General features: G+C 38.6%; 2 protein-coding genes across 4 annotated transcripts; one reads left to right on the forward strand and one right to left on the reverse strand.

The window, feature by feature from the left end:
* Positions 1-852: 852 nt before the first annotated feature.
* Positions 853-39,103, reverse strand: LOC127789906 (tRNA (guanine(37)-N1)-methyltransferase 1). 3 transcript variants are annotated; one of them, XM_052318994.1, is made up of 9 exons: positions 38,200-39,103; positions 22,913-23,011; positions 20,320-20,439; positions 20,043-20,209; positions 19,281-19,351; positions 5,813-5,955; positions 5,311-5,422; positions 1,400-1,512; positions 853-1,268 (listed from the first exon to the last, which is right to left on the reverse strand). In XM_052318994.1, the coding sequence occupies exons 1-9, from the start codon at positions 39,082-39,084 to the stop codon at positions 1,134-1,136; spliced, it is 1,845 nt and encodes a 614-aa protein (XP_052174954.1). In that variant the 5' UTR covers positions 39,085-39,103; the 3' UTR covers positions 853-1,133. The 3 variants fall into 3 exon arrangements, with proteins under 3 accessions (XP_052174954.1, XP_052174955.1, XP_052174953.1); XM_052318995.1 differs by having other exon boundaries at positions 19,296-19,351; positions 20,320-20,442; XM_052318993.1 differs by having other exon boundaries at positions 20,320-20,442.
* LOC127789907 (uncharacterized) lies at positions 33,913-34,429 on the forward strand. The gene has a single exon (XM_052318996.1). It carries the CDS (start codon positions 34,197-34,199, stop codon positions 34,290-34,292), a length of 96 nt encoding a protein of 31 aa, XP_052174956.1. The 5' UTR covers positions 33,913-34,196; the 3' UTR covers positions 34,293-34,429.
* Positions 39,104-71,335: the final 32,232 nt, after the last annotated feature.

Raw genomic sequence — 71,335 nt, forward strand, 5'->3', positions numbered from 1 at the left:
TTGATCAGACTTCATGATGAAACTCCATCGAATTTTATCTCAACTGGACTTGGGATGAAGTCCAATCAATCAGGCTTTATCTATAGGCAACAAATTATGTTAGGCATTCTTAAATTTTGACTTCTGATTAATTTTTTGATAATCTAATTATTTATATAAATAATATTTTTCTATATATATATATATAACAGCTGCTCCATCATCTTTGATCCATTGTTATCCTGTTTTAAACTAAGGAATAAATCCTTATCAATTTGGATAAATTAAATGCAAATGCAGATCAATTTCATTGGCCTGTCAAGTCTTCTAATTCAGCTTCTTAGCCTCCTCCTCTGATGCTTCAAAACGCAAGACCCCTTCTGTCTTCAAGTTAATAGTATAGACGAAAAAAGCGAAATCCATCATCGAAGCCCTCACTCCGTGCGCAATCGTTTCTGGGCTTATAGGCGTTGCTTTTGTCTTTGATTTTGCGAAAGAAACAAAGCATTCTCTCTTTTTCCTTCTGTGTCCCGGCTTTGAAAAAGGAAAAAGAAAGGAAGGAAGAAAAGTTAATTTTGTTGAAGAGCAGGTGTAGGTTTTGATGGGTCTTCTTTTCTTGATGATTCAAGTTTTAAAAAAAAAAAAAAAAAAGTTCTGGTTTTGCCATCCATGTATGCAATTATTTTTGTAAGTCTTATCATTTTCTTCATGTGTCATTTTTTTTTTTCATGGATGGCAAAACCATAGATATGCACATATATGTATATATACTCATTGCATACATATACATATATGCAAAATTTTGACAAATTATAATCTTCCAATATACAGATTACAAGATATTAAATTCCAAACCATATATAAAAACAATAGTTAAGCTGAATGACACCTGAAGAAAATTTTATTTTGTGAAAAATTTTAGAAATGAATAGTAAGAATTACAATGTACAAAATTTAAGATGTTTGAAAATTTAATTCTAGTGGGTTGAGTGAATGCTTCCCACGGCATCCAATCAAAATCCTAGGTACGTCTCAACCCTCTACTGCGTCTCTTCAGTTTTGTTCTTCTTGGAACGGGTACTTTCTTGGCTGTAGAGTCAATAATGCATCACAGGCACATCATGACCCACCTCATCTTTCAATACCCAATGAACTTATAGTATTTTCGCGAATGCCACGCTCTCAGGCAGAATGAATGATGCACACAGCATCCATTTTCCTGGTGCAACAAGCCGAACCCTTCGCATTTCTACCTCAAATGCCACTTCTGACATGGCAACTCTTATCCGCTGCATTACGAGTTCAATCCCAGAGAAGATAGTTATTAATCAATCAGTAGGAAAGATGCCACAGAATCACAACACACTTAGCAGTCTGAACAATCAAATAGATGATACTGATTTTCTAAGAGGAACCATACCTCGTGAAAATCAAACTCTGGATCTTGGGCTTTTGAGAATCCATAAACATGGATCTTTGGCAACTTAATTACTCCATCCTTGGGACGTGTCCTAAATATCCCCCTGAACACGTCTACAGAAAAAACAATTGGGGAAACATTACATGGACAAATATGTGGAGAGAGAGAGAGAGAGAGACGGTTGTCCTTCACACCGTCTTCACCGAAAACACCTCCAAAATTGCTTGCATACAGCAATCGGGGAAGAAATTTTTAGACATAGATATAGGGTGTGCGCATGTGGAACTTTACCAAAAATAACTTCAAATAGCTTCCATTATACTTGATTTGGAAGAATGTGCTTATAGAAAAATACAATGGGCAATACCCTTTGGGAAAATAAATTTCTTAAAAGAAAATAGAGGTCATTCCCACCATACATGAAAACCTACCACCCCAGACTCAACATGGTAGCAACATTCTTGTCTTCCCTACAAATGGCAATTTCACATCTAACAAACAAGGTTTGCCTAAAATAAAAATCCAATAACCTTTGCAAGATTCAGTATACTGAACTTTTCATGCATGCAGTACTACAATCTGAGTTCAAGGTCTCATAGGAAGTAAATCCAGGAAAAATGTCGCAAAAATGAGTTTCTTATTGCTGCTACGATCACCCATACAAGGTGATCATTCAATTTAAATGATGGGAAGAACAGAAAGTTTTATGTTAGATGTCCCTGTCATGTGGACACAGCCAATGATGAACCACAGGCTGCTTCCATTGAAATCAAAGCAAAATCAATCAGTTCGGGTCCATACCTCTCTCCACTACAAAATCCTGAGTTTATGGGTGTCATACCATTTTAGCATCGTGTTACACTGTTGCGTTTTGGTGATAATTAGTGTCGATGGTGCATAGATTTTAGGAGAGGGATGGTGTTTTTATGGAAATAAATTTCTAATAGTACTTCCAGATCTCTTAGATACAAATTTATAGTTGCTTAAAAAGAAACTTCTAGTACAAATATCTAGATATTTAAGATAAGTATCCATATATTAATACAAAGAAATCTAGAACATTGTCTAAAATATCTTAAATTTATCTAGCTAATATCTATCTTTAGCTAGACATATCTATGATCTTTTTGACTTTCTAGAATTTGTTGGAAGAGGATCATAGCTTCAACAGTTGCATTGCCCGAGTGCATTGGAAAATGAGCTAGAGAGGTAGGGCCACTGTATCTGCAGAGTTATCACATTTTTATGGGTGGACATGAGTAAAGATGTTAATCCAGAATTATAGATTAAAAATTGGGTCTTGGAATATAGGAACTTGGACCGAAAATTTTTTTATGGAAGTGGTGGACATGATGATTAGAAGAAATTGGCAAAACAAAAGAAGCAACAGCGAAGGAGATGATGGTTATTGCAGTGGTCTCGCAGAGAAGAAGAAGCCAGTGGTGGTGGTTAGTGACGGCCAGTAGTGATGTTGGTGCCATTAACAGAAAGAGAGAGAGAGAGAGAGAGGTCTTGGAATATAGGGACTTGGACTTGGACCAAAAAAATATATATCTATGGAAGTGGTGGACATGATGATTAGAAGAAATTGGCAAAACAAAAGAAGCAACAACGAAGGAGATGATGGTTATTGCAATGGTCTCGCAGAGAAGAAGAAGAAGAAGCCAGTGGTGGTGGTCAGTGATGGCCAGTAGTGATGTTGGTGCCATCAACAGAGAGAGAGAGAGAGAGAGAGAGAGAGAGATGGCTTTTATAGAGGGGTATTTTGGTCCAAATGTGTTGACTTTAATCCCACTAAGGTGGCATAAATTTATGCGAGGTGGGTATGTGGGATAAACTTATCCCACATTGTTGAGGTAAGTTAAGGATGGGACCAATTTAACCCACCCATTTTTCCATCCCAAACATGGTATTACCACTATAGATGGTATAACCTCCAACTTATACAAACGAGCCATTAATATCAAACCTAAGTGTCTTCTAACATGTTTTTTGGTCTTTCTCTACCTCTTTTGCTAACTTGTTCCAAAATTTTGACAGTCTGGATAAAAAATCTAAATACTCAAAAAAGAGAATGTAAATTATGGAGGGCGGAACTTATTGGAAAAATGGTAAATTTAACGAGGCACCCCTAAGACTTGGCAAAAAGGAACTGAGTACTTCTGTGTTTTCAAAAATGCCAAGGACCTCCCCCGTAGGTAAATTAGGGGTAAAATGACCATTCTACCCTTGACTTCTAAACAATGTGTAAAACCAAAAAAATTAAAAAAATAAATTGGTGGTGGTCAGCCAGCATTGCTAGGCACCACCATTGCTGGATTAGAACCACCTGGCTATCAAAGCAAGCGAGAGGTGGGAGAAATAGGGCAAGGGATCACCAAGTAAGATGGGTTAGAGAGAGAAATAGGTAGCGAAAAGGGAGGTGAGAAAGATGGGGGCAGTTTTGGTATTTTGTAAATTTTAACAACCATTAAGTGAAGGTAGGAAGCAACAAAACAAGTTTGATGTAGTCAAGAGAGGTGCTTGACATTTCTAAAAAAACAAGGGTACTCAGTGCCTTTTGTCAAACCTCAAGGTGTTTTGTGAAATTTAAACCCCAAAAATTAGTTATGCAATGGGGATCATTGCCTAATGAGCTACAAATGTATATTTTAGCAACCATTAAGTGGACGTAGGGGGAAACGAAACAAGTTTGATGTAGTTAAGAGAGGTCCTCGATATTTTTGAAAAACAAAAAGGGTACTCAGTGCCCTTTTTTCAAACTTTAGGGTGTTTCGTGAAATTTACACCCCAAAAATTAGTTACGCAAAAGGGGATCGTTGCCTAATGATGCAAGGGCATGCACCCCTAAAAATTACAATTACCGGGGGGAGGGACACACCCACATATAAGGCCTATTTACAGGCTGAATAGTCGATGTGGGACGATTCTCGTCCTACATTAGACATTCCTACCTAGAAAGCTGTTGACTCGACAGCAAAATCCTCACACCAATCAACTGACAAACTCTCCCGGCCAGCAGAATCCTCACGCCAAACCATTTGGGTGGAGTGCCACGAGGCAAACCTCGCTCTGATACCAAATGATGTAGGGGCATGTACCCCTAAAAACTACAGTTAACAGAGGGAGGGGCACACCCACATATAAGGCGTCAATTCACAGGCTGAACAGTCGATATGGGATGATTCTTGTCCTATATCACCTAATGTTCCCCATCCATTAAAATTTAAGATTTAACTATCAATCTTGTTTCTGATAATTTATGCAAAACTCATTCAAACAGGGTAGATTTGGCTTGGTGGTTTCTAGAGCACCAATGCAAGGACAAAGCATCTTCCAGTGAGGCCATGTATTGATTAGTAAGGAACAATGTGCTTACAAAAAAGAAGTTCTATTGCCCTGAACTCATGATTATCGAGTGTTCACTTTTACACCAAGAATGGGATTACACACATATTTCAAATGCCGGCTTTTGGCTTGACAAATGCCAATGCTGCTTTTGATGATGAACAAGGTGTTTCAAGTCCTACTTGTATTAGTTCCTGAAAATCTTTACCGATGATATCTTGAGTCAAGAGGAAAATTTCTAGACTCTAGGAAAGAATAATTGTCTATCAAATTGGAAGTGTAGAGTTTTAAGAAATCAAGTCTTTATTGATCCTTAGAAGATAGTTTTCTAGGACTTGGCCTCAACCAAGTAATGAGCCAGATGAACATATTTTCTCAAATTTAATAGGCTGATCTATTGACAAGAAATTATAATCCCTTAAATTCTTCAAGATACCTCACTAAGTGCATCCCAAATGGCAAAAACTAGAAATCACAAATTACAGAAACAACTCTCAATTTCCATAACTAAAAAGATGAATGAAATCAAACAAACTACATATTCTTCCAAAACAAAAATATACCTAGATTTTCTGCAGCATTATTTGGCAAATTCATGACTACTTGCGTGATAAATTGAGCTTCCAGACTTGTAAAAACAGTATTAATGAACCTCCTTCCATCCATGTTAAATACCTACAAATTGAAAGACAAACATTCAACCCTGTCTTGATACAACTCAATGAAAAGACATTTGTAATTTTGTATAAATCAACATGAACAAGCATGTGTCTCATCAATAAATACTAATAAAGAGTTTAAAAGTGCTCGAATTCTTACACAAACAATGGCATTGAATGCAAATTAATAAGGCATTAGTGGATATTAGCAGCAGTAGGAAGTTGAATCAGGAACAAATTCTTAAGACCTTCAGTTCAAAGAACCTAGGATAGAATAATCTCTTCATGACCATCCATTAAACTAGCAATCATTGCAAAGTATTTATTGTTTTTTTTTCAATTAAGAAAGGTACAAAAAACAGAAAATATCAGGTAATACTTGTGTGGCTTAAAAGAAAATTCCTACCTCTATCTTCCTCTCAAGCTTGTTCAAGATACAATTCCTTTGCAGATATTCAATGGCATGGGGGTTCAGATCATTAGCATAAACATACTTCACTTTTCTTGCTGCAGATATGGCTATAGGACCCACTCCAGCAAAAACATCACCTGCACATAAAACTAGATAAATAAATACAAAAATACAAAGGCATAGGTGAGCGCCCATATTTTCAGTATTCCTAATTTTGAGAAGCAATTGAAAATCAGGGAGAGAGCCGACAAATTAGTATATATTTTGGCCAGGTTCAAGGAAGTATTATAAAAAAACATATGGTGTTTTCTTGGGACAGAAAAAAGAAACATCTCAAAGAAAAGGTTAAACTTCAGTGCCAAACTAGAAAGTGTTTCACAGTACCTATAGACTTGAAAAGCAGTTGAAACTAATCATCAAAATGTTTTACACATGGCATGACCAACAGGAAACTGCTTAATAATAAATTACTCAAGCATCATAGGTACAGAATTCGAAGCACCCCCCATGAACTGCATTTTTTATTGTGCGTATCAGATCGCAATACAAGCACGCATTGGAACAGGGAGGGACATGAGCTGGATAACCAAAATTGGCAATCTCGGATATAAAACTTCAAAGTGACTTGATAACCCAAATTCAAAGGTCCAAACTCAGAAATCATTGGGACAACTAAGCTTTCGAGATGACAGTTAACTTTAAATTTTTTCTGTTACATTCAGTTTTTTTTTTTTCTTTTTTCTGTCTCTGCTCCTACTGATATATTATGTTATTGCAGACTTGCTTTTAGTTAGTTGAACCTCATTTTCATTGCAATATCTTATGAATATAACAAAATTTTTCCTTTGAATTTTAATAAGCATATCCATACATTATTCAAAATGAACCACAAACTGAACTGACATACCAACCAACCCTACCCCCAATAAATGTGTACCTAGCTAAGTAGCATACCTCATACCCAATGTCACGACCCTAAAGGGCTGGCAATGGCATGAATGTAATTAGTAGTTAGGGGGTAAGGCTGTAATTAGCCTAGTATTGTAATAAGCCATAGCTGCACTAAACAGTTATAGCTCTAACCACTTGTACCCTTGCGGTTACAATCATAAGGCCGCCTATAAAAGGATAAGATGCGCCGAGGATGGGATTTATGCAATTGAATAGAACATAAATCTTTTCCTCCAAAAATCTTCTCTCTCTTTTCTTCTCAATTCTCCCCCCTCCTTTCAAATTCTCTCTCTCCCTCCAATTCGAATTCCACAACTACTCAATTCCAAATTTGCATAAGTCTCAGATTCAAGACTTATCATTTGGTATCAGATCGGGACAACCTCGATGTTTGACGATGATATCAACAAGAGCAAAAGTAATGGCGGAAGGCACACATATGAGGCAATTGGACATGCGCATGGAGGCAGTGGAGTTTGGAATAAACCAAACTCATGAGGTGATCGCTCAAGGCAATGAAGACCAAGTTGCTGCTAGAGAAGCGATGCAAAGGGAGTTGGAGAAGCATCGGGGAACTATCGATTAGTACAAACAGAGAATTCATGGCATATTCAATATGCTCTCTGCCCTTCCACAATTCAGGTTGCCGCCTGAATTCCCACCCTGATCGATGACTAATCCCAGTCATTCCTGCCACGGAATACTCCCACGACTTGACGGATTGGTTGAACCAAGTGAGCCATCGGAGATAGACACCAGGGCACCAGTAAGAGGTTTGAATTCTCACACTAATATCTCCACCCATATGCCTTGTTTGAAGATTCCCTTGTTTGATGGATCCATTAATGTGAGAGATTCTTCCAGTTGTATAATGTGCCCGAGGTGCAAAGGATCACCATGGTAGCGGCATATCTCAATGATACTACTGACTCCTGGTATCAGGGGTGGATCAAGGCGAGGGAGGTGAAGGCTAGATGGGATGAGTTCGCTGAAGAGTTGTGTAAGGTTCAGGGAAAAGAACATGCCAGATATGATTGAGAAGTTCAAAATATTAAAGCAAACGGGCACAATGACTAACTAGTTGGACAAGTCCAACGAATTAAGAGCTCTTATGTGGAATGCACAACCATGCATGATGCCTGACGGAGCAATATTTTGTACCAAATTTTGTTAGTGGCCTTAGAGGAGAATTGTTGTCTATGGTCAAGATGATGTTGCCTACCACCGTGAGGCAAGTTGCAGAGAAGGCCAGGCACCAAGAACTGATATTAGAGGCCATTTTTTGGAGGGGTAAGCCGTGTCTTAGGAGCAATGTGAACCCTCCATCGCCGATGGGGGCGAATATGAAGGGGATGAGTGTTGGAGTAGCATTGGGACCCCCTAAGACAAATTACAAAGGCGTGAAGGGTACTACAATTGAGCAGAGAAGGCAACTCAGGCTCTGTTACAAATGTGGTGATAAGTATGGACCAGGCCATCAGTGCAAACGGCAACTATTGAAGATGGAAGGCAAGGAAAAGGAGGAGGATGAGGAAGAAGAGGAGATCAAGGAGGAAGACATGGAGTTGGTAGAGGAGGCAGAGGTAGAAGATGAAGAAGAGGAGATATCCTTCCATGCATTGAAAGGAGAGAAGACGAGGAAGATAATAAAAGTCAAAGGGTAAGCTGGAAGAAGGAAATTGATGGTCCTCATAGATAGTGGTAGCACACATAGCTTTCTCAATAAAGCTATTGCTACTGATCTAAAGTGCGAGTTGGTGGCCACCACACCGTTGTCTGTCATGGTGGCCAATGGTAACCGTATGTTTAACCACTACAAATGTGTGGATTTCAAGTGGCTCATGCAAGGGAAAGAGTTCTCGATGGACCTAAGAGTGTTGGAATTAAAGGGTTGTGATATAGTGTTGGGGGTGGACTAGATGAGGACTGTCAACCCTCTAACAATTGACCTCAATAAGTTAGAGGTGACAGTGAAGGTGGATGGCAAGAAGCTAACATTGGTCGGAAGCCTAGAGTCAAGGGGAATGCAAAATAATTACAGGAAAGAAACTACAAAAGTTGCTCAAAAAAAGGAAGTTCCACATTTCACAGCTATTTTCCATTCAAGTTGTGGAAATGGAGGAAGTAGGCTGCATGGGAACAAGGGGCAATAAGAAGCAAAAAGTGGAACCTAAATGGTCTCAAGAAGAGGTAACTTCCTTAGACACATTCAATGAACTTTTGATTGAGTTTAAAGAATTGTTTGCTGAACCTGCCTCTCTTCACCCCTACCCGAGCCTTGAACCATACCATTCCCTTGAAGCCTAATTCAAAACCAGTCAATATCAGGCCTTACCGTTACCCACCCATACAAAAATCTGAAATAGAAAGACAAGTTAAACAAATGCTTTCCTCCTCAACTATACAACCCAGCTAGAGCCCATTTGTATCACGTGTTCTATTAGTCAAAAAGAAATATGGTACCTAGCAATTTTGTGTAGACTACTACCAGCACAACACCCTAACCATTAAGAACAAATTCCTTATTCCCATTATAGAAGATTTGATGGATGAATTACATGGGGAATCCATTTTTTCTAAGCTAGACTTGCAATTTGGGTACCATCAGATCCGAATGCACCCTGCAAACATCCCAAAAACCGCCTTTCGAACCCACCAAGGCCTTTATGAATTCCTTGTTATACCATTTGGGCTCACTAATGCCCCGGCTACCTTTCAAACCTTGATGCACCAATTATTTGCCCCTTACCTAAGAAAATTCATATTAGTATTCTTAGATGACATACTAATATACAACCCTAACCGAGAACTTCATCTTTCCCACCTAAGGACAGCATTCCAAATCCTTAAACAAAATCAATGATATGTCAAGAGGTCCAAATGCTCGTTTGCACATAAAGAGGTTGAATATTTAGGGCCTGTAATATTAGGGAAAGGAGTTAATACTGATCCGAAGAATATCACTGCTATGACGGAATGGCCGCAGCCTACCACTGTGAAAGAGCTGAGAGGGTTCTTGGGACTAACAAGGTACTACCGGAGGTTTGTCCCACAATATGGGATAATTAGTAAGCCCATGACCGAGTTGCTAAAGAAGGATAAGTTCCAATGGAACCCCAAAGCTGAAATGGCTTTTATAACTTCTCAAAACCCTTTGTGATAGAGACAGATGCTGGTGATATGGGGGTGGGTGCACTGTTCATGCAAGAAGGCAAGCCAGTGGCATACCTTAGTTAAACCTTAGTCCCAAGGCATTTGGGACTAAGTGTATACGACAATGAGCTACTAGTAGTCTTAGTGGCAGTGGACAAATGGAGGCACTACCCGGAGGGAAGCCCCTTTTATCATTAAAACTAATCATGACAGTTCGAGGCATTTGATGCAGCAGAGACTACACACCCAACTTCAGAGGAAGGGGTTATCTAAACTGCTGGACTTGGATTATACAATCCACTATAGGCAAGGGAGAGAATAAAGTGGCCGATGCACTTTCTAGAAGGAAAGAAAGGGCTAGCTATAGTGCCATTACAATTGTCGTCCCTGATTGGGTAAAGGGGATCACAGAGAGCTATGAGCATACTAAGTAGCTTAAGAAACTACAAGAACAGTTGGCAGTGGATCCTATGGGGAGCAAGGGGTATACCATGACACAAGGACTGATCAGATATCGTGGTATGATAGTAGTGGGGGATGATCAGAGGCTCAAACGAAGGATCTTGCAATCCTTGCATGACTCTCCCTTGGGGGGCCATTCGGGCATTCAGGCTACCTACCACATGGTAAGACAAATGTTTTTTTGGGAAGGACTCAAGAAGGAGGTAGTGGAATTTGTGCTGTCTTGCCCTACTTGTCAGAGGTGCAAACACAAGCATGTGGCCTTACCGAGACTCCTACAATCGTTGGCCATCCCATAATAGGCTTGGGAAGGCGTGTCTATGGATTTCATTGAAGGACTCCATGTGATAACAATATCATCAACGTATATAACTAACAATATTATACTAGCCCTCAATTGTTAATAGAACACAGAATGATCACAGACACTTTTTTTAAGTCCAAACTCTTGAACAACCTCACTAAACTGCCCAAACCAAGCACGAGGACTCTATTTTAGATCATATAGGGATTTGCAAGGTTTACAAACCTTGCCTGACTCCCCCTAAGCAACAAACCCAGGTGGTTGCTCCATATAGAATTCTTCTTGTAGGTCACCATGAAGAAAAGCATTCTTGACATTGAATTAATATAGGGGCCAATCATTAGTAGCAGCTAAAGAGATAAATAGGTGAACAAAAGCAAGTTTAGCCACTGGAGAAAATATATCAAAATAATCAACACCATAGGTCTAAGCATACCCTTTTGCAACCAAATGGGCTTTAAGCTGAGCCACAGAACCATCAGGATTAACCTTGACAACGAAGACCCCTTTGCATCTGATAGTCATTTTCCTAGAAGGTAAAGGAACTAGATCCCAAATACCATTCTCATCCAAGGCCGGCATCTAATCAACCATAGTCGCATGCCAACTAGGGTGTGAAAGAGTTTTAGATAAACGTTTAGGAACTAAGACCAAATCTAAAGGTGAAATAAAGCACTAAAGGGAGGGAGACAAATGTGTGCAAGAAGCAAAAGAAGATATAGGATGAGTACATTGACGTTTACTTTTGTGGAGAGCAATGGGAAGGTCAAGGCTCAAATTCGAAGATGGAAGAACTAGGGTCATCATGGCGATAGAAGGATCTGCAGACAAAGAAGAAGCTGGTGGAGGATGTGAAGCTGGAGCCATGCAAGAATACACTTGAAAAGTAAGTGGATTAGGTGACATAGGTGGAGCAACGCGAGTGGTTATAGTGTAGACCAAAATGTCATCATCCTCATGGACATACTCATGTTCAGTGGACATAGGAAAGAACGGTGTGGTCTCAAAGAAGGTAACATCGGCAAACCCCAAGTACCAGCAAAGGGTAGGAGAAAAAACAACAATACCCTTTTTGAGTACGAGAGTAGCCAAGAAAAACGGACTTGAGAGATTTGGATCCAACTTAGACAAGTGGAGACGGACATCACTAACAAAACAAGTGCAACCAAAGATATGAAGTTCAACAAGGAATATAGACTGAGTAGGAAATAAGACAGCGTAGGGAATATCCTCCCCAAGGACAGACAAAGGCATGCAATTAATAAAGAAGCAAGCAGTAGAGACAACATGTTATGTGCCTTGGTGTAGGATCTAGTCACAGGTCTAGACACAAGAGAATCTTTTTTTTGGAGCTATGGTGAATTGGTGAAGGCAGACTCGTCCTTGACGGAGGCCCCTCCTAAGAGAAACTAATTTCTTTTGAGAGAATTGATATCCCTCTTATTCCATAGTAAAGCCCTTTATATAGGTAGCTCAATAACAATGGAAAGATAAATCCTAAATAACATGCAGCTAATTACTAAGGAAAAACATATCCTAAATTATAGGATCTGATTTAGGATCTTGGCTATCAAAATAAAACGAGAAAGGAATCAAACTAAACTTTTAGTTGGCAAGCAATCACTATGGATTCACTGCTGTTGATTTCCTTTTTTGATAATGCCTTCCAATAAAGCATCCATATCATCACTTCCCCTCTCGAACTTGAGCTTGTCCCCAAGCTCAAAAGTCTGGATAAGGTGCCTGGAAGTGTTCAACTAGTTCCCATGTCGCATCCTGCCCATTGGACTAACAGCTCCCAGTTGTCTTTATTGAGCTTGCTTCGAATAATAGCCTGGGGGGTGGTTAAAACCTTGCCATCTCGTACTGGTGGTAAATTGCCCATCGCAACTGGTGGAGGTCCTTTAGACTCCTTGAGGAGAGACACGTGGAACACATCATGTATTCAACTGCCTACTAGAAGCTCAAGCTTGTAAGCAACAGGGCCTACTTTGGCCAAGATTCGAAAGGGTCCAAAATACTTCGGAAAAAGTTTATGATATTTCTGTCTTGCTACAGTGAGCTGGCGGTATGGTTGAAGTCGCAACCATACCCATTCTCCAATTGTAAAACTCAACTCTCGATGCCCAGAATCATAAGTGTTCTTCATCCTCTGTTGGGCTTGCAAAAGCCTATCACAAGCAGCTATAAGTACTGCATCTCGCTCCTGGAGAGCTTGATCAACTGCATCAACCCTCATAGAACCCGTTGAATAAGAAAGAAGCCGAGGAGGCTCCCTGCCATAAACCAACCGAAACAGGGTGGTGCCAAGAGCAGTGTGATAAGAGGTGTTGTAGCAGTATTCAGCCCAGGGTATCCAATCAACCCACTATTTCGGTCTATCTCCTGTGAGACATCATAAGTACATCTCTATAGTTCGATTAACCACCTCGGTTTGACCATCAGATTGAGGATGGTAAGCTGAAGAGAAGGCCAGTTTGAAACCACTAAGGCAAAATAGCTCCTTCCAAAATGTACTAGGGAAAACCTTGTCTCGGTCCAAGACTATTGATTCAGGCAACCCATGGAGTCTAAACACTTCTGCAAAGAAAGTAGTAGCAACAGATATAACAGTGAGTGGATGAGCTAAGGGTAAAAAATGGGCATACTTTGAAAGCCGATCAACCACCACCATAAGAACTGATTTACCCCAAACCTTAAGTAACCCCTCCACGAAATCCATAGAGATGTAAACCCAAACTTGTTGTGGCACCATAAGAGGTTGAAGTAGTTCGGCAGGCTGGAGGTTTTGCCATTTATAACACTGGCACACTATACAGTGCTGCACAAATTCGAATACAGCCCGCTTCATACCCTTCCAATAAAAATCCAAGACGTTGTATGGTCTTTTGCCCACCCTCATGAGTCATATCATGGATAGCTGAAATAATGGTGGAAACAAGTGGGGAGGTAGGCAGAAGATATACCTTGCCCACCCTCCAAGACGCTGTATGGTCTTTTGCCCACCCTCATGAGTCATATCATGGATAGCTGAAATAATGGTGGAAACAAGTGGGGAGGTAGGCAGAAGATATACCTTGCCCTTAGAAAAAATCAGCCCATCGGGTACAATCCAATCGGACCCCAACTCCCCATGTTCAATGCGTTGTTGCAGCTGTAACAATTCCTGAGAGGCTGCTACTTCTTGTCGAACTGCATCAAAGATCTCAGCTTGAGGAAAAGAGACTGCCATGAGTTGGAGGGAGTCTTCATCTCATCTAGACAAGGCATCCGCAGCCTTGTTCAATTTTCCAGCCTTAAATTCCACCCAAAATTCAAAGCCCAGCAGTTTGCTTATCCAGTGTTGTTGCGGGGATGTGGTGAGATGCTGTTCTAACAGATACTTAAGGCTAAAATGATCAGTAAGAATAAGGAAGCATCGCCCCCATAGATAGGCCCGCCAATGAGAAACTGCCTTGGCCAATCCTATCAATTCCTGTTCGTACGCAGCCAATTTGAGGTGCCATTCAGCAATCTTACGGCTGAAAAAAGCAATGGGATGGCTGTTCTGTTGTAAGACCGCCCCAATCCTGCTGTCCAAAGCAGCACATTCTACTACAAACGCTTCCTCGAAGTTGGGTAACTGTAAAACCGGAGCTGCTGACAGAGAGGCCTTTAATTTGTTGAAAGCAGCATCAGCTTCTGCGCTCCACTGGAAGGCATTTTTCTTCAAGAGACTCGTTAACGGGGCTGCCACTTGCCCATAATCTTTGATGAATTTTCTGTAGTAACCTGCTAGGCCAAGAAAACCCCCTAAAGCCTTGACGTATTGCGGTGTTGGCCAATCAGTGATGGCCTTAATTTTCGTCACATCAACTTCCACTCCAACTCCATGGATGACATGTCCTAGATAGGTCACTTGTGACTCACCAAAAGAACACTTGGACTTCTTTAAGAACAACATATTAGTGCAGAAGAGTTCAAAAACTATTCTCACATGTTGCCTATGCTCAACCCATGTTTTGCTATAAATTAATATGTAGTCAAAGAAGACCAAGACAAACATATGCAAATGAGGCTGGAAAACTTCATTCATTAAACTCTGAACGGTAGAAGGGGCATTAGCCAGCCCGAAGGGCATGACTAGGAATTCAAAGTGTGTCCATGGTGAGTTCTAAAGGTTGTTTTCTCCACATCCAATGGTGCCATCCTGACTTGGTGGTATCCCGATTGCAAATCTAACTTCATAAAATGTTGTGCCCCATGCAGTTCATCTAGTAACTCATCCACCACTGGTATCGGAAATTTATCTTTAATAGTGCATGCATTAAGCCCACGGTAATCTACACAGAAACGCCAAGAGCCATCCTGCTTCTTGACTAAAAGTACTGGAGAAGAGAATGGAGATCTACTAGGTCGAATAATCCCTTGTTGCAGCATCTGTACACACTGTTTCTCAAACTCATCCTTCTGTAGATGTGGGTACCAGTAAGGTCGTACCACAACTGGTCTCAACCCAGGTACAAGAGGTATGCGATGGTCGTACTCACGATTAGGCGGCAAACCCGAAGGTTCCATAAACAGGTTTGAAAATTCAGCCAATAAGCTATCAAGGATTGCAGTAACCGAATGCTGTGTTTGCATCAAACCAAGTCGTGGTTCTGCCTTTGACGATTGTCCTCGCCACAAGATCTGCTTCCCTTCTAGGACAAATTTCATTGTCAAGGAACTGAAATCCCATAAAATTGGTCCAAGAGTGCACAGCCATTTTACTCCCAAAATCACGTCGAACCCTTCTAATGGGATAGTATAGAAATCAGCATGGAAGATGTCATCTCCAACCTGCAATGGTACCAACTTACAGATGCCCAAATTAGGTACACATTCTCCATTTGCCACACAAACTTTGAGCCCTGGTTTTTCCTCACTTCTAGGCCCAAACTTGATATTAAACCTTCACGCAGAAAGTTATGTGTGCTGCCGGAGTCAATTAATACTGAAACAGTAACTCCCAACACTTTGACTAATAACTGCATGGGTAGGGGAATTGCATGTTCCACTGATGGCATTCAAAGAAATCTCAAGATCTTTCATCTTGTCTTCGTCTGGTTCACTATTGACATTTGGGACCTCAATCCAAAATAACCTTTTACATTTGTGTCCCAGCGTGTAGGATTCATCACAGTTATAGTAGAGTCCTTTGGCCTTCCTTTCAGCCATCTCTGCTCGTGTCAATCTCTTGAAAAACGATGCGGAAGAAGTCATTTAATTGTTGTTCCCCACTGGTTTTGCCATTTGCCTTCACCCTTGGTAATCGGACTCTTATTAGAGGAGATCAGAGATGCGCTGTTATTGGGTTTTGCAGTGTGCCAACTTATGTTAGTTCGTGAGGATAAGGTTCCTTGCGAAACCCTTTGCTTACGCTCTAGTGCTCTAGCCATATTCATGGCAATTCCAAGGTTCCCTGGCTGCTGCAACTCAATGTCAATTCTGAGCTCTTCCTTCAATCCAGCTATAAAAAGATCCACTTGTTGGCGTGGTTTAAGGTCCGAAGTCCTGGCTAATAACAACTGGAATTAGCGTTGATATTCTTCAACAGATCTGGTCTATTTGAAATTGGCTAGTTCTCCCAAGGAGTAATTACTCATGGGTGGCCCAAATCTCACTTGACAATACTCCTTAAATCGCTCCTAGTTCAGATCTAACCCCTCTTGTTCTACTTGATCAAACCATAGTTGTGCCTTACCTAATAGACGGAATGCAGCTAGGCCTACCTTATCTCCTTCAGCAATCCTTTGATTGCCAAAGAATTTCTCGCACCTTTTCAGCCATCCTAAAGGATCATCAGTGCCATCATAAGTAGGAAATTCCATCTTGGAGTATCAAGGCACCATAGATCCGCCTGACTGCAACTCCGATTTGTTTCCTGGACTATCACTACTGCCATGGATCCCACTGTCTAGTCCTTCTCCGATATCTCTGCTAGGTCCCTTCCCTTTTTCCCTAACCGAGATTGAAGACATTTGTTCCATAAAGGCATCCAGCTTGGCTACCCAATTCTCTGCATCACCCATGACCCTAAGCTCTGATACCAAGTTTTTATGTGCCTTGGCGTAGGATCTAGTCATAGGTCTAGACACGAGAGAATCTTTTTTTGGAGCTATGGTGAATTGGTGAAGGCAGACTCGCCCCCTCCTAAGAGAAACTAATTTCTTTTGAGAGAATCGATATCCCTCTTATTCCATAGTAAAGCCCTTTATATAGGCAGCTCAATAACAATGGAAAGATAAATCCTAAATAATAGGCAGCTAATTACTAAGGAAAAACAAATCCTAAATTATAGGATCTAATTTAGGATCTTGGCAATCAAAATAAAACAAGAAAGGAATCAAAAATAAACTTTTAATTGGCAAGCAATCACTATGGATTCACTGCTGTTGATTTCCTTTTTTGATAATGCCTTCCAATAAAAGCATCCATATCACAGCATCAACCCAAAAAGATTTAGGAACTTTCACGTGGAAAAGAAGAGCCCAAGCAATTTCCAAGAGGTGTTTATTTTTTCTTTCAACAACACTATTCTAGGGTGGGGTATCAACACAATACAATTCATGAAGAATGCCATGTTGTGATAGAATAGAGGTAAATGGGGCATAAAAAAATTCAACGGCATTCTCATTACGTAAAACACACACAGTAGTATGAAATTGTATTTAAATCTCAGCTAGGAAGGAACAAAATATAGAAAATAATTCGAAGCGAGATTTCATTAAATAAAGTCACATAGCATGAGAATAATTGTCAACAAAGGTACAAAATACCAATCTTAAGACTTAGAAGCTACTAGACATGACCCCAAACATTAGTATGGATTAACATAAAAGGAGACGAAGTGTGTTTAACAAACTGACATTACTCACATTCTAAATGTGATAAAGAAGACAAATGAAGAGACAACCTCTTCAAAGTTGATAAGGAGGGATGTCTTAGACGACAGTGGAGATCAAGAGGAGAGAGGAGACTGGAGCACGTAGCTCGTTATAAAACTGATGGTGTAGAAGTAATGTCGAGAAGATTTAGGCCATCGAACTCATACCCTTTACCAATAATCTTCTTCGTCATAAGATCCTGAAAGACACAATGGGTAGGAAAAAATGACACACAATAGTTAAGGACACGAGGAAGTTTATTGACAGAAAGTAAATTAAAAAAAGAAATCAAGTATGCATAAAACAAAGGATAATGGAAGAGATGGAGTAGGATGGGCAACCCCAGAGCCTACTACAGATGCAATGGATCCATAAGCTAATGTCACATTTGGAAATCAAAGGATGAGAGAATACTTGGGTTCCCAGTCATACAATCTACAGTAGGATTACCTAAGCTATCACCAATGGTTGTCGAGACTTTGATGGATGATTTAGAAGCCTGATATTGGGTAAAGCGAGCATATTCATTAGCAGAGATCAGAATTGTCTATATTCAGAAGGGCTTTTATCATGAATAGCAATATTGGCAACAAACAGTTATGAGAGCTTCCCATGAAGCGTCCAACAAGTGCATTTGGTGTGACTAACTTCGCCATAGTGATAACATATAGTTCTACTACTAGTATCTGAACCACGACCACACATCCACTAGTATCACCATTATGCTTTCCTCCATGACCAACCTTTCCACCACGATATCCATTTGCAGTCCAATTACAGTGACTTATAAGAGCTGCCATCAAGATCTCTACCTAATCGATTCAACTGGATTAGAAAATGAAGATACTACTGCAACTTAAACAATAGTCACCACCAAAAACAAAGCCATGGAATTGAAAGATCCAACAATTGGGAAGAATAACTCAAACAACTACAACTTGAAATCGACAATTGGGAAGAATCGATATCAACACCTGGGTGCCAAAGAACTCAAAAGATCCAATATTGGAAACTTGATGCAGTGTTGGGATTTAACAGGATTATGTCACAAACTTCAACTCGAATTGGAACTAGGCACACCTAGGCTTAGATCTTGATCTCAAGATTGAATCTAGGGCACGAAAGAGGACTGCTTCTGGTGAGTTGTAGTGTGGTTGGAGTAGATCAATGACGAATTTGCAACACAACTGCAGGAGGCCAGAGCAGGAGGGTGATGGAAGCTGAAGAACCCCAGAGGCCAAAGCAAAGGCCACCACACAGTGGAAGCAGTAGGGCAGACAATGCGACTGATGCAACAATGACCGATGGCGAGACGACCAAGCAGTCTAGCTACAGTCTGTCTCCTCTCTTCCAGTGGTGGCGACTGATGCAATGGAAGGTGAGGCAACCAACGGCGAGATGACCACATCTAGGGCAAGATAAGCGCGATGAGGCTACTTCAACTTTGCGACCAGATCTAGGGTAGGCGTGGACCAAATCTAGGTACAATCGGGACCAATTCTATGGCATGACAGGGACCAAATCTATGGCTCTAATACCATGTAGAAGATGAACAAAAAATGCTTTTCTATATTTTCATTGTTGCATATTACACCAATATATATAGTCTAGATCCTAGGATTATGCTCTAAGATATTCTACTTTCCATATTTACATAGATCTAGTTTCTATAACAACAACATACAAACAATATCATCACTTGTGAAGTAATTTAGAAGCCTCCGCCTTTCAGTTGCTAGCCTTGAATTCCAATACCTGCATAAAAAAAAGAAAAAGACAATTACATCCCACCAACTTGATTGTTTGTTTTTCTTCTCCTTTAGACCCTCAGTTCAGACTTCACAAACTAGATAATAGTTGACATGGCTAAAAAGTGAAAATTCCAAATATGTTCACTAATTATGCATTTAGAATAATAACTCAACTTTTAAGACCAAAAATAAGTTGTTCAGGTCAAAACAGCTACAGCACACTTCAAGCACTCTATACATCAGTTTAACAATAGCTAAAGTAAAAACCAGTTATGCCTTGAAATGCTTGACCATAGGTCAATTCAATAGACGTTTCAAAAGCATCAAATGGAAAAATTCAAAATAAGACAGCAATCAGAAATGTTGGTTCTCTAAAGAAATGAACATTGGGTAGTTCAAACTTTTAGAAGGGTGGGGGTAAAGTTGACTGATTAATGATCTTAATTAAGTATATCAGGCAAAAAAATTTCATACGATTACACTACTTCCATACAATGAGATATACATAAGCACTAAAATGCGTAGAATCAAGGAAGACAGATATAGTGACCTGACAAATTTTGACAAAGTAAATATGCATAGTGCTTGAATGGGGAAGATCTTAAGGAATTGAGTGATAACATGGTACTTATCCATATATAAGTAAATATGCATCGAAAACTGGTACCCATAGGGTACAAGAGAGAAGAACCTACACTGTTGCTAAATCAACATGAAAACGCAGTCCATTCTCGAATACTGTAGTTACAAGGGAATGATTTCCAGCTAGCACTTCAAGCTGCATTGTTCTATAGTCATTATGAATAGCATCAATCTTATTGACAACTGTCCGTATCTTCGGCTTGTTTTTGTCCAAGACTACCTGGAAAAAAACCAACTTCTCTCCATTAGAAATGGCTTACAGCAGCATCCCCAATACACTAAATTTCACAGAGCAATGCAAAGTAGTGGCAATAACTTTAAACAACATACCTGTGCAATAATTTTCTTGTACAATAGATGTTCATCCCTCAGGTTCAGATGGGCAATATGCCCAACTGTTTCAAAAGCTGAAGGAACAATCATACCCTTTGGGAGCAAGACCTCCAAAATCTGCTAGAATTATGTAAAAAGTGACGGGGAAAGAAAGAGCATCCACAATGAGAACATAACACTGGATGATCAATATATTTTGCACTCTTATTTAGTGGCTCAATCTTAACATTTAAGTATTCAATGAACATGATTGCTACTCGGGCTCAATATTGTCAATATAGGTACACATCACATGCAAAGCGAAAATGGAACAAAAAGAAACGATTTCGGTGTATGATAGGAGTGGAAATAAAACTTGAAGGCATGGTTAGCTATCAACTTGAAATGAGATGGAGAAAGTGAAAGTGGAACAAGAGTGAAAAGTGGAAGGTGAAGAAGAAAGAGGCCAAGGAAGAAATATAGTGGCTTACAGCGGAATGCATATCGTTGTAGGACCACTGTAAGAATTAGTTTCTGGAACTCACGGTCTTACAGCGGTATGCATACCGCTGTAAGACCACTTTAGGAATTGTTATCTGGAACTCACGGGTCTGCCGCAACAAGCATATCGCGGTAGGGTTCAAAACTTCGTGAAAAGGCCGTTTTAAACCCGTTTCAATCCAAATCAAAGAGAGATAGACTCCTTCAAGGTGCATGACTTTAATAACCTAAAAAGCACTATATAAAGACTTATTCTTGAGGAATTTGGGGGGTGTTTTTGGATAGAGAGAAGGAGGCAAGTCGAGGAAGAAGAAGGAGATTTTCTTGAAGAACTTCGGTTTTGGTTGTATTTTTCTGTTCTTCCTTCTCTCCAACATCATGAACTCCGTTTTTATTATTCTTTCATTGGTTGAAACTATGTTAGGCTAAGTACTTTGTGGCTAGGGTGATTGATGAAACCTAGTTCAATGATGGTTTAATTAAAAGTATTTGGATTTTATTATATTCTTGTCTTTCGAGTTGATCGTTTGTTATGCACTAATTCCGTTTTGATGCTTGGCCGCCATTAGAACGTGTTTGTGATTTATATTGCTTTCAAGAGATTCAATATAGACTAGCACTTGGTAATAAATGACATAAGATTCAATAATAGGTAGAGATATCATTATGCCTTGTGAAATCTTGTTTAGATAACCATTGTGGATAAATGCATGTTTGTATATTTGTAGATTAATTAGAGATAATTAATCTCATATATAAACATAGATTCGATTGACCATCGAGAGAGGCTTTTGATTAACTTAAGATCACTGATTTTTAGCTCCAAGTAAGAATTATAAAACCCGATCACTGAAAGATTAAACAAATTAAAGAACTACGATGGATTCATGAACCCTAGTGCATTAGATTTCTACATTCAAAAACCTAAAGAATTATTTTGTATTTTCCATTTAGTGAGTTAGTTTTCATTAAAATAAAACTTACAGTGAGTATTCTTTTAATTTTGTGTGGCTTATTAAAGTTAATAGTGGTTAAAGTAGGGATCAAAAGCTAATCTTCGTGGGAACGATACTCTATTCATCATTAGATTACTTTTTATGATTCCATACACTTGTGGGAAAGAAATAGGCGGACATTGGACATCCGAGAGAGGGAGAGAGAGTTCACTTACTCCATGTTCTAATGCAATAAGAAGATCAAGTCAGAAATAATAGAATGGGTTTAGAATGTTTCTAGGATCTCTTACACTATCTTCTAATGCAATCAGAAGTTCAAGATAGAAATGCCAGAACATGATATCACCTCAAAACATTCTTGTAGTAATGATATTGAGATTGCAAGAACAATGAGGCAATGCCACATGTAAAGTTCTGATCAACATAGGTTGAAGATACAAACATGTTTTACAATAGACACAATAAACCTTCTTTTTTCTCCTCTCGCTTACAATCCCCCTAATGAACATTCTATCAAATGTTTCAATACAGTGAAACACACAAGTGTTCTTCATCCTTTTATTCTTGGATGTTTACGGTACTTTTATCCTTATCCTATTGATGGATACAATTGTCTTATCAACCAATTTCACCTTTATCCTTATTTTATTCTTCAACACCAAAGGCTTCTTATAAATTCACTCTTATTTTTTTTGAAGTCAGAAGTATTGCTTGCTCTAAACCATTCTGAAATAGACAATGCTATTATTGCCTCCCACATTGGTCAAAACCGTTAGCTGACAGAGGGAAATCCCCTTCTTACTCCTTGCTTTTTTTAAAAGCAAGGAGTAAGAAGGGGATTTTCCCTGTGGGCAAACTGTTTCAGCTAACTTGGGAGCTGAAATAATCATTATTCTTTTGCATGCCAAAATTTGTCAATTTGACTGACTAGAAACACAACAAAATCCCCCAAATCTCAATCATAACATGTTTCTTAGAAGAACGTACTAGATAAATGAAGATGAAGAAGAAGAGGCAAATGCAAAGAATAACAGGCAAACTAGATTATGGAAGACAAATGACAGCAAAAGAAGAAGAACCATATAGCAAGAACAAAGAAAGACATGAAGAAAAGAGAAAAAAAATGGTTACAAATGATCATTAAGGTTAAATACCTCATTCAACTGCCAGTAATTGTAAAACAGAGTGAGCCTGCATCTTAAAAGCCTGAAAGATGACACTGTATCTTTCCTGCTATCCTCTTTCAAAACTGCCTGAAGAGTATGGATAGAATATTGAAACATATCCACCAAAAATAATACTATTAAACAAATTATCCAAACTGCAAGGACAAATGCAAGCATGCTGACAAGTAACTTGGGGTTTGTTTCATACAACTAAATATAAAGTACTAAAATTTTTACAATAATTTTCTAGTTTCAGAATATGTAAGTTTTGAATTTTTGAACTGAAATGTCCAAAGGCATATTCTGCACGTAGTGATAAATGACCCTAAGTTAAGCCAAGTCTACAAGAACAACAAGATATCAAGTCTTACTCCCACTAGGTGGAGTCGGTTGCATGAATTCTAACTCAGCAATCATCTTCATTTATAGCCATGTCTTCTAGAAGGCCCTTATAACTATTATATCTAAGTTTTCTGTAAGATTCAATATTCATAGAATACAACATGTGTGAAGTTTAGAACACCAAGATATGTGAGAATTTAAGGTGTACCTTTGCCTTCCATTGTGTAGAATGTGTTATGTAGGTGTCACAACCCCAAGGCTAGATTAGTCATAGTATATTTTGTCATGTACCTAGGGTTTAACATAGGATTGGATTGGAAATTGGAAGAATGAAGGGGGAAATTTAGAAGAAGAATAGGGAGAATCAAAAGAACAGAGTGAGGGAGAGAAAGATCGAGAGAGAGAGAGAGAGAGAGTATGGAGGAGGGAAATCAGAATACCATTTATCAATCAAAACATAACCATCCCATCCGTTTACAGTAGCCTTTTATAGGCATATCTAGCTCCTAATAGAATGCATAACAACACACAAGTGCTTTTAATCAATTGCTAAAATATCTCCTAATAACTATTATAAGCCTATTAACATATTGCCCCTCTATTGCTCCTAGGGTCATGATAATTCCCCCCTTCTTGAGAGAATTCTTGTTCCCAATAACTTGTAGCAAGTAGCTATTGCTCTTCATCCAATCACAACTTTTTCTATCTGGTGTATCCTTCTTTCTTTCTCCTTCTAGGCCACTTCCCTTTCATTTTTATGTTCTTTCTGTTTTGCCTTTCCTGCCAAGGTAGAGTGTATTCTTTGAGAGTCCTTATATAAAGATTATGCCAGTGACTTGTAATAACAAACAGTCCAGCAACAACCTCCTCTTCCATCTTCTCCCAGACCTTGTGGCAGTCCTTCTATTCCATCCACTTAAGTTGTTCCTTCCCTGCCAAAACTAGAACTGGAGACCGTTTGAGACCTACTTTAACCCAAGTCAAGGACGGCTCAGCCTGTTTTGGCACCAAAGTCAAAGGAGCAATATCCTTAGGACCTTCTTTAACTGCATGTGGTCCATCCCAATCTGAACCCAGCCTAGGATAGATGTTGCAGGTATTGCCACTCTCAGCACCAGCTTGTTTTATAACCAGCTTATCTAATGGAGATCGGAGGAGGAATTTCAATTAGGAGCTTATGCTTTCTAAAAATCGTTTCCAGCGCTAATTCTTACGGTCTAGCTTTCTCAGCAACTTGCTTGACTGTAGCAGGCTGCATCATTTTAATCGTTGGCCTCAGCTCATCATTGAGGCCACTGATGAAGCTAGATACGAAGTAGGCCTCATTCAAAGTCAGATGACCAGATAGTCCATGACAGAACTTTCTTGTTTCAGCTTGTTGAATTATTCGATTACATCTGTCATCAACCTCTCGCCAAATCTGTCGCAAAAATCATATGCAAATTCTTGCCAATTAAAATCAATTTTCAGCCTACTCCATCCTTGGAACCAGGCATCAACCATATCGTTGACATATGCTGCTACAAAACTTACCTTCTGATCCTCAGCTACTTGATAATAATGAAAAAACATCTCACACCACCTAATCCACCACCGAGGTTTATCACCTTCAAAGACTGGAATCTCTAACCTCGGCATGGGAGTGTGATGGTGACCTGGATTAGAGTATCTACCTTGAATTTCCGGCTAAGCTACATTATGTACCTCAGTTTCTTGTTGAACAGGAGCATGTGGAAGAATTCCTTCCTGTAGAACAGGAGCATGAGGAAGAATTCCAGCATCTGCTAGAACCGGAGATGCCGCTGATGTTGGAAAAAAAATCCTCCAGTAATCTGTTCTGCAGCAATGTAGAAAGCATCCTCGTCATTCCATCCATCCTTTGGTTGACATCATCCAGCCCCTGCTTGATGCTAGTGTGTTGTTCCGTAATTCTTCTATCCAAAGTATGCACAGCTTCTCTAATTGCAGCATTCTCCTCCGTGCAAAGACTTACCTCTTCCTGAGTCTGTTTTAGTCCTAGCTCCATAACATCTAGCCTTGCCTTAAACTGTTTCATTCTTGTACTGTTTCATTCTTGTACCTTCTGCCATTTCCTCAATTCACTTCCTTCAAGAAATCATTTCTGATCTACTTACAAGGACCAATTGTGAACAGAAATCTCCTGTGATTGCCTATATCTGAATCTCACGATGAAGCAGCATTGAAAACAGAGGATCAGTTAACAACCTCTAGGAATCAGAGAATTGATTACCGCTCTCAATTCCAGTCGAGATCACCTTACTCGCAGCCTGTTGAATTCCCCTCTGAAACAGTCTCCTGAATGGATCAACTCTGATAGCACCTCCTGAAATTGATTAACTCTGTTGTTCGATCAATTCTATCGCTGCTTCCTGAGAATCGCCTACTATCCAATTTAGTACCCTAGATCAAGCCACTCGGAAATCACCTAAATCTGCTTCAACTTCCTTGATCGACTGCAAAAAAATTCCGGGAATCATAGCCGAGAATCAACCGAAATTCTCAACTTCTTGTTGCTCAATCAGCTCTATTACAAGTCGCCTCTGAATCAGATTCACCGATTGTCTTTCTCACTATGTAGCAACTGAGGATCAGTTGCTAAGAATTTTTTGAATCACAACTGAGAATTGTTGGCTCTAATACCAAATGTCATGCACCTAGGGTTTAGAAAGGAATTGGAAGAAACCAAGGGAGATTTAGAACATAATGGAGGGGGAAACAGTACAAAGAGAAAGAGAACATAGAGAATTGATGGAGAACAAAGGAGATCGAGAGAGATGATTAAATTCAGATTATCAATTCCACCCTCACTAATTCTTTAGGTTCCAGCCTATTTATAGGCTTTCAGTTATTAGGACAGCTGAAAGGTACAAGCAAGGAAAGCAGTAAGGTAAAACAACTAACTGATACATGTAATATTGTTGGTTCCCGAATGAGGAAATAAGGAAACTTTGGCTAGCATCTCAAAGAGAGTTGTTAATCAAACCATCCTTAGTTTAGAAGCCAATCATATCTTCAATTTTTTTGAAATTTCTAAATTAGTGTTTAGGAAACTTTCGTATAGTGTTCTGGAAATTTCCTATTTGTGTATAGTCAAATCTTTCCTATTGTTTAGCCTTTGTAATCTTTCCTATGTGGTACATTCCTCATCCCTATAAGAGGATTTGTATTTTGTACGTATGAAACAATGAAGAATACATTCAGTTTTCACATGGTATCAGAGCCATAGTGATCTACCTTCATTATCTTCTTAATCCGATCAAACAACTGTGTGCCTTTATTGCCATAGTATTTTTTTTTTTTTTGTTTGATTCTAGTTTATCAGCCATTAATCTCCTCTAGCATGTCAGAAATTTCGGAAACCACTCCTCATATGACAAAAGGAGATGTTGTTCTGTTTAACCCACCTACGAGAAACATCTCAATAAATGAATTGTCAGGAATGCATCATTCCTACCATCTCGATGGTAAAAACTATCTACAGTGGTCTCAACTTGTGCGAACATTCTTGGAAGGTCGAGGGAAGATAGCTCATTTGACTGAACCAACCCCCAAGAGGTCTCAACTTGTGCGAACATTCTTGGAAGGTCGAGTGAAGATAGCTCATTTGACTGAACCAACCCCCAAGACCTCAAATCCAAGTTTTCCTGCAAGCTGGGAATAGTAGATATCTATTCACCAGCTTGAGGGGGAGTGTTGGTTCCCAAAAGAAGAAATAAGGAAACTTTGGCTAACATCTCAAAGAGAGTTGCTAGTCAAACTATTCTTAGTTTAGAAGTCAATCATATCTTCAATTTTTGGGAAATTTCTAAATCAGTGTTTAGGAAACTTCCTATTTATGTATAGTCAAATCTTTCCCATTGTTTAGCCTTTGTAATCTCTCTGATGTTGTACATTCCTCATCCTTATAAGAAGACTTGTATTTTGTATGTATGAAGTAATGAAGAATACATTCAGTTTTCACAAATATGTCATGGACCTATGGGTTACCTAGGGTTTTGATAGGAATTTGAGAGAAATCAGAGGAAGAATTAGGTGGAAGGCGGGGGGGGGGGGGAAGACATCTAGAAATGGTGGAGGAATACAGAGAACAACAAAGAGAGGGAAAGCAGAGGGATTGTGAGAGGGAGTTTAGAGAGAGATACGAGAGAAATCATAGAAATTCAATATCATTCAAAATAATCCCCTCCACTTACAGTAGCCCTTTTATAGGCAAATTTGACTACTAACTGAATCATAACAGCACCCATGTGCTCCTAACAAATTGCAAATATCTCCTAACACACTATCATAAGCTTATTACAATATTGCCCTTCTATTGCTTCTAAAGTTATGACAATTCCCACTGCCTTAAAAGGTTTTTTATTCCCAAGAAACATATTACCGTTGAGCCGTTGTTTCTTCAACCAATTCCCATTCTCACTGTCTGTTTCATCTTTTTTTTTTTTTTCCCTCTTTCTCGTTCTAGGCCCATTAGTCTTTGCCTTCACATTCCTTCTCTTTTGCATTTCCTGCACTTGTAACATGTTGTCTTCGCAAATCTCCATAGCTGTTCCAAATGGTTACCACAACTCCAAGAAGACAGCCTTTAAGTTGTGCACGTCAGCCTTTTCATCAATCCTTGGCAACCCCTCTTGAATTTCCGATGCAGTGTAAAAATAGGTATCAACTTGGCTAGTATGATCTAAAGAACCTCCAACCATTTTGGTAAGGTCGAGATCCTGATCCATCTCATCTTCGACTTGATCTTTAGCCGTGTCATGACCCAAGATTCCATAGAAGGACATTATAGTAATAGATTTAGCAAGTTGTTAGGAGATATTTTGTAATGCTGTTATAGCACATGGATGCTGTTATTTTGTTAGAGGAAGCCTATAAAAGGCTGTTGGTAGGAGAAGGGAAGGCAGATTGTTGAATGAATGAAAATCTTAATTCTATTTGTCTCTTAATTCTCCTTCCCCTCTCCCATCTCTCCCGCTCGTTCTTCTTTCCCCTCTCTTCTGTTCTTCTGTTTCTTCCCCCTTTTTCTGATTTTTCCCCCTCATTCTCCTCATTTCCTCCCCCAAATTTGTCAATTCTTGGTTCTAAACCTATCAGAATCCTTTCGATTTCCGATCTAATCCTACAATAAACCCTAGGATCATGACAAATGGTATCAGAGCAGTCCATCATTAGCTGTGGTTTTGATTCGAGTTCTGACAGTGAGTATCGATGAGTTCCGCCAGTGGCTCCAAGAAGATTGCAGCAGAGCCAGGGTTCTTCGGGCACATCGGTGATTGGGTGATTCGATTCTAGGCAATTTTTGGTTGAACCTCGGAATTTGATTCCGCGGCCTGAGAAGGAAACTGTGGCAGCAAGTTCGGCTTGAAGAGGAATAGCATTTGCAATTCGCCACTCCTAGAATCAGAGTCGAAGGCGAGTTCGATTGCTGAAGACGACTTCGAAGGACGATTAGGTTAGTGAATTTTCATATCCGACCGTGATAGAGGAGGTGAGGTACGACCACAATTCTCGACAACCCAGGCGAATGCAAGGAGCTATCTGGTAGTGGTCCTCAACCCAGAAGGTTGCGATTGGAGTGGGATTCCAAGTATTAGCAGTTATGTGAGTATCGTTATTTGAACTCGGGAGTGACGCAATACAATGGGTTGGAATCGAGAGTGTCGCGGTACAGTGGGTGTAGCGATTGGAGTAGCAGTGAGATCTAGTGATTTCTAGAATCAGAAGCGCAGATTGGGCTAGAAATCAGGCAGTCATCGGCCTTACCCAGACCTCCGGGTGAACCCATTGAACATCAACCCGATCGAAAACACCAACCAATCGGCTAGGTGGGACACGAACTGAGGAACATTCGCAATTGGTGTGGGAGTCCGTTGAAGGCGGTGACGCGGACGACCAAGAGGTTCACGAGTGAGTCGGACGAGAAAGTAGGAGACGCGACCATTGTCAATTGCGGTCAGTGGTTAAGCAAAATAAGTTCGGCGACTCCAGTGACTTGGAAAGTGGTTGATGTTAGGAGATTAATCTCCAACAGTGATTTACGAAGGTGATCCAGCAACAGATTCGGAATGGGCGAGGCAAGATGTTGACGAACGGCAATGAATTTTAATAAGTCTTGCACGGAATTGGCATGTGAAGGAGGGTCAGACAGATTTCGGCTTGAATCCGGCAAATTGTGTCGACTGCATCAAAGTCGATCAGCATGCACAATTGAGGACGAAGCAGAAATTCGATTCCGACACACGAAGATTGAGCTTGGGCTGATAGCTAAGGCCGAACTTGGAAGTGCGAAGCAGATTCCAGTGAGCTCCGGCAATTCCGACAAATCCAAGTTGAAGGCTTGGGGCAATCAATTTCAGCGATTAGAAGTTCAATGACTAATAGCAACGAATCAGTGAAGAGCGGTATGTATACAATCCCTATCCCTTGGTCTTCCAAGTGTCATGTCCGTGAGATGTCGACCATGGGAAGCAAGGCACATGTGACACAAATGGGGTCTCAATTGCAGTCGAATGATGCTGCATTTTCAGTGGTTAATTTTCATGCAAGAGAGCAGCCTTAATTGTAGCCGAAGGATGCTGCATTTTCAATGGAATGTCCTGCTCGAGAAGCCTTGGGAAGTGGCGCACAAAGGGGTCTAATGGAGTCTCAATTGCAGCAGGAGAAAGTTTCCTTTTAGCTGGAATGGAGCCTCAATGGCAGCCAAAGGAGGCTGCATTTTGAATTGGCAGCAACAAGGACAAAGGAACAAGCAATGGGATTCATGAAGAGTGCAAGGAATTCGGTCGAATGTTCCACGAGAAGCTGCAAAAATTTGCAATGATACTTATTAAGAAGTATCATTACAACTTCCCGGTGGAATACTTCGATGATTATCATGGAAGTTTTAACAAGGAGAAGTTTCTTAAAATGGAGAAGCCAAAGGAGAAGACAAGAAGGTGGGAAACTGATTCATCATTGTCTTCCAAGTATGTGCTTGGGTACTTTGAATTAGGCAGCAATATCAAGAAGGATGTTGGCAGCATCAGAGATGATATTGGTGATGGATTACATCCTTCAAAGGGAACCTGTAATAAACGGATAGATAGGGCAACCAATGCAAAGGGATCATCTGATATTGCTGAAAAAGAAGTCCAAATAGAGGGGAATTGCAGCCGACAAAAGGGAAAAGAAGTTGTTGAATTACTTGCAGGGAATCAAGAGATCATAACTGAAACTGCAGTCATCATTAAGGATGTTCTAGGTGATAATCGAGGAGGTCCAAACCAAGAAATGATTGGGGAAGTCAATCAGAAAACAGTACTGCTGGGAGCTAACAAGAAATTGGGAGACTTGGACATGAATTTGGCCACAGCTGCTTTGCAACCAACTCTGCAACAATGGAAAGAGTTAATGCCTCATTAGAACTGGCAGTTAAAAAATGAAGGATTATTGAAGGAAGAGGAAGCAGAGGATTTAGTTGATAAACAAGCTATAAATCGTGTGGAAAAAGATGGAAAGGATGAAGTACATATGGCAGCCGCTAAGAAATCATTGGCAAGGATTAAAGTGGCAGCAAATCCTAATTGTAAGGCTCATAGACAACCTAAGACTGTGTATCCAAGGCAAGTCTACAATTTCCCAATGTTGTATGTACAGAGTGTGGGGGATATTGCTGAAACAGAGCAACGCCATGGGATGAATGGGAATAGAGTAGAGGTTGCTATGGAGGTAGGTATGTCATCCTTCCTCGTATTGGATGGGGGGATTGAGTGTAATTGGACAGCCTTTGCAGGACTTGGGTGCATCGGACTTGAACTTGATAAAGTTTCTTCTGCTAGAGTCTTGCGCCAACTTAGTCTTGGAATTAATCTTGAGAACCTACAAACGAAGAAGAAGAAGCCTAGAAGAAGAAAGAAGGAAAGAGGCATGACAGGGATTGAGAAAGCTGGAATTGGTTAATAGTAGTTACCAATTGTTGAAGTTCTTGGGGACAAGAACTCTCTCAAGGGGAGGGGAATTGTCATGACCCAAGATTCCATAGAAGGACATTATAGTAATAGATTTAGCAAGTTGTTAGGAGATATTTTGTAATGCTGTTACAGTACATGGATGCTATTATTTTGTTAGAGGAAGCCTATAAAAGGCTGTTGGTAGGAGAAGGGAAGGCAGATTGTTGAATGAATGAAAATCTTAATTTTATCTCTCTCTTAATTCTCCTTCCCCTCTCCCGTCTCTCCCTCTCGTTCTTCTTTCCCCTCTCTTCTATTCTTTTGTTTCTTCCCCCTTCTTCTTTTGATTTTTCCCCCTCATTCTTCTCATTCCCTCCCCCAAATCTATCAGTTCTTGGTTCTAAACCTATCGAAATCCTTTCGATTTTCGATCTAATCCTAGAGTAAACCCTAGGATCATAACAAGCCGGCATTACCAATGAATCAATGTTTTGTTCCCATGCTACTGTACCCTGGTTTAGCTGCTATCCTTCGGATTTCTTGGCCATTGTAATAGGATTCATTTCATCATCTTTCTCCTCCTGGTCTACCTCGATCTCAGAGGTTCCGTTCACCTTATTCATTCTATTCCCTAGTAAGACTAGTCCAGTCCCTTCTCTAGGGGAAAAATCAAGAGCAACCCTTACTGCATTCTGGCGAGTGAACATCAATAGGAATTGTTGCATCTGGGCTCCCATTTCTTCTCACGATTGACCCCTCCAACCTTTGTTCCAGCCCTTTCATTGAACTCTCCATCTTACAATCCAACGCCATGATCACTTTGTGGTTACGAACACTCCCGATCTCCAGTCAATCAATTCTATTTTGGAGTTCCGTCATGGTCGAGCTAACTTGTTGCAGCTGCGACTCGAAATCCTTCATGCGAGTTCCCTCCGCCATCTAGCCAATCCAAACAGAGCCCCGGCCAAGATTCGTTTCTCTATCACTTCGGCAGAGTCGTTGGAATTGGTCTATAGATCAACAAGGTTCACCACACTTTCGTTGCGTTGTCACGCTTCTGCAACTCAATGGCCAAGGATCACAAGCTCAGTTTAGCCCCAAACAAATGGTTCCAAATCCGCCGAATCTGCTTTGCCCTCAATTGCAATTTAATGGTAGAAGATTTAATCAGTTCAATTCAGCCTCTTACAAGTTGCCTCGCTCTATGACGCCTTCCAATTTGGAATCGTCTGGCCTTGAATCTGCTTCGGCGTTTGGAAGGGCCAATCACAATGGATTCAACGGCCAAAAATCTTCTGGTCCGATTCGACTGTGATTTCCGATCAACCTAAAGGAATCGACTCCTTACTCACTGCAATCTTAACGACTGGCCGAGGTCCACCAGTAGATGGTAGCTCCTTGAATTGGCCTAGGTTGTCGAAAATCAATCACAGAGGAACCGTCGATAATCGTCAGACATTAATAGCCAAGGAATAGCTATTGCCCAATCACCATCCAATAGCTCCGGAACCACCGAAATTCACTTATCCCTTAGGCCCGAATTCGCCAACTCTGCTCGTTGAATAGTTAATAGGATTTTACAGAATTCAAGCACTCTGCCTGGATCATTTTTGGAAGTTGGATTGTTCAATTGTTAGAACTTCGATTCCGTTATATTCATCGGGCCACTAGAATCGTCTGGGCTGAGTCACCTTTTATGCAGCGACTTGGATCTAGCCTCTAGGGAACAACCACCACAATTCGCCCGAATCTGCTATGTGACTCTTTCTAGTCGAAATCAATAGAATTGCCTCAAGCTTCCTTGATCTAGGCCTCAATCATTAGAATTAATTTCACCGGTCTTCAACTCGAATCAAAACCACAGCCAATGATGGATTGCTCTGATACCAATTTGTCAGGGACCTATGGTTTACCTAGGGTTTTGATAGGAATTTGAGAGAAAACAGAAGAAGAATTAGACGGATTGGGGGGGGGGGGGGGGGAAGCAGCAAGAAATGGGGGAGGAATGAGGGATCGTGAGAAGGAGTTTAGAGAGAGATACAAGAGAAATCATAGAAATTCAATATCATTCAACATAATCCCCTTCTCTTACAATAGCCCTTTCATAGGCAAATTTGACTGCTAACTGAATCATAACAACACTCATGTACTCCTAACAAATTGTAAATATCTTCTAATAAACTATTATAAGCCTATTACAATATTGCTCTTTTATTGCTCCTAAGATTATGATAGTCCACTGTTGGAAGGGAGATTTTGGAGCCACTAAGTTAAAAGGGCCTATTTGATTAAATTCTTGAATAGGTCACTATGTGGATAAAATAGATCTACATACATGCAGTAAACTCATGGTGGCTAGTTAGTGACTCATTCTTGAACTTGAATAAGAAAATTGATTTAACTAGCGAATCTAGAAAATTGCAATGAATTCTTGCAACAATGACCCTAATTGCTTTTCTTTTATTGGCTTAATTTTATTTCCATCATAACGAAATCGGCTTGATTGATATATGTACTCTTACCAATTCAACAACATAGATTCACGCTATTTTATTGAATCATAAATTCGACTTGCCCCATGAACTAAAGTATTTTGATTAGAGAAAAAGAATTTTCGCTAACTTCTTGATCTCGTTTCCCGGATTTATCGGTTGTTAATCTACTAGTTTAGTGTGAGATAGAGATAGGCATATCTTAACAATGAATCGATCAATGAAAGAAAGTGGAAGAAATGGAATTTAACCCTTTTACTTTTCTAGCGGACAAATTACTCCTTGAAGGAATCCTATTTCTTTTTCATACTATTTCTATTTTTTTATTATTTTATTCTAACTTAATAGAATAATAATGGATTCTATGTATATAAAATAGAATGAATAACGAAGCAAAAAAATTTGATGAAATCATGAAAAACGGAAAGAAACCTTGGATCTAATCATACTATTCCATTATATTGACAATTTCAAAAAACTGATCATAGTATGATGGTAGTTGAGCAAGTATGCCCCCATCGTCTAGTGGTTCAGGACATCCCTCTTTCAAGGAAGCAGCGGGGATTCAACTTCCCCTACGGGTAGAGGGCACTATGAAAGTAAGTTGATCATAACTACATCAAGGAAGTATGAATCCTAGGGTCCATACTAACCTAACTCAGCCAAATCTCTTTCAATGGAACAAAAGCGGGGATTCGACTTCCCCTACGGGTAGGGCACTGTGAAAGTAAGTTGATCATAACTACATCAAGGAAGTATGAATCCTAGGGTCCATACTAACCCTAACTCAGCCAAATCTCTTTCAATGGAACAGAAGCGACAATTAGGAATATGTTACCGTTGTGAGAAAAATTTAATCCAGGACATCAGTGCCGGAAGTAGTTATTACATATGGAAGGATTTGAAGAAGAGCAAGTAGGGGTTAGTTGAAGAAACAGAGCCAGTTGCTATAAGTTCTTGGGGACAAGCACTCTCTCAAGGAGAAGGGAATTGTCACGACTCCAAGGGTAGATTAGTCATAGTATATTACATGTATCAATTATTTGTTGTACCTTACTGCTTTCCTTGTTTGTACCTTTTAGTTGTCCCAATAACTGAAAGCCTAAAAAACCTATAAATAGGCTGGAACCTAGAGAATTAGTGAGGGTGGAATTGATAATCTAAGTTCAATCATCTCTCGCTACATTTCTCTCTCTCTCGACCTCCTCTGTTCTCCCTCAATTCTCTGCTCTCTCTTTCTGTTGTGTTTCCCCCTTCACTCTGTTCTTATTCTCCCTCAATTTCTTCCAATTCCTTTCTAAACCCTAGATGCATGACATTAGGCTAAATTCTTCCTTTTTTGGCTCTATTCTTAATGATTACAAATGAGATTCATCGTTGTTGTTGCCAAAAATACAACAATTAAAATTTATGGTGCGAGGTTCACTCGAGCTTGGTGTCGGGTGAAGTTAAGTTGCCGTAAGAGAAGCTGCATCAAGGGAGTTCACCACAAAGATGCCCGCCACAAGGATTTCGCCACACACTCCTTTGCCACAAAGATCTTCCTTCACCACAAGGTCTTCGCCACAAGCTCCTTTGCCACAAGGCTTTGGCTTTGCCGCTAAGTCTCGCCGCGAGCATTTGGTTTCGCCGCTAGATCTCGCCGCTAGATCTCGCCGCAAGAATTTGGCTTCACCGCTAGATCTTACCACAAGTTTTGGCTTCGCCACAAGGATTTGGCTTCGCCGCTAGGTCTTACCACAAGGTTTTGGCCCTGTTGATACTCAGAAATGGGTTAGAAGGCTCACGGGAATCCTCACCTGCGACGACCCTTCGATGCCTAAGTCAATACCAGATCCAGATAACTATTCACAAAAACAGTGAAAATGCAATCAAAGTGTCCAAGATTTTACCGAAATCGAAAGTCCTCTTTAATGTCCTATAGCTGGGTATTTATAGGGCACGATTCTCAAGCATGGTTGGTGCTGACACGTGGCAATTGCTGAGTGGAGCTTAGGCTTCGTTGAGAAGAGGTTTTTTCCGCCTAGCTGTGAGGCTATTCGTGGCATGCTGTCGTGAGGCTAACCCTCACAGACAAGACCTGCTGCGAGGCTGACCCTGGCGGCCAACCTGCAAGTAGCCATGAGGCAGCTCATGGCAAGCACGGCTAGCGTATGCCGTGAGGGCCTGCGAGATTGGCCCTCGCGGCAGGCTGCCACGAGGCAGCCGGCGGCAATCCTTTTGTCGCCAGCTTTTTCTCAAAATTTCACTTCCCCATTTTTTCCTAGCACAACAACCGTACTATGTATATAGAGAGAAGAGGGAACCTAGTCTTTTTATATTAACAAAATATACCCTAGTGAGCCCACTCATCACAGAACACCACCAAGTTATTTGGCCCACATTATCCACCTCCACATTGAGCCAGAAGATGTTACTTTGGCCCAGTAATTTAAAGATCACATATACTTCATGGGTATCATGTGATAAGGGTAGCCATGTAATAGCCTATTAGAAGAAGGGTAATATTGTAATAAATGGGGATGGTGATTATGGGATAGAAGAATGTAGAAGATCGGTAATTAGGAGATTGTAATTCAAACCTTGACGCCACTCCTCAAGGAGGAGTATATAAGCCAGCAATCGCTGCTTTAGCGAGCATGCTTGAATACAATTGGATCCCATTTCCCTCTTTCACATTCTCTTTTTCGACTCTCCCTCTCTTTCTGTATTCTCTCTCTCTCTCTCTTTCTGCTCATCAATTCTCGCACAATTCATCCTGAATTGCGAGAGAATCCTCTATCAAAATCGAGTTTTGACAATGGGCTCTCTATATGTCTAATTGAAACAACATTTTATCAACCCATTTCACAAAATCAAAATCAATCAATTAGTGATAGCCCAATTTAGAAAAATATTCTAACATGTCTTTCTTAGCCTTCTTCTACCTCTTTTGCTAAACACTTATTCCATTATATCCACTCTCCTCACAAGATCCTCTATTGGTCTTTTTCTCACATAAAAAAATCATCTTAATCGTGTCGCATGCATCTTATCATCAATGGGAGCTACTCCAATTTTATAACAAATAACCTCATTTTTAATATTCTCTTTTTTATTTGTATGGTTGCACATACATCATAGCATTCTAATCTCCAAGAACCGCTCATATTGTGCACATGTTGATACTTTATTGCCCAACATTTTGCACCATACAACAAATTTTTTTGGATGAAGTGTTTAAGATATTTTATGCCCATCCTATAAATTTTTTTCAACTTTAATGGGATTTTACTATCATATAAAACACTAGACATACTTTACATTTTGACCATCATGCCTTAATCCCATGAGTAACATCCTCATTGACTTTTCATCTTTTTGGATGAAGTGTTTAAGATATTTGAATTGATATTTACAAGGATTTATTGACCTTCAAGTTTCAACGTAACATCATCAACATTTATATTTTACTAGTTGACTTTCCACATATGTGGTTTTCAAATGACTAGATTTTCATATTAGATTATCATGCAACTCAAACGAAATTACCTTTGAAACCATTGAGTACATTTAATTTTTTATTTAATGATCCTTTTTTGATAAATAAACAAGAATATGGGGGGGTAGCCTTCATGGACCAGTCCTTGCATAAGCAGAATGGGCAGGAAACCAGAAGCCTCAACCTAGATACACAAACTTGCTGTCATAAATTATGCCTACTAAGTTTCGAACAAACATGTAAATGTTTTTGGAAAAAGAAAGACATTAAGCTTATATGCTAGTATTTGATCTACCACTTTCAACATCCAATGGTGAAAGACCAACTATGCAATCACCTTGCGTTCTTTATCCCTCCATCATCCCCACCCCCCCCCCCCCACCCCCCAAAAAAAAGAAACAAAAAGGGACTTGTGTAAACATATACCCCCATAATGCCCGCATGTTTTTAATGGAAGCACTCAAAAACCTAAGTTAATGCTGCAAAGTCCTTTCTAAAGAGAATATATATCATTCTTCTTGCATAGACAAGATTAAAGGAGGCTACAACAGACTTTACAGTGTAGGGTTTCATCAAATGTGACAGGCACATGAACACAAGTGACATGAAGTAATGGCCACAGTTCTGCCACCATGGAGTACCACCTACATCTCTCTCATTGCCTCACATACACACACACACACATATATATGAATATATAAATTGTGTACATATAGGAACTAGTATGCTTCTACATAGATGGACCACTTATAACGCAAACAAATAATAAGATGCAAAAGTTTATTTCTATTGTGCTTTCTTTACTTCCTATTCAAGTATATGTCCAGTTATTCAGTCATTCTTTTTTTTTTTTTAAGCATGAACAATATTTTTCTAATCTTCAGCAGTTTCTTTGAAGAAACAGGCGTTGAATTGATTGTTAACGGAGAACTTTCCCAATGTTTTTTTTTATTATTATAAATAATTCTGAGAGAGATAGCAAGTAACTCGCAGAAGTGTTGTAAGATGCACCTTAATTGCCCCCGGCAACTGATCCAAGCTTTTTCCAGCATGCTTTTCATCCAAAAGCAACAACCGAGTCGAACCCCTCCATTTCCTTGCCTTAAACTCAAACCCCAGCAATCCACTGAAGTCATCCTCCTCCTCCTCCCCTTTTTCCTCTTCTTCAACAATCTCCACCATAGCATACTCATTCTTCCCAATTCCTTTCTTCTGCCCCTCTAACTTCTTCCTCTTCTTCGGTCTTGAGAGCCTCGCAAGATTCCCAAACTTAACGAAACCCCGTGAACTAAAGGTCCTTGCGAGGTTATCCCTGTACAGAACGGGGCTCAATTGTTCACCATCTTCATCGGTTTTTCCATTTACTCGATTCAGAGGCGCTAAGCTTTCGCAGTCCTCAATGGCATAAGAATTTATGTTTTGGATTTTGAGAAGGTTTAGGGACTCACCTTCTTCAACTTCGTCACCCGGAATCCTAGCGATGTTTCGAATACGAGGCCAGTTCAAGAGGTGGCCACGGAGCCGGCTTTCGAGGACAAAACAATGCTTGGCCGGGACCTGAAGGGCCGCGACGTCAAAGATACGAGTGAAATTCTCCCTGTCAATTAAGTCGTCGACATCGTCTCCTGCGCGTCTTTCTTCTGATAATTTGTGGACAGTGGCAGTGGATGGTTTTGGGAGGGGAGGGTTGTACTGAGAAGGTTTGTGGCCCTTCTGGAGAGAAGGTCCGTAAGAAAGCGCTTGACTAAGGGTGGTGGTGGAGGTAGAGGCAACGTAGAGAGGACAGAGAGAGAGAGGATGAGAGCGGAAGGTGAGATTAGGGAAGAAGCGAGGTTTCGAGATGATGAAGGTCGCCAGTGGGAGAGAGTGCGTCCGCATCCTGAAATTGGCGACCATTGTAGCCTCCCAGCTTTCAATCTTGGGAAATTTGCAAAAATAGGACTGCCGGCGAAGAAATTTTTAAAAATACGACTCTTATTTTTTTTTTTTAAATTAAGATTTTTTAGAGTTGAATGGACAAAAATGCCCCCGATTTAAATCAGCTTAAGATCCCCTTCGTCTTCTTCCTCTCGCACGCACATCCTCAATCGCCCCGCTGACTAGAACATCTCTATCGCTCATCCTCTGTTTTAAGCGTCTAAGGTTGGTGCTTCTTCGTCGATCTTCGCTTTTAAAGTCATTGCAAGTAATTTAAGAATATCTGATATTTGTTAAAGATATCTGTTAAAAATATCAATTAATAGATACCGATATCTGTTAAGGACCGATATCGGTTAAGGACCGATATCCTTAACAGAACCGATATCTGTTAACCGATATTCTTAACAGATATCTTTAACACTTATTTGTTAAAGATATCTGTCATGACCACGACAAGAAACTAAAACAGTTGCAGTGAATATATCAATCACGACCGCAATCAACGATGCTATGACCCTACTGCAATCGTTTTTCTCATTTTCTTGTACATGGCCGCCATTTGTCTTTTTTCCTCTCTCATCAATGCAAATAGACGCAGTACATGTATAATATATGATACATAATGGAGAAAGAATGAGAGAGACCCATATCTCTTGAATCATAAACAATATATACATATATATTTAGGTTACAGAGAATGGTAAAAAAACAAAAAAATGATAGATGGATATATATATGTACCTTATATATATAGAGTAATAGAAAGAGAAAGAAAAAAATCTATTGAAAAAGAAGAAGACGAAGGGGATCGTAAACTGATTTAAATCAGGGGCATTTTAGTCTATTTAACTCTCAAAAGTCCTAGTTTTGCAAAAAAAAATTAAGAGTCTTATTTTTGCAAAGTTTTTTGCCGGCCGTCCTATTTTTGCAAATTTTCCTTCAATCTTCAACCCTTCTTACATTCTAAAAGTTATATAGGTAGACCTGCGCCCATTTATTTCAAGCTTCACAATTTTCCCGTATCTATTACTACTTACGAGTTTGCCGCATATTAATTTAAGACCACTCTTAAGGCTAGGTTTTTCCAACATGGGTCATGCTATTTACAACAACAACAACATATCTAGCCTTTATTCCACTATGTGGGGTCAGCTACATGAATTCTAGACTTCCATGTATTTCTATCTTTTGTCATATCTTCATTGAGATCCATACATTTCATATCAAACTTTAATGTCTCCCTCAAAGTTTTCTTAGGTCTGCATTTACCTCTTTTTTTGATTAATTGTTCCATTTCATCAACTCTCCTCATAGGAGCGTCTCTTGGTCTCCTTCTCACATGACCAAACCATCTTAGTGTAGTCTCTCTCATATTCTCCTCTATTGGCACTACTCATATCTTATTACGAATAACTTCATTTCTAATTTTATCTTTTCTTGTATAGCCGCATATCCATCTTAACATCCCCATTTCCGCTACATTCGTCTTTTGCTCATGTTGGTATTTGACTGCCCAACATTCTGAGCCGTACAACAAAATTGGTTTTATAGTTGTCCTATAGAATTTTCCTTTCAATTTTAATGAGATTTTACCATCACATAACACCCCCGATGCATTTCTCCATTTTAGCCAACCTGCCTTAATTCTATGTGTGACATCCTCGTGAATTTCTCCATCTTTTTGAATCACTGATCCCAAATATTGAAAATGGTCTTTTTTTTGTAAGATTTGGTCTTCTAATTTTATTATAACATCCTCCATTCTTACATTCTTACTAAATTTACATTCTATATGTTCTGTTTTCTTTCTGCTTAATTTAAATCCCTTAGATTCTAAATTGTTTCTCCATAATTCAAGCTTAGTGTTCACTCATTCTTTTGTTTCATCTACCAACACTATGTCGTCTGCAAATAGCATACACCATGGGTCATGCTATTTATACAAATAAAATTTTTACGAGTGCATTATAGGGGTTGCGGCAATGCAGTGGTGAGCGAGAATGATTCAGTGACAAAATGGCAGGCGATAAGAGCAAGGCTTGGGAAGGGGAGAGAGAGAGGAAAAGAAGGGGCAAAATGGTCAACAAGTGAAAGGGGAGAGAGATGAGAGGAAGGAGTAAAATTGTCATTTCACACCCCTTGTAAACCCACATGTACACTCCATTTGTACAAAATAGCTTTTTCCTTTGGGAAATTCTATTCACAGTCAAAATTTTACTCTTCACAACCACTTTTTAATATCCCTAAAATATCCTCGAATAAAAATTCAATTTTACCCTTATCTTCAATACTCAACCACCCAGCTGACATACCACTATATTCCGCCGGCGAATCTCTATTCTTCCTCAAATTCAACCACCCACCTGACATTACATCACAGGCAAATTTATTTTCTCTTCAAATCTTTCATCCCTCTTATTTCATATTCACACCCATACTAATTCATTTTCACTTAAATCCATTTTCTTTGAAAATACGAGCGACTTAGCTATTTATGATCCATCATGGATTACTACACTAAAATGGATAACTAGGAAGAGTTTGAGGAAGAACAAAACAACGATTTAGAAAAAGAATATCACGCATAGGTAAACACACAATTTGTATTTGTATTTATAACAATATTGTATTTATAATAGTGTTTGTTTGTATGTGTTTGTATTTGTAAGAATGAAGTTGCGGAAAGCCCTTCCCGAACCCCAACTAGCCTCCATTTCCTGAATGTTGAGATAGCTTTGCCAAACTATAGCATTCGGGAAGGCTAGGCTTCCCCGAAATCCAGAGTTCGGGGAAGCCTAGCCTTCCCGAATGCTGGAGTTCAGGAAGGATAGCCTTACCCGAACTATGGGATTCGGGGAAGCCCAGCTTCCCCGAACCCTGGAGTTCGGGCATGGTATTAAATAAAATTTATGAGTAAATATGTATTTATTTTTTAAAAAAATTAAATTATTTAAGTCCAATACTTATTTAAAAAAATTAAGTATAAAAAAATATGTTAATATAATTTCATAAAATATAAAAAATAAAAGATGTGTTCCCCAAACCCATGAGTTCAGGGAATTATGGATTTCCCGAACCCACAAGTTCGGGAAATCATAGTTAGATAAAAAAAAATTAAGTAAAAAATTATATATTTGTTTTTTTAAAAAATTAAATTATTTGAATCCAATACTTAAATAAAAAATTAAGTATAAAAAAAATGTTAATATAATGTTAATATAAAATATGTTATATAAAAAATATGTTAATACAATTATATAAAATATAAAATATAAAAAAATCCATTGATATGTTCCCCGAACCTTAGAGTTCGGGGAACTACAGATTTTCCGAACCCACAGGTTCGGAAAATCCATTATTAGATTAAAAAAATTAAGTAAAAAAATATGTATTTATTTGTATTAAAAATTAAATTATTCTAGAGTAATACTTAAATAAAAAATTAAGTATAAAAAATGTTAATTAGCACTATTTAATTAAAAATTAAGTTTTCAAATATTTGTATAAAAAATAAAATATAAAAAAATTAAAGCCTCCGAACCTTAGGGTTCGGAGGCGTAGGACACCTCCGAAACCCAGGTTTCGAAGGCACTGCCTCCGATTGCTTCCCTTCGATGGCGGTGATCGATCGAACCTAGGATTTGAAGGCCGCCGCCACCGCCATCGCCTTCAAACCTAGGTGACCACCACCTTCGCCCATCCAACCTCTCCCCTTCTAGCCTCCAAGTTCAATCTTCCAACCCAAAAAATAAAAAAATGTAAGTAAAAATTACCTCACCAAGCGCACAGCAGAGAGACGCGGCTGTAGGGAAGGCGACGACGACGAGTGTGGCTGTAGGGAAGTGATGGCGGCGAGTGGAGGTTGCAGAAAAGCAACAAATGCTATAGAGAATGACGGCGAGTCGCGATAGACATGTATGGATATATGAGGGCAATTTTGGAATATAAGTGGCTGCAACAAGTAATAATTCTAGTTGTGAAGAGTAATTATTAAATTTATTTTAATTATGGCTGCGAATAGAATTTCCCTTTTCCTTTTCAACAATGGCTGTTTGAAGTTTTGGGTCTGGAGTTCAAAACTTTTGTAGATGGAGTTTGGGGTTTCGAGTGTCAAGTTTGGGAATTCAAAATCTGAGGTTGGGCTTTGGGGTTTCAATTTTGAGTTTCAAGTTTAGAGTTTAGGATTTAGGTTTCAAAATTCAAAATTTAGGGTTTAAGATTTAATGTCTTTTTTATGTAAGTAAGAATTAAATTAAATAGAAAATACCATAAAAACGTCTATAACTTACACTAGGGCATACCCCAAACATGAAAAAAACCAAACACCCCACATTGGGACAAAACAATCTATCAAATCACAATAAAAAGAAAAAGAAAAAGGAGAATCCTCATACTGGATCAACTAGCACGAGATGAGCATTCTTCGAACTATGTTTAACCCAAGCAAGGGTATTCTTCTTATTTCTTTCTCTTTTGCATTGCAACTTGGACTTAATTGGGACATATTATGAATCAGAACTATTAGCCAAGTCAGATACTGAAGCACTGTCCTCTATCTGAAGACCCTTGCCTCAATCTTCGACATCCAACTCATTATTCGCACCCGACACCCTCTCCATTAGCCCTTCTATATCCCTAAGAGAGGGAATATCCCTGTCTTCTTCCATAAGAGAACAAAATCAATTTTCAAAACGAGACCCCATATCTCTAGGATGAGTAGAAATAGCCTTGGAAGCATGCTTAACAATTGCTTTGAGAGACCCTTAGGTGAAAGTAAATCAAGATCGCTATGGGGCAAGTAGCGTAGTTCAAAAATTTTGAATCTTACTTCGATCTCGATGATTAGATCAATGTCAAAATCAAAACAATCACATACATGATAAAATAAATATAACCTTTAGTTTTTTTAGTCATTTGCGGATTCAAGCCGTCCAAGTGTCCACCCTCTAATTCGTGATACACGAAACGCGTTCATTGGCGGGAAGAGCAGAATAAGAGTGATAGCTCCTTCTTCTTTTCATGGATTAAGTATGGACGGAAAGAACCTCCCATTTCAAATCGATGCGGAAAAGAAACTGGAGAGAGTGACGGGCAATTTTTTTTTAACTCTTGAAAAATCACAAAACCATTTGTTCATTTGGGCAACCCTTAAAGAGGTATATATAGAGGAGCAATGCCTCATAGGGTTTCTTAAACCCTCATGGATATGAGTCAGTCCATTTATCCTAGTCTAACTAGGAACTTAATTAAATGGCCCAAATCCAATTATAAGTTTAAATAAAATATTTGGTTCAAATCTAATTTATCCCAACTATAATATTTAATTTAATATTTGAGTCAAATACTTTATTTAACCCAAATATTAATTTAACACCAAATAACATATATTTTATATTATTTTTTATTTGCCACTCCAATAAATATAGGAAATTATTAAATTAGAAACTCATTCCTAATTTAATCAATTGTCATTTTAAGAAACTATTTCCTTTATGACGACCCCTCATCATATCGACATCATTATGTCTATTTATTCTTTTTCCTTGAGAACCTACGATGACACAACTTCTTGTTGAAGTATCCCACTTAGCCATACGTCTGTTCTCCTACTTTAAATCAGGGATCGTACCTATTGTGTATGATTTATTAGGCTTTCGAAAATGTTAGCAATGTGTCGATATGAACACATAAGATAAGATTAGTCTCTAACAAGGCATCATGCTTACCCAATTATTCAGAATAATTCATAATTCGTAAACAACTTTTCACCAGTATGGTTACCATGTAATTTGATCATCTCGTCAGTGTATCATCTGTGATCTCAAGTCTGGCGATGTGTTGCTTGATTACAATCACATGAGTTTTCTTAGATCCTCTGGATATCTTTACTTAATAGAAAGTGAATCAATAACTCCTTATAGATCTCTTTCACCATGGTCATGGATTTAAAGTGAACATCCATCGAAGGCACCTTAGATACATCATTCTCTATCAAGGGATAGACGAGTCCCATTTTGGTTATGGACCTATCTCCATAAGCCTCACGATATGCCCAACGATCGTTCACGTGCAGCCTTTGTCAAGGCCCATCGAAATGATGTCAAAGCATACCGATTTTCTTATGAGATGATCGTGACAATCTCAGGTCCAATGATTAGTAAAACCTATCTTGCATGAGAATTCCATCAACATATAACCAAAATAGATTCTCATGGCAAGTCATGCCTAGTGACACGTTCTCTAACATTGGTCACATATGTACTTGTCTAAGCATTCCCATACCTATGGGTGTGAGACCCCTCATTACTATCACATAGCAAAAACATAGCACATACAAGCCTTACCACAATTTTCAATGTCCATTCTTGACATTGCTACGACTTAGGACATTTAATAATGTCTACAAACTGTGATGCGTCTTCTCACATCTTTATAGATTAATTACAGTATACATCATATGGACTTCTATCTAGTTTCATCCTGTCATTATAATAATAACAAGAAACTAATAGAATGACTTCTTGTGAGATTGAATAACTCTTTATTCAAAAGTAAATATGATTGCAATTGTTAGTGTATAACAAGCCTAATCTGATTAGGTCTAAACCACCTACACTAACATTGGGATGCTGCCATACCTGACATATTACTAGCTTTCTTGCATTCCCAAACCTACTCGCTGACACTCCCTTTACTTTTTTTGTTCTTTGAATCTGACACCGAAGAGGACTAGTGCATGTGCAAAGCTAGATAAGGAACCTTGGGACAACCTGAAACCTTATAACCAAAGACCTTGCAATGAAAACAAACAAAGAGGACCCACTAATAATCCACTGACATTCTCACTAAATTGGGCTCATCGGCATACTCATCAATACCCTTAAAAGGATTGATATATCCAGGAAATTTAGAAAATACATTCATTTCAACATAGGCCCTTGCAAAACCCATACAAAACCAATCTTCAGTCCTAAAATCCACATGGAAAAGTTTGCTAAGGGCACTACCAACTGTAGTAATCTCTTCTTCAATCCAACCCTCCAAAGGAATATTAAATATTTTAACTCATAATGGCAAAGATGTATGCGTGTCCTGGGATAGATCCATCCCCAAATCCCAAAATTTTAAAATTAATGGACAATTAGCAAAATGCCAAGGGCCACTATCAAACACTCTCATCATATTCTCCTCGTCACTAAAATAAAATAAAAAAACAACCTGAATTGTTGGAGAGTACCTCAAGAAGGCTATACCATGTCCACAACCTCTTAGCCAATGATTGCACCATAAGAAAAGGCAACTGTTTGTCAGTGAAATAACCCACCAAAGTGTTGTGCGAATACTGAAGACCCTTCAATAACTACATCAAAAAACTAAACAGTGGGGCATTCAAATGAAAAATTCATAGGTGGATAACAACCCAATATTTTGGGCAAACGATCACAACCCGAATTTACCAAATCAGCCCACGAATATTTAATATCCATAGTAGGCCGAGCATTCAAATTATTGGGCCCATCTGAATTAATTGGTACCCTCAGCATAGCTCTCCATTGAAAACCAAATTCAGTGTGCTCCAACCCATCTTGCAAAGGTCTAGTGAATATTTAGGCCACACCCATAGGTCTGCTACACCTGCCCTATTCATTAATGGGCCTTCAAGCCAATGCATTGCATGGGTTGCTTCCTTAAGATTCGAACTTGCAGGTAACCCATTACCATTAAAGACCTTTAGCCTATTTGAAAAGCCCCCATTGGGAAAAAGAGGCCTAAGGCCCAACATGGCCATGAGTAGACGTCCTATTAGGATCCAGACTCCACTGTCTCGGGCCCACCACCTCTACTAACTTGAGATTTGACATGCTTATTAGATGGAAAGATTAACATTGTTAGGGCAATTCAAGCTTGAGAATCCGACAGATAATCAACCTCCATTAGTGTCGGGGGCGATTCATGAACCTGATCGTCAACTTCAGTGAGATATCCATACCGTTGATTGGAAGGACAAGTCGAGAAGCCATCCTCGACCATGCTTAAGTTTGGCTGACCCACCGCACATTCTCGTCTTTGATCACAACCACCATCTTCACCCAACCCTTCTAAGTCAGCGCCATGATTCTATTGATAGAGTTGTAACTTGGGAGCCAATCATAAGAGTTGTGAGTTGGCTATGTCTCTTATAAATCTCAGACATATTTTGATTAATAAATGTATTTTTCTTTTTAATACTAGGCAACACGCTCATCTTTATGTTGTCCTATTTAGATGAAGCCCAAAGAGTGTAGCAATATCATTCGGGTTATTATGAGATCATACAAATGAGACCGAATGATTGATGCTTTATTCTTAAACTATTCCTGGTCATAGGACTATACGTTGAGGCCTCTATAATACTGTCAAGACCAGTACATACTATGCATGCTTGTAACAAGGGTAGTTGATCTCATTGACTACTGTGTGGTGATACTAATGCAAGTGTGTGGGTGCTTATTAGTGAATTAGTTCATTGAATAACCTAACCTGAGAACACCCAAATGGTAACTCTTACTAAAAGTAAATTGGAAGTTCTCTGTGGCAATAGGTGCTAGTAATCTCTTTTCCTGAGATACCACGTTTATCTTGTATGAGGAGCGTCATTTTTTGATGCCACTGTATGGGTCCAGTAAGATGGGTCTCTAATAGGGTGGTTATTGGGTATGATCCGAATCATACGAAAGTAGGTGAGTATGTAAGATAAAATCTATTGACCTTAGTAAGAATCTTAAAAGGTATATGCCCTATGTGAATGATGAAGTCACAACTCACGAAGTCGTTGGCCAATGCGGATAGTTGAGAATTAATAAGAGTTATTAATTCAACTATAGGAGTTGTGGACTTAGCATTCATACACATTGTGTTGGTTATTAGAGGTTTGACATTTCATCATATTTCTAGACCATACCGGGGCATTATGATAGAAGAATCGAATATGTAACAACCCACCCCCAGATCACCCCCAAGAGCGGGCGTTATTTATATGACATAAAAAACTCATACGATCACTCACTGACACACATAGAAATTGAGGAACAAATTCAAAATAACATTCAGAAATCATTCATCAAAAGCCTTAAAACATACTTGAGGTATGCACACATCATACAAAACTATTTGTCCCTTATCCACATATTACATATAACTTTCCAAAAGCAAAAAGGTGAGCATGTACTCCACAAAATGATCCCAAAAATCTTTTAGGTTCGAGGACGCCCCGACCATGCACACTATTCCTTTGCTCCACTAGACTCCTCAGTAGCTATTCCCTTGCCCTTACCTGAAATGATGAGGAGTATAAGTATGAGCCATAAGACTCTGCAAGCATAAAATTTAAACTTAATCGTGGAATTCATAAATAGAGAGAGATACGACTGGTGAATGTTAATCATTATATTATGAGGCATTAATTACATCCACTTACTCACCCATGCATGAACATTCACACATGACATGCCATAAATAGATACAAATGCATGCTGGTAACACATATGGCTTTTCGACCCACATAAAATAAGTACATACCGACTTGAAGCTAAATACCTACAATCAAAGAAACAGTAAGCATAACTAACTTAGGGTCGAAGTCCATCTCAACCTCTAGTCGTCACCAAGAGGGAGCAACCTCGCCTATGGTCGTCACCAAATAGGTGCAAGCCAAGGCTCGTAACTAACCTCACGGAATAATCCACCGCGTGCTTCAACTTGTGGAAAAAGGAATACAATTATTATGCAAAGTGCGGTTAACAATTCTCATACTACAATTATGTGCACAAAAATAAGCCATGTTCATAACTCATTCAAGATATATCCAAAAATGCATATGCTAATGTAGTCTCATGCCCATGATGCACATTTCACGCATTAGCTTAGCCAAACCACTACATGTTTTATTTCCTTTGGGAGCCATTAATACTTTCATTTCTTAACATGGCTAACGATTCATTTCCAGCTAACATAGGCTTAAAAGCCATGGAATTTGAACACTATTGGTATCAAGAGACCCTTGAAAGCATATTCTCAATCGAGACCAAGGCACACAAAGGCCAATATTTTATGTGCCTTAACTCTAACTAAAAAACACCACTTCTTTACAATCATGGGGTGGTTCGAACCCCACTTTGGTTAGAAACAAGACCTCGCAAGGAAAGAAAACAAGAAGGATAAAATAGATAAAATAAGGATTGGATATTCTTAAGTCTTGAAATTGCATTTCCTTACAAAAAAATCAATTTCCATATTTAAGACTCACTTTATCAAGCCTTACAAGGCTTTCCTTGCACTTGGATTAAAAAAAAAACGTGTATCTTGAGAGTTTTATAACTTTAAACTCAAGAGAGGAATTATTGATCATAAATGAAAGAAATGAGAGAGAGAACTTGAATTTAATTGAGAGAAAGGGATCAAGGAACTTGTTTTCTTATGGATTATTTTTCCTAAATCTTGTCAAATCACTTGACCCAAGAAGTTTAGAAGAACTTGAAGCTAAGGAAAAAGGAAATAGACGCTCACGGCTGGTTGCTTCTCTTATTTCCCATATTTTTCAGATTTCCTCTTTTATATTTATACACAAATTTTAACTTAAACCTCCACCACAAAATTAGCTCATATCAACAAATTAATATGTATGTTTTATACCCAATTCAAGCCTTTAATATCAACTGGATCCCTCTCATTGGTTGGCCCTAAAGGCTTTTAGAAGGTCTTTATGCTCACCTTTACTTAGAGCTTAAGTCTTTAGTTTCAAGCTTCTAGAAGATGTGCACTTAAGCCTTCCCTTAATCAATCGAAAAGCTCATTTCAATTGGCTTCAATTGGCTATTTTGACTTTTCAACATCTCTAACTCATCATTTAGACCCTTAACTTAAACTTTTCAACTAAAACATTTAATTCCCATTATGTAACTTCTCAACCAAGCCTATACTAGCTCAAGAATTGTTATCTCTTACTTTGCATAACTAATTTGCAAATATTAATTAAAAGAAATAATTCCATAAAACTACGTACCCAGCTTATTAACATTAAATTGCCGACTACGTTGCAATCGGCATGGACTCCTAATTCCTAACATAAAATAACTTAAAGGCATTAAGGCTTGGTATATTAAAAATACAATTCTCAAATAATGGGGTGTTACAAAATAGCACTAGAACTTGTAGCGAAAAGGTTCATCTAAAGTGTCATTTGCATTTCATTAGGATATGGGGGCCATGATACGTTGCTAGACATCAATCTTAGTTTAAGGGTAAGAAGATAATTTTGTCATGTGATGACATAAATTATGAGCCATAATAAAAGAGTTTGATTAGGACTAGATTCTATAAATTGTCCTTTGCCATCTTCATAGTGAACCTATAAGGTCACACACAAACAAAGAGAAGTTTTATGGTAAATTCAGTGGGATCGAAGAGTGTTTTGGGCCCTAATGAATTCGTGGGTTTATTAGGCAAGCTATCACTCGCAAAAAAATCCATCGGATGCTAAAAGTTGAGCAAAAAACGAGAAACAGGGTTAAAAGAGGCAACAAGTCGCATTTAGCATGGCCTGGGGCCTACTTGAGCGCAACCCAACACGTGGTAGGGCGATCCCTCGTGTGCGCGTGTGCAGCCAATGTGTGCGGCCAGCCCATTGTGGCTAGCCGCGGCCCAACACGTTCAGAACGTGTTGGAACCTAGTGTTTTACCCTAGTATGACTAGGGTTTGCCTTCCCCGTCTATAAAAGGCCTCTTATAGCCTTTGCCTCTCACAAGAAAAATTACTTTTGAGAAAAGTAAAAGAAAAATACCCAATCGTTATGAAAAAAATTGGGTTAGATCTTGCATTCTTGTTGCAAGAAGATCAAAGAGGCATGCTTGGTGACATTCATAAAGCTTATCTTTGGTGTGGATCACTTGTAGAGTGGGTGACACCTCACAGCAAGAAGATCCAAATTTTTCTCATATCGAACAACCAAAAGATTGGTTTTCATTAGTTGTTTTAATTTAGAAAAAAATATATATTTGCAAACTAGATCCATTTTTTTGGGTTTCATGATCGGCCAAAGAGTTTGGTTGATCGAATAATTTTGAAATTTTTTCTACGTTTTGTTCCTCGAAACCCAACATTTGTCGGCCACCTTTCGCTAAACATGCCCTATTTTGATGACCAAATCACCATCCTGATGGCCGATCGATCCTTCAACACTCTTTGTAACCTATAAACCCATTTCCAATGAAGCATTGTGACCATTGCCCTGGGATTCATTGTAAAAAAAAATGGGATTTAAAACTCTATTCATTGAGTCCCAATCCACTAGTTGACTATCAAAAGATGCAGAATTACTAAACTCAAATGCGTGAGCTTGTTCCTCATCCTCCAAGCCATATCCTGGGTGAAACGTGCCATTCGATAGCAACATCTCCTCATCCGAGTTTGAATCTAAGCTGAACCCAGCCATGTTCCCACCAACTATACCTCCTTGACCCCCATACTTGAAGGCTTCCATTCGAACTTCACCCTTGCTTGATAGGGACTTAACATGTTGCAAAATCAAATAAAGCACCCACCATTCATTAGGGGAAAGAACCATCTGAGAATCATCTAAGACATAGGTAATCCCCGCCTCATCCAATGCCCTCTTCATTAGTTTGTTCTCTTGGTGAACAACATCTGCATCAAAACTACCCAGCACATTCTAGGCATCCGATCCAACCCCATAACTGGTGGAGAATAGAAGCTAAACGAAGGCGACTTACTTGGATCAATCGATGTCACTCCATGACCACTAGAAGCTAGCCGACCATCATGATCAATTCTCTTATTCACTACATCATTTGAAGTAAGTGAGGCATCCGCATTGCATCAATCAACACTCTTTCTCTTAGATCACGATTACGACTACGATCTTAGCTTTGTAGCACTATGTGCGAGAAGCCCCGACTAGGCAGAAACTCTTGACATCAACCTCCCCAGCGAAGGCCCATGTTGCTTTGATATTCCCCTCAAGTTCTGACCAAGGGAGCTCGACTTCGGCCACACGATCTCACCAGTAAAGGCCGAAGGGAAGGCGTGGTAGCCGTGATCTTCTTTAAGTTTGCCACACGTCAGTTGTGATAAACGAGTTAGCTTAAGAAGGGGTGGATTAAGCTTTTTCACCCTTTTTTGAAAAATAAGCTTGAGTAAATAAAAATGAAATAAGAATACTGAAAATAAAAATAACAAAAGTAGAACATAGGATATAAAGTGGTTCAGCCTCAACTGCCTAATCCACTACCTTGGTTCACAGCCAAGGATTTTGCAAACACACACACAAATGTATTATATTACCTTGTAGTTTTTATAGGCTCAACTACAAACCTACATAGTTTCCTTTTTACAAATAGGCTTAGCCATAACCACTCATTTTTACAAGATCAGGCGTAACCTTTATAAGAGGATTTTTCACAAATAGGCTAAGCCACAACCACTACCTTTTACAGGATCAGGTGTAACGTTTACAAGTGTAACGCCCCACTTTTCCAAATACGCAATAACTTAAAATATAATTAAGACATCACCTACGGGCGTTATGGAAACCCTTACCAACGGAAGCATTGGATCAAACTTGCAAGCTTAACCAAAGCTAAATAAAGGGGTTTCCACTAAATTTCCTTTACAAGCATAAGAAATGCATATGACCTTCAATACTCCATAAAACACAACACAACACATCATAGCAGGTACAAATGTAAGACACTCACACACACCCTTTACAACCTTGAGTATCCTACCTGCTATTTACAATACATCACTTGTTAGATATGAGCCCTAAAGACCAATTCTAGTGACACAAAAGGACTCGATCTTGTAATTCTTTAAATATTATTTAATGGCAAGTTTATGTTTTTATTTAAATTGCAATATGGTTTAAATTACAAAACATACATCCATTAGTATAATAAGGAGTGGATACCATTCTTAAGAGTTAAGAATACGAGTTACGGATAATCCACAATTCGTTATACTATAAATATGTTCCTGGCCGTAGAATTCATAATCTAGATAATAGCAACTCGTAAAGGCCAGCACATCATCTTCTTCCTTATTCAGTATGAGATACTGAAAGATAAGGTTGGTGAGTCTCGTGCCATTCTGTATGAGACATAGAAGGAAGATGAGTGGGTGCTCGTTACAAAAACGAGTTCACTGAACGAGACTGTTAACATTAAATCACATGGGTTATTTCTCATGGGTCAATGATTTAATGTTAGCTGCGATTTTGCAACTAGTCCTTAGACCTGAGATGACATGGATATCTAGGTATTGGTGGATTAGGATATCAGTAATATTATGTGGTTGTTCTAATCAAGGATGATCATACGTATCTATGTGCCTGATTCAGTGATACATGAGGTATGTGTGCATCAGACATGGAATCTATCACCATGAGATTTATGAGGAAGATATCCCATGCGATCTAGTAATCACTTGACGATAAATTCTTAGCTGAGGTAATATGACGATGGAATTTGTTCCATAAGGGTTGTGTCATAATTAGTCAAGATTGATTTTGGATTTGGTCATATGACGAGATTAAGAGATTCGACTTACTGACCATGATCTCATATCTTGTCAGGATATATGATGATAGAGGGACCATATTGCATGGTAACGTAGTAAAAGATTCATAATACCCGTTTCACAATAAATTGGGTAATCATGACATATTGCTAGATGTCACTCTTGATTTACAAGAATTAATTGTTGATTATTCTTGTTGCCAATTTATTTGTGAACCTAGAAAGTCCCACCCAAAAGAAATCACTTTCAAAGAGAAAATAGATAAATTAGTAATTTTATAATTACTAATAATAGTGCATTTATTCGATAAATAAGAATAATTAAATAATTATATTATGAATATAATTGTTTAATCATTAATTGGGTCGGGGCCTTTTGCTAGCACATTAGGCTTGGCCCAATAACACTATTGGATTCAAGTTAACTTAAATGATTTGGGTTTGGCCCAATAGCATTAAATGGAATGGGCTTGAGAAGCCCGACCCATTTAATGTATATATAAAAGCTCTAAATCTCTACATTCACAACACTTGAGTCTTCTTGATTCACTTGAATGTTGAGAGAGTTTTGGAGAAGTGTTCTTGAATCCAAAAGGTAAGTTGGAAATTTTTGTGAAAAATTTCTTTCACTTATCTCTCTCTTTGATATTCTTGGATAGAAATGATTTCGAGTGGACCGACTCGGCATCTCACACTTGGAGGATTAAACGGAGGGAAATCTAACGGTGAAATCGGATTTCATAAAAAATGTAACCTTTCGTTTTAGTTTCCAATTTTATTAAACCATAATTTCTGAAAAACGGGATACCTGAAAACTAAATTTAATTTTCGCTGCACATATGATAAGATCTATGTAACCCAACAGTGGTATCAGAGACATTGTTTTTCAGTTTTATGGTTTTATTCATGTGATTATTGGACATAAGATTGGTGTTTTTGAAAAATAAAAGATTTTTAGATGAGATCCAAATATGAGATGCATGCCGGCAACGCTATAGAACTGATTTGGCACTGTTGGACAGTGCTAGAATCAGATCTAGTGCGATTGGCAGGATAGGAATCAATTTCGAAGCTGCTGGGTAGTGTTGGGGGTGCCTCGGGGCGGCTAGTGTGCGCAAGGGGCGGGTTGAGCCCGCGCTTGCTGCCCATGCGAGGGCAAGTGCGCGAGCTGGGGCCGCGCACCAGTGCCGTGCGTGGGAGAGTGTGCGGGCCTCGCCTGCGCACCAACGTAGTGCGCGCAAGCAGTGGGGGCTGGGCCCCCCTCCCTCCTTTATCTGCCACAGCAGGAAGAAAATAAAATTAAAATATATATATATATAATAAATAAATAAAAATGATAATAAATAAAATAAAGTAAATAATTTTAAAATTTTTATTTTTTTATTTCATTTATTTAACTTTAATTTTTTATTATTTTATTTATTTATTTATATGTTTTTTTAATTTAAAAAAAAAACTCCAAGGTATAATTTGTTATACCCATGTCCAATAATCATATGATTGTTTATAATATGCTTTTAATTGTTAATAGCATGTTGTGGATGCCTTGTTGTATTTCGGTATTGGTCATGGACTTAGAACACTACATGGATGATGTATGTATGATGTGGATGTATGGATTATTTTATTTAACGGCCTGCGTGCTGGAGGTAGCTATTTTTTCACGACGGTTGTAAAATAATTATTTATTGCTTTTAATTTATTGTAAAACCAGTTTATAGTAAATTATAAAAGCAAGGGATTTACACCTATTGAGGCACGGCTTGGAGTGAAGTTGTTGATGGCAAAATAATCAAAGGAAACGAAGACCCTATGTGAAAGGGTTATGCTTGTAATAGTTATAGGCGTTTCCTTATTTATACACCCACGAATGCACCGCACAATTTCAATGGCTGGAATTGTGCTTAGAATGCATAATTGAGTCCATGACCATATCAACTATTTTTATGCAATGTTTATTTACATAGTTGATGTATGTTAAAACGTTGCATGTGAAAAGTGAGACCAATTAATTAAAAATCTCCCATATTTGTAAAATTAAATTATAACCAGTTAGACTTTAAGAGTTAAGACAATCTAATCGAGGCTTTCCATCACAGTAGAAATTGGGGCATTTTAATTCGTGTGTTGATCGGCTATGGATACATAGGGGTTGCACATTGATTAAAATACTTTAATTTCTATTTAAAAACATTTGATGAGATGGGGATGCACAAATATCGTGACCCAAGAAACTATTATGTGAGGCAATCGATATTCAACTGTGCAGACTTGTCAGTGTGATGGTATGATTTAACTATATTCAATTGTCAAGAAACTATTATGTGAGGTACATTGGACTGGGAGCCGAAATAAAATATTTGGGCCGTACATAAGATGTACTTGACAAGCGTTGTCCACTTATTGAATTTATTATTCCAATAATCTATTATGTGAGGAGTAATAAATTTAATAAGAATCCAAATACCCACTAGAATTCATACCAATGTGAATTGGCTTTTTCCTTTAAATGGGAGTAAGGAATTTGAAAAACTTAGTGGGAGGTACTGTTTGATTTAAAGGCCAAAATCAAATAGTTAAGAAAATAAGATATCTAATAATCTACTTATTTTCTGCAGATACATCAAATGGTTTCACTAAATGCACTTTCTAAATTTATTGACGCAAACCAGCTAACTGGACCAAATTTCAATGATTAGCTTCTAAATTTGAAATTGATTACAAACTTGGAAAGAATCACATATGTTATGGATACGCCTATCCCTGAGCCTATTGCTGAGCACATTACTCGGGAGAAGCAAGACACTCTAACAAAGTGACACGATGATGATCTTGTCGTTAAGAGTTACATCTTGCTTTCTATGAGTACTGAGCCAAAGTGGCAATTTAATAACATGCCAGATTCATATTCGATTGTTACTTGCTTACAAGAGTTGTATGGTGAGCAAAGTTGAAATGCTAGATATGGGATATCTAAAGTAATCTTTCGGGCAAAGATGTCTCCTAGAGGATCAGTTGGGGACCATGTTCTCAAAATGATCTCTTGGATGGATAAGTTGAAGGGATTGGATGTTTCGATGCATAAATATCTTCAAAATGATGCAATCCTTTAGTCTTTGCCAGATTCATTTGGGGGTTTTATTTCAAACTTCTATATGAATAAGATTGAGTGCTCTCCTGTAGAGCTTATGAATATGTTAATTACAACCCAGGGCAACATGAACACAGGCACTGTGATGGCTGTGTCCTCTTTTAGTAAGACTAAGAAGGGGAAAGGGAAAAAGAAGGCCACCCAATCAACTAAAGTGATAAATAAGAAGAAGGGAAAAACAGTTGCCAAAGGAAAATGTTTCCATTGTAGCAAAGATGGGCACTGGAAGAGGAACTGTAAAGATTACCTCAGTTCCTTGAAGAAGGAAGTAGAAGGTATTATGATAGTTCATGAATATTTTTCCATTACCTATTCTTTTACTTTATGGATTCTAGATTCTGGAGCTACAACTCATGTTTGTGCATCTATACAGGATCTGGAACAAAGTAGAAAGCTTGCAGATGATGAGATTGTGCTAAAGGTAGCAAATGGGGTAAGAGTTGCAGCCACAACTATCGGCACTGTATCTTTAATTTTATCGCATGAACATAGTTTTGTTTTAAACAATTGTTTATGTGTACTTGGAGCTTTTAAGAATATTATTTATATTCCAGTTTTGGTGAAAGAAAATTATGAATTTTCTTTTAAGAATAATGTTTGTGAAATTTATTTTAGAAATAAATTGATTGCTACTGTCAATTTTGTCAATGGTCTTTACATTTTGAATGTGGCTATTGATAATAGTGAACATCTGCATCTATCAAATAATAATAAGAGACCACGTGATAACCCAAATTCTAAAATTCTGTGGCATTATAGATTGAGTCATATAGGGGATGACAGAATCACTAAGTTGGAGAAAGATAGGCTTCTGAGCCCATTAGTTTGTGAACCATATCCAACTTGTGAATCTTGTATCCTTGGTAAGATGACCAAATTGCCTTTTACTGGGCAAGGTATAAGGGTCATAGAATTGTTAGGACTTATACATTCGGATGTATGTGGACCTATTAATGTAATAGCCTGAGGAGGTTATCAATACTTCATAACTTTTATAGATGATATGTCTAGATATGGATACGTTTATCTCATGAGACATAAATCTGAATCTTTTGAAATATTCAAAGATTTCAAAGTTGAAGTAGAAAATCAAACTGGAAAAAAGTTAAAGGTCTTACGATCAGATCGTGGAGGCGAGTATCTTAGTAACGAGTTTGAAGATTTTCTTAAGGTCTCATGTATTATTTCACAAAGGACCCCACCAGGAATGCCTCAACTGAATGGAGTTTCAGAGAGGAGGAATCGGACTTTATTAGATATGGTTCGAAGCATGTTAAGTTGTACAGACTTACCTTTGTTTCTGTGGGGACACGCCTTTCTTACGGCAATATATATCCTAAATAGAGTTCCTTCCAAGTCAGTTCCTATAAAACCACATGAGATATGGTTTGATAGGAAACCCAGTCTTAAACCTGTTAAGATTTGGGGATGTACAACTTTTGTTAAAAAGCTTAAATCAGAAAAACTTGAGACACGGTCTTTGAAAGGTAGTTTCGTAGGTTATCCTAAGGATTCTTTAGGATATGAGTTATATATTCTTGAACTGCAACAAGTAGTTGTTAGCAGGAATGCCATTTTTCTTGAAAAAGAGTTTATTCAAGAAAGAGGCAATGAAAGGAAAATAGAACTTGGTGAAGGGTTCACTGAGCCTGAAACTATACCACGAGACGTCCAAGTACCAATTGAGGAGCCAAGGTCGAGTGTTGCACATCCCATTAGAAGAAGTGAGAGGATACCCCATCAACCTGAGAGATATGGTTTTCTAAATGAACAAGAGTTGTTCCTTGTAGGAGACAATGATCACTCAGATGATCCTACCACTTACCAAGAGGCGATATCAGATATCGACTTAAAAAGATGGCTAGAAGCCATGAAACCTGAAATGGATTCCATGTATGAGAACCAAGTCTGGACTCTTGTAGATCCACCAGAAGGTATAGTACCTATTGGATGTAAATGGGTCATTAAGAAGAAGATAGGTTCAGATGGAAAGCTAGAGACCTATAAAGCAAGACTTGTGGCAAAAGGTTATCAACAAAGGCGAGGGATTGACTATGAAGAAACCTTTTCTCCAGTCGTCATGCTTAAATCCATCAGAATTTTACTAGCCATTGCTGCTCATTATGACTATGAGATTTGACAAATGGATGTGAAGATAGCCTTCTTAAATAGTTATATAGATCAGGATATCTATATGGAACAACCTGAAGGCTTCACACCTAAAGTTAACACAAGGAAGGTATGCAAGCTTAAGAGATCCATTTATGGTCTTAAGCAAGCATCCAGAAGTTGGAACATCCGTTTTGATGATGAAGTCAAATCGTTTGGTTTCATTTAAAACGTTGATGAACCCTGTGTTTATAAAAAGGCTAGTGGGAGTGCAATAACATTTTTGGTCTTATATGTAGATGATATCTTACTCATTGGGAATGATGTAGGATTGTTGTCAACAATAAAGGTCTGGTTGTTAAGTAAGTTCTCCATGAAAGATTTGGGAGAAACAACCTAGATTCTCAGTATACGGATCTATAGAGATAGAACCAAGAGATTGATAGGACTCTCCCAAAATAAGAACATAGAAAGAGTGTTGAAGAGGTTCAAAATGGAGGATTCCAAAAGAGGACTGTTGCCCTTTAGACATGGAATCCACCTCTCTCATGATATGTGCCCCAAGACACAAGAAGAGAGAGAACGCATGTCTGGGATTCCTTATGCTTCAGCAATAGGAAGCCTAAAGTATGCGATGCTATGTACTAGACCTGATATTGCTCATGTTGTAAGTGTTACAAGTAGATATCAGTCTAATCCAGGTGAGCAACACTGGATTGCTGTTAAGAATATTCTTAAGTACTTGAAAAGAACTAAGGATTTGATCCTTACTTATGGTGAAGGAGAACTGAAAGTGGAAGGTTACACAGATTCTGATTTTCAATCAGATGTTGATGATAGAAAGTCTATCTCTGGATATGTGTTTACCTGTAACAGAGGAGTATTCAGTTGGAAGAGTTCCAAACAAGATACGAATGGCGATTCTATTATAGAAGCCGAGTATATTGCAGCATCGGATGCTACAAAGGAAGCTGTCTGGGTCAAAAAGTTTGTGACAGAACTTGGAGTGGTTCCTTCTATAAAGTCTGTCGTACCCTTGTTTTGTGACAACAATGGAGCCATAGCGCCAGCTAAGGAACCGAGGTCTCACCAAAAGTCCAAACATATTAAAAGACGCTTCTATCTTATTAGAGAGATCATTGGTAGAGGAGATGTTAATGTGTAGAGAATAGATACATCAAAGAATGTAGTAGATCCACTGACTAAGGCCATGAACCAGAAGCAACTAGATTTTCATCTAGAAAGGTGGAGTATGAGATACCATGTAGAATGGTTTTAGTGCTAGTGGGAGATTGTTAGATATGAGTCCTAAAGACCAATTCTAGTGACACAAATGGACTCGATTTGGTAATTTTTTAAATATTATTTAATGGCAAGTTTATGTTTTTATTTAAATTGCAATATGGTTTAAATTATAAAACATACATCCATTAGTATAATAAGAAGTGGATACCATTCTTAAGAGTTAAGAATACGAGTTACGGATAATCCACAATTCGTTATACTATAAACATGTTCATGGCCGTAGAATTCCTAATCTAGATAATAGCAACTCGTAAAGGCCAGCACATCATCTTCTTCCTTATTCAGTATGAGATACTGAAAGATAAGATTGGTGAGTCTCGTGCCATTCTGTATGAGATATAGAAGGAAGATGAGTGGGTTCTTGTTACAAGAACGAGTTCACTGAACGGGACTGTTAACATTAAATCACATGGGTTATTTCTCATGGGTCAATGATTTAATGTTAGCTGCGATTTTGCAACTAGTCCTTAGACCTGAGATGACATGGATATCTGTGTATTGGTGGATTAGGATATCAGCGATATTATGTGGTTGTTCTAATCAAGGATGATCATACGTATCTATGTGCCTGATTCAGTGATACATAAGGTATGTGTGCATCAGACATGGAATCTATCACCTCGAGATTTATGAGGAAGATATCCTATGCGATCTAGTAATCACTTGACGATAAATCCTTGGCCGAGGTAATACGACAATGGAATTTGTTCCATAAGGGTTGTGTCATAATTAGTCAAGATTGATTTTGGATTTGGTCATATGACAAGATTAAGAGATTCGACCTACTGACCATGATCTCATATCTTATCAGGATATAGGATGATAGAGGGACCGTATTGCATGGTAACGTAGTAAAAGGTTCACAATACCCGCTTCACAATAAATTGGGTAATCATGACATATTGCTAGATGTCACTCTTGATTTACAAGAATTAATTGTTGATTATTCTTGTTGTCAATTTATTTGTGAACCTAGAAAGTCCCACCCAAAAGAAATCACTTTCAAAGAGAAAATAGATAAATTAGTAATTTTATAATTACTAATAATAGTGCATTTATTTATTGGATAAATAAGAATAATTAAATAATTATATTATGAATATAATTGTTTAATCATTAATTGGGTTGGGGCCTTTTGCTAGTACATTAGGTTTGGCCCAATAACACTATTGGATTCAAGTCAACTTAAATGATTTGGGCTTGGCCCAATAGCATTAAGTGGAATGAGCTTGAGAAGCCCGACCCATTTAATGTATATATAAAAGCTCTAAATCTCTACATTCACAACACTTGAGTCTTCTTGATTCACTTGAATGTTGAGAGAGTTTTGGAGAAGTGTTCTTGAATCCAAAAGGTAAGTTGAAAATTTTTGTGAAAAATTTCTTTCATTTATATCTCTCTTTGATATTCTTAGATAGAAGTGGTTTCGGGTGGACCGACTCGGCATTCTACACTTGGAGGATTAAACGGCGGAAAATCTAACGATGAAATCGGATTTCATCAAAGAGGTAACCTTTCGTTTTAGTTTCCAATTTTATTAAACCATAATTTCTGAAAAACGGGATACCTGAAAACTAAATTTAATTTCCGCTTGCGCATATGATAAGATCTATGTAACCTAACATCACTTGGATTACATGGGTACATAATGAAATAAAAAAAAAACCCAGAGCTAGCCAAGCACCACCTCTTTGCCCTTACTCGCACTGGAACTTGTATCACTTGGTACATCTCATATACCTGGAACGATGAATGTTCTAAGGGTATAAAACACCCTAGTTAGATAATGACATTTAAGTGAGTGATACAAGAAAGAAAATAGTGCATGCAGGTGTAATATATTGATATGCCACAGAATCTTCCCAACGATAACCATACTAGGGTGCTGCCATGAACCTCTTAGCCCCCTTACACGAGCACGAGATAGACATGCCAGAACGTAGCCATGGTCGACTCACTCGACCCTTTTACACAAGCACGAGATAGTCTCCCGTGATAATAGATGCTGGGGTGTTGCCATGTCTGAACTTCTCGACCCTTTTACACAAGCACGAGATAACCTTATTACACGAGCCCACGTGGTTAGCCCTCTTACACGGGTCCCCGTGGTAGTTCACATATGACAAACCACTAACAAGCCACAGTCATCAAACAACATGAGGTAAGACAAAGCAGAAGGAATATGCACAAACAAGGAAAAAATGATATGCATGCCACGACCCGGTCCTATTTCACGGACATGATTTCCCACGATGACCCATCAACAAACCACAACCACAAACTCCATGATGTGTTCAAAGATAGGAAAGATATGCTTGAAAAATTCCGTGATGCAAGCAAAATAGAAAAGAAATGCTCGGAAGCAAGGAAACATGAGATGTAAGCCACCAACCCGACCACAAATGAAACCAAGGATGATCAAGAGAAAGCATGCACATGAACCACTAACAAATGAAACCATGAATAATCAAGAAGAAGCATGCATAAGAACCACTCACAAATGAAACCAAGAATAATCAAGAGAAAGCATGCACAAGAACCACTCACCTTGACTATTTACCCAAGAAAGCACTGTTTACAACAAGCGGGAACAGTTTTCTAGTGGTTTTCTGACTGATTGGTACGAACTTTGAGAAAGGCCTTGAAAATTCCCTCAAGGCTTATTCTCTCTCAACTTTCTCCCTTCTTTTTGACAGCGTTTCCTCTCTCAAACTCCCTTCCTTTTCCTCCTTGCTTGGTGCCCAAAATGAATAACCCCAAAGCCCTTATTTATAGGAAACTTCAGCGAACCAAATCGCGCCACATGTCATGTCATCATTCCATCCATGTGCACCAAACCAAAGTGTGCCACGTGTCCCTGATATTTTGAACCTTCACATGTTTAATTAGATTTTCCAATATTCCCATCATTACAACCCTCATGGTTTAATTCATTTTTCTACATTTCCTATCATTACACCTTTAATTAACGACTACATCCCACATGGTTAATTGCATTTTTCACATTTCTCATCATTACACTTCAAATCCTATCTCCAAGTGACCAATGAATGCTTGCCATATGTCCTTAGAGATAATGTTTGAAGACTTTTGGAAACTTGGAAGCTAAATAAGCTTTTTCTTGGCCAATCACGCAATGCCACCTCAGAGGGTCATTATGAGCCATCATGTGACCTTATTTTACCTTCTAAGTGACCCAATAGTTGCTTGCCACGTATTCATGGAGATTTGTGCATTCACATGGACATTTGAGTGTTCACACTATGCTCATCATTACACCCCTAATTATAAGATTTCAACCAATCCAATTGTGACACCTAGGGGGGATACTTGGCCATTCATGATTTGCCCATGAATGATATTTTGGGCTGATATTTCCAAAGTTTCAAGAAACGACGCTTTGGCCCAAACTTTTTATGTAATTGCACTTAGACCCTTGCAACTTGGTCCCCAGGCCATTTTTAATTGCACTTTTTGGTTCTTGAAAAATGGATAAATTACACTTAGTACCCCAAGATTTTAAGTAAATTACACTTTTACCTGAACTTCAGTATTTACGATTTTGCCACTAGTTCAGAAACTGAACCTTTGCCTTAAGGCTTCTATAATGCCTTGAAATCGCATATTTGCTCAAGTATTAGAACTTAACAATCTCAGGTATTACCTCATTTTTTATTTGAAAATCTGGGATGCTACAACAAGAGTTCGCAAGAAGTTGTTAAAAGATTAATCAAAAGAAAATATGAATGAAATAGTAAGCACAATGGCTTTTCTCTTGATAGAGAGTTACAAAAGTTGGAACGAAACACACTCTAAAAATTCTCATAGAAAGATTTTCAAAGAGGAAGCTTGTGAGAAGAAGGAATAAAATGAAAGATGATTTCTTGAAGGTTATGAAGATGTGTATTAAGCGCGTAAATAGCTTGGTGTTGTAATACCTCACTTTCTCAAGCGTGTTATAGCTTAGAAAATTCTGAACTATATATCTTTTTCAAGAAACAATCTCAACATAACACATATTCCCAAAATTTTCATTTACCCAGCTAGCATGGGATTCATATATCATATAAGCTAGGCTAGGTCCTTAATTGATAGCAGAAGAAAATAATCAATCCTTAACTTAACATTAACCATAAATAAAGTTATACATCATCCTTCAAAATGTTCAGAATTCAAAGAAGTAGAACTTAAATACATAGACTGCATAAACATATAACCAATACGACATGCACTCTTGCTAATTGCCATTACATGCTTCTTCCATGCTCACTTCTACTACAATCGTCATCTGGAATGTTTAAATATTCCAGGAACAAAGTTCAATTAGATGCTGAATCATCTAACTGATGTTTTATTTAATAAAATTTTATGGATGACATGCCAAGTGTAATATACATCATTTTCCTTACATGTTAATTATCATTTATGCAACCCTACTTCAAATGGTGGGATGTGCTTCAAACATCCGTGATAGATTAGCGATATCACCGTTCCATGCGATGCATGCCAAAATTTTAAGAATGTACATATGCATCACAATACATCATATGAATGCATTTCTATATGTATGAGGCATCATATCACATGACAATATGTCAAACAAAGTATTTGCATATTATTTTGGAAAATAACCCTCTTCTTGATTTCGGCTTAACTAAACCCTAGGCATTGAATTGACCCTGATTTTCAGACTCTAATGACCCCCCACACAAAAATTGAAGTATTGTTTTTTATTTTTCTATTTATTTTCATTTATTATATATATATTTTCTTTCTTTTCCTATTTTTATTTTTTTTTTCTTTTTTCTTCTTTTCTTTTTCTCAGCCTTTCACGCTCCTTCCCAAGCGTGTAGTGTAATACCCGAAGTCCTTCGAAGATATTATTATTAAAGGAATAAGGTATCTCCTGAAAATAGGGATATCAGAATGTATATGTAAGTTTTGAGAAAGTTTTTGGGAACAAATGCAATATTTTTGAAAGATTTTGGAGGAAAATGCAAAAGACTTTTATTCTAAAGGCTTTAGGTGAATTCAAAGCAAGTTTAAGGGTTTAAGTGAAAAGGAAGCAAAGTGCCTCGGGCCAAAACGTCGTTTCTTGAAAAATTAAAATATCTTTTAACTAAATAGTTAGGACAACCAAACCATTCAACAAATAGTTAGGAAATCATGATTACGCACAAAAAATCAAGGGACAAGTGGCGCCAAGTGGCGAAGGTCATGATGGGCTCTTGTTTCGAGGCGACACGTGGCACGACCCGACTCGCCGAAGTTTCCTATAAATATAAGCTTTGGGGGGGATTCCTTTGGGCATTCTTTAAGAGAGAAAAGAATGAGATTTTGGGAGGGGAAACACTGCCAAAGGAAGGAGAAAATTCTGTAAAAAATGAGGAGCAAAATACCTTACTGAAAAGTTTGAGCCACCACTGTAAAGTGTGCAAAACACCATTAAAATCGCAAGGTAAGTCCGATTTCTTTTTATAATCTGGTAGAGGGTTGAATAAGGAGGCTGTAGGATCAAATAAGGGCTAAAATGGAGTCAAAATGAAGGAGAAAATGGCCTAAAATAACAGAGTTATGTCATTGCGCTGGGGAAGGCTCGGCACGTGTAGTGCACGCGTCGCCTGCCTGCTGCATGTACAGGCGCATAAGGGGACTTCCCTCGGCACATGAGGGCATGTGTAGGTCCCTCATACCCTATAATTTTACAGATATGTCCCCCTAATTTATGTCTATGAGTGTATGTAAAAGTATTCTTGTTTCGAGTTATGAAAGCTTGTGATATTTGCAGAAAAGCATTCCCAAGCACTGTAAATAGTGCGCTGCCGAGTCCAAAACAACAAAGTAAGTGTTTCTTGCATTCTTGTGCTACATCCCAGTCATTTTGGCTTTATTGGGTAAGAGTGTTGACTTACATAACATACTTTTCCTTTAAACCAAGCATTTTCCTTTACTTTGTCATGCATCATTGTAGTATGTGTGGCTAGTTGACATTAGGGCCATCATATTAGACCGGGGAAGTGATCACGTGAGTTGTTGAGCATGATGGATCAACGGGGTGATTGCAACACCTCTGTATCTCTACCACACGAGAGGTTTCATGTCATTTTTGCATATTTCATTTGCATGCACGTATCTCTTCCTTGATTCACTCACTTAGATGTCATAATCTAACTTGGGTATTTCATACCCCTAGGGTATTCAAGGTCCGAAGTTTATCAAATGTGACAGGTGTCCTAAGAACAAGCCAAAGGAAAGGCAAGGAGGTGGTCCATGATTAGCTTGTTTTCCTTTTCATTTGGATTGTAAAACTATCCCTACCTTATGTATTTTCGTACTTTAAGTATGCATCTCAAACAATGTAAACTGGGGCCCTATGTAGTCCTTAGTTACCTATTCTGTATCAAGGTGTGTTGTGTCGTACCTATTACAGGAAATCATAATGGAAGTCTTAATCATTTAGCTTGTGGTTTAAGCATTTCAGGTTTGATCCTTTGCTTCCGTTGGCAAAGGCTTCCATAACGCCTATTCATTTGTCATTTGGCTACTAGCATTATGCATCTTTTGCATCATTATGTACAAATTTTGGAGAAAATAAAAGTGGGGCATTACATGCAGGGCACGTACTTCGTCTTTTCTGGATTCCTTCTCGCCAACTGGCCATCGATTTCTTCTCCAAAACTCAATTTCTTCACCTTCCTAGCTACTTTAGGACATTCCGACCACCTTAGGATCAGATTAAACCAAAAAATTAGTGAAACATACCTTGAATTGGCGGATTTAACTTCTGCAAAACTCTAGTGAGCTTTGAATCCCTCCTTCCCATGCTCCGACAACCCTCAAACTTTCCAGAAATGCTCCTTGCGCAGTAGGGAACCAAAATCCCTTATCCTTCCTCTCCAATTTCTCCCCCAAACTTTGATTTTTGAATGCCCTATCCTTTCGGGCAGAACCGCTTATTTATAGGGGGTCCACAGCTTCTCTGGCCAATTAATGGCCGATCCTTGGCCCCCAAGCCTTACCTTGGCCACTAGAAACCCTAGTTTGTTCTAACAATTCTTGAAAACCTTCCCTTACCGGTTGAACCGCCCTTATTTTTTGGGCGATGGGTTGGCTAGTTGACATGTCTTCTCCGATCGATTTCTTGGCCATCCCAGGCCATGCTTCATGTCCCTTATGCTTAAGGCCTCTGATGGCCCAAAGCTAAGCCTACTCCGACCAGCTTTGGCCGCCCCCACCACCAAGCCTTACTAACCAATGCATGGATCTACTGCTATATTATTATTATATATATTATATATTGTATATTATACATATAATATAGTATGATTATCCCATAACATTTTAACTCCAAGGATTTAAGAAAATACTGATTTGACCACTTTAGGTCCAAAAATTAATTATTTTATTCATGAAATTCCAAGGTATTACAGGTGTTACTTCATGCCAAAAATATTTTTCTCACCAATCCCCAATGCTCACTCTCAAAGGAGGAATGCCTCTAACAGGTTATTAACCTCCAATACCCGATAAAGCCCATAAACATACGGGTATGCCAGGAGGCCCACGAAGATGACAGCCCTCACCTGCACTGCCTCATCTAATTCGAGGGAAAATTCTAGACGAGAAACCATAAGTTCTTCGACCTAGTTTCCCCCACGAGATCTAGCCACCTTCACCCCAACATACACCCCGCCAAGTCATGTTCTGCAGTGCAGGTGCACATTGTGAAAGGGGGCAACTACACTGAATGGGGAGCTTTTCAGCCAAACGATTGGAACAAAAGCTTTGGGGACAAGATGTCAGACGTCTACACAGTTGTGTTTGCCACCGCGGATAAGGAGAAGGTGTTGGAGGTTATCTAGAAGGGCGACCCAAAAGGTTACTGTCTTAATTTAGATAAGCTTATGTATAATTTAGATAAACATTTTAAAAAACCTACCCAACCATATCTGTTAGAATTTCAGATTTTTTCACATGTTTCCATGGACATGCTTGAATGGGTCGCATACAATATCAAGCCCAAACAAAGCAGGCCTAGGAGCATTATTCTAGAAGGCCACTTAAGGACGGACAAAACTTCGTGGGCAAGGAGCCTGGGGCCACATAATTGTTACATGGGCCACCTAGACATGGGCTGACACAATGATGATGCATGGTACAACGTCATCGATGACGTGGACACCTAAAGCACTGGAAGGAATTTATTGATACAAACAAAGACTGTCAATCCAACTCTAAATACACCAAACCCAGCCAGATAAAGGGCGGGATCCCCTGCATCATCCTCTACATCAAGGGCCCCAAGAGCAGCTATGAAGAGTTCCTCGACAAGGAGGAGAACACATCCCTAAAGAGGTGGACCTTGAATAATGCCTCAATAAGGAGAAGTTCAGGCTGCAGTGCGAGGGTTCCTCGACAAGGAGGAGAATGAATCCCTAAAGAGCTAGACCCTGAAGAATGCCTTGACAAGGAGAAGTTCAGGCTACAGTGCGGGGTTGTCTTTTCAAGAAAAAATGGTGCCAACTAACTCAATTGTTCTCAATTATGGCCTTAAAGGAAGGACTTGAGAAGGTGACGTACGAAGAACTATACCTGAAAATTAGCTCCCGGCAAGGAGAGCTTGATTAGGTACATTCTCAACACCTTATTGATGACCTGTTGGTAGAGTTTAATTACCTCTTTACTGAACCTACCACCTTACCCCCTACCCAAACCTTAGACCATTTTATTAACCTTAAACCTAATTCAGAACCAATAAACATTAGATCTTACCGTTATTCCCTAGTCCAAAAATCAAAAATTGAAAAAGTGGTGAAGGAAATGTCAAACCAATCCTTCATAAGGCCTAGCCAAAACCTTTTTGCTTCACCAGTTCTCTTAGTAAAAACGAAAGATGGATCATGGCATTTTTGTGTGAATTATTTCCAACTTAACTCCTTGACCATCAAAGACAAGTTTCCCATACCCCTTGTGGAAGACCTAATGGACGAATTACACACTGCCAAGTTCTTTTTAAAACTTGACCTTTGTTCAAGCTATCATCAAATTTAGATGAAGATTGAGGATGTTCATAAAACTGCTTTTAGAACACACCATGGGCGCTTTGAATTCTTGGTGATGATTCAAAGCGCCCATGGTGTCTTCTAAAAGTTACATTAAAAATCCAAATTTTTGTAACTGGTTAGTTAATTGTGACACACAGCTCCATAAAGATGTCTCCTTTTAAGGCACTTTTTGGTTTTAAACCCCCACCTTTACCTGCCATTGTGGATTCTACTCCAACAATTGCAATGGGGGACCAATATTTGTAACAGTGGAAATAAATGTTAGGGTTGCTTAAACAGTATGAAACAGTATGTAGATCCTAGAACGAGAGATAAGGAATTTTTGGTGGGGGATTTTGTCTACCTTCGGGTTAATAGTACCAAATAATATGGTCATTTTCTAATAAAATGAATGTGGGTCATATGGCTTACATAATACAACTACCAAACAACACTAATGTCCATCCCGTTCTTCATGTTTCCCTACTTAAAAAGACAATAGGCCCTAGGGATGTTCCTAACACTGATTTAACCCCCCCATATTTGATAACCACCAGGTTGAGATTGAGCCCTTGGCTATCTTGGACAAATGGGTGATTTATAAAGATGCTCTACCCCTTACATAGGTGTTGGTTTGATGGTTTCATTTACATCTAAATCATACTACTTGGGAGTACTTATCGAACTTGCTCACTCAAATTCCTCAAGCTACTCAATTGCTTTGATTTCTTGAGGACAAGAAAGTTTTTAGGGGAAAGGGAATGTCATTATCTATATGTAGGCAAATGTCTAAGATCTTGAATGCAACCGATTATTTTTCAGAAAGAGTTGTTAATTTTCTGTTATAGAAATGGTAATTGTAATATTCTCAATTACAATTAGTAATTGAGAAAACTACTTGTAAGAGTGGCCACTTTCTCTCTTTTCTCTTCGATTCTCTCCCACTCTCTCTCTGTTTCTCCCTCATTTCCCTCTCTTTCAATTCTATCTTCAAAGAAACCCAAGTCAGGTCTAAGTTCCTGATAATCTTCAATGACCATTTCATGTTAGCAAGAGATAGAATGTTGTTGTTAATGCTTTGCTTTGTTAGCCATCAATAGTTTCTATTAGTTTGTGCAATTAAAATATAATCTGCAAGACTAGGAAATCAACTCTAAGATCTTTTTTAACTTGTGTTGTTATTACCCTCTATCAAGGCAAGGAGAGGACAAATGGGTTTGACATTTTATTTGGATTCATTATATAACATTCTGTGACTAGAAGAAAAAACTTGATTTTCGTTTTGATAGAAGTTTCCTTGGGGTGGTTTTCTTTGTTTGGATGACTGCGGTAGTTTGCATTCTCACATCTAGTTGTCTTCAATTCATTGAAGATTACAAATTATATGCGTAATGAGGGTCAGTAATTTATTAGATCACTTGCATCTTTATTATGTGATGGTGAGGGCTATCTAAAGCTTTTTATTTTCTCATTTGGAGTTCTTTATCTGACGTTGAACTCTGTTGGATGTTTCTAGTCTTCTTTGTTTTGGGATATTTTTGAGGAATTGCATATTTGCTTATATTTACTCTCTTTTTCTCTTGAACTTTACCCCGTACAGGCATTTTACCTTAATAGTATTATTATCTATTATAACTACTTTCAACAAGTATTTATGTAACCTTCTTAGCAAAAAAGAGTACTCATGTAACCTTCAAGGACATCGAATAAAATTGGAATGATACAAAGATTAAAAGCTTTTGATGGTGAGGGTAATGATGAAGTATTGCCATATATTGTTAGACGTAAACTACAATATATGCAATTGAATTTATTATTCCAAGTGTTAGCTAGCAATAACCACCATAATAATGGGTTCCCAAAAGGATCCATTCACTAGTCAGTATTCCCTACTTGTTAACACCCTTTTTAAGTACTTCACTTTTAGATGACCTCATTAATTATCTCAGTTACTGGAACGTGAATTTGTTTTTTAGGCACATAATATTAAAAAGGTGCGGATAAAACTCTACATTCTTGGTCACAATAAGCAATAGTAAATATCATT

Source organism: Diospyros lotus, chromosome 14 (genome assembly GCF_014633365.1).
Source record: "Diospyros lotus cultivar Yz01 chromosome 14, ASM1463336v1, whole genome shotgun sequence".
Classification (NCBI taxonomy): domain Eukaryota; kingdom Viridiplantae; phylum Streptophyta; class Magnoliopsida; order Ericales; family Ebenaceae; genus Diospyros; species Diospyros lotus.

What these genes read in the sequence shown, in the direction of transcription:
- LOC127789906 (XM_052318993.1), bottom strand. Translation starts at nt 39,084, where the DNA reads ATGGTCGCCAATTTCAGGATGCGGACGCACTCTCTCCCACTGGCGACC. An exon ending in TAATGCTGCAGAAAATCTAG is followed by an intron (nt 1,513 to 5,310) that starts GTATATTTTTGT and finishes TTTTTTCTGTAG; the next exon opens with ACGTGTTCAGGGGGATATTT. An exon ending in CAGAGTTTGATTTTCACGAG is followed by an intron (nt 1,269 to 1,399) that starts GTATGGTTCCTC and finishes CTCGTAATGCAG; the next exon opens with CGGATAAGAGTTGCCATGTC.
- LOC127789907 (XM_052318996.1), top strand. Translation starts at nt 34,197, where the DNA reads ATGATGGTAGTTGAGCAAGTATGCCCCCATCGTCTAGTGGTTCAGGAC.